The sequence below is a fragment of the Bradysia coprophila genome, unplaced genomic scaffold (assembly GCF_014529535.1).
Source record: "Bradysia coprophila strain Holo2 unplaced genomic scaffold, BU_Bcop_v1 contig_297, whole genome shotgun sequence".
NCBI lineage: Eukaryota > Metazoa > Arthropoda > Insecta > Diptera > Sciaridae > Bradysia > Bradysia coprophila.
In genome coordinates this window covers 3,213,562-3,282,197 of record NW_023503555.1, presented here as the reverse complement: position 1 = coordinate 3,282,197, position 68,636 = coordinate 3,213,562, and the positions used below count along the sequence as shown (strand labels likewise).

The 68,636-nt window shown below is 35.3% G+C and overlaps 6 protein-coding genes across 6 annotated transcripts in view; 5 read left to right on the top strand and 1 right to left on the bottom strand.

Moving 5' to 3' along the window:
- The window catches only part of LOC119078898 (serine protease snake-like), a 3,104-nt gene extending 2,682 nt beyond the window's left edge, over positions 1 to 422 (top strand). The window contains exons 5-6 of the mRNA XM_037186627.1: positions 1 to 37; positions 98 to 422. The exon at positions 1 to 37 is cut by the window's left edge and continues 130 nt beyond it. Coding sequence (XP_037042522.1) covers positions 1 to 37; positions 98 to 406 — 346 coding nt within the window. The 3' untranslated portion in view covers positions 407 to 422. The remainder of the gene's footprint in view (positions 38 to 97) is intronic.
- Positions 423 to 13,142: 12,720 nt separating this feature from the next.
- Positions 13,143 to 14,357, top strand: LOC119078896. Its single transcript, XM_037186626.1, has 2 exons — positions 13,143 to 13,282; positions 13,341 to 14,357. The coding sequence occupies exons 1-2, from the start codon at positions 13,241 to 13,243 to the stop codon at positions 14,268 to 14,270; spliced, it is 972 nt and encodes a 323-aa protein (XP_037042521.1). The 5' UTR covers positions 13,143 to 13,240; the 3' UTR covers positions 14,271 to 14,357.
- A 3,984-nt stretch (positions 14,358 to 18,341) lies between these two features.
- On the top strand, positions 18,342 to 19,452 carry LOC119078895. Its single transcript, XM_037186625.1, has 2 exons — positions 18,342 to 18,427; positions 18,489 to 19,452. The coding sequence occupies exons 1-2, from the start codon at positions 18,386 to 18,388 to the stop codon at positions 19,419 to 19,421; spliced, it is 975 nt and encodes a 324-aa protein (XP_037042520.1). The 5' UTR covers positions 18,342 to 18,385; the 3' UTR covers positions 19,422 to 19,452.
- A 24,450-nt stretch (positions 19,453 to 43,902) lies between these two features.
- On the top strand, positions 43,903 to 48,569 carry LOC119078894 (dynein regulatory complex protein 11). The gene is made up of 12 exons (XM_037186624.1): positions 43,903 to 44,083; positions 44,139 to 44,647; positions 44,824 to 44,990; positions 45,049 to 45,490; positions 45,564 to 45,711; positions 46,566 to 46,725; positions 46,785 to 47,202; positions 47,259 to 47,416; positions 47,477 to 47,625; positions 47,682 to 48,022; positions 48,098 to 48,182; positions 48,250 to 48,569. Exons 1-12 carry the CDS (start codon positions 44,000 to 44,002, stop codon positions 48,325 to 48,327), a joined length of 2,739 nt encoding a protein of 912 aa, XP_037042519.1. The 5' UTR covers positions 43,903 to 43,999; the 3' UTR covers positions 48,328 to 48,569.
- A 5,134-nt stretch (positions 48,570 to 53,703) lies between these two features.
- On the top strand, positions 53,704 to 55,492 carry LOC119078893. The gene is made up of 2 exons (XM_037186623.1): positions 53,704 to 53,786; positions 53,857 to 55,492. The coding sequence occupies exon 2, from the start codon at positions 53,907 to 53,909 to the stop codon at positions 55,275 to 55,277; it is 1,371 nt and encodes a 456-aa protein (XP_037042518.1). The 5' UTR covers positions 53,704 to 53,786; positions 53,857 to 53,906; the 3' UTR covers positions 55,278 to 55,492.
- Positions 55,493 to 61,800: 6,308 nt separating this feature from the next.
- LOC119078892 (basic helix-loop-helix transcription factor amos-like) lies at positions 61,801 to 62,798 on the bottom strand. Its single transcript, XM_037186622.1, has one exon. It carries the CDS (start codon positions 62,559 to 62,561, stop codon positions 61,920 to 61,922), a length of 642 nt encoding a protein of 213 aa, XP_037042517.1. The 5' UTR covers positions 62,562 to 62,798; the 3' UTR covers positions 61,801 to 61,919.
- Between the last annotated feature and the right edge of the window lie 5,838 nt (positions 62,799 to 68,636).

Sequence of the window (68,636 nt, the reverse complement as noted above, 5' to 3'; positions counted from 1 at the left end):
TGGCGATATTAGCGAAGACGGCCGTGATACTTGTCAGGTTAACATCAACAGATTGTAAGACGTTGCAGCAAAGCCTGTAAGCCTTCGTTCATTACAGGGCGATAGCGGTGGGCCGCTCCAACGGATTTTCAAAGAAACATTGGTGTCGCAGGATATCACATATGTATTTGGCATCACTTCGTTTGGTCGGGCGTGTGCTACAGGAGCTCCAGGAGTCTACACTCGCGTCACAGCTCATTTGGATTGGATCGAAAGCATTGTGTGGCCGTCGGAAATATCTGACGGTGATAATTTGACTCAGCATTTTGACTGTGGCGAAGAACAAAAGATTTGCTTGAAGAAAATCAGATCTTATTACCAAAATGATGATCCTCTCTGGCCTATAGATCCAAATGCGAAATGGTGAAGAATACTAATGTGGTAAAATATACAGTCCAAATACAACAAAAACCTGAGAAATCGGGCTTTACGTATTAAAGCTTCAAACTGCAATGACGTGTTTCATTTATTATTGGCCTGAGCAATACTTTCTCTAGCAAACAAACTCTCAGCTCTCTAACACCTATACCTCCAAAGCTTAAAGGAAGAGAAGCCTGGTCCCAAGAAAAATCAGACATCTTCAAATTCGCAATGGCTTCGAGAGTTGAACGGAAAATCTCGTCAACAGCTCTCAAGCGATCACCTAACAAAAACGCCTTAGAGGAACGCAACTAAACCTACAACTACCGAGAGACTTCCTAAAGACACACAAAGCAGGATGAACATCCATCAAAGTTAAACGATCACACATCAATTTGATAGATTCAACTTTAGTTGAAAACATCCTTTCTAAACCTAGCTCAAAAACAGGCGAGCCCAATATCTCCAGCGAAGACTCATCAACCCGCTTAATCCCTGGCAACAAAGATGAAATATCAGAGTACATATGAGCCGCTTCACCTTCACTAGTACTCACAAAAAAGACTTCACACTTCTTAGCATTCAAAGGCAACCCTGACAAATCACAAAATTCTAAAATCTTCCTAATATCCCCCAATACTACAGAAAGTACGTCACCAATACTACCATCATCTAAATACCAACCATTCAACCTTGCATCTAACGAATGAGTCATCTTCACAATACCTATGCAGAAACGGGGAGGTCCCAACGGATCTCCTTGCTGAAACCCTCTCCTTGAAAGCAGAGTTTCATCAAGAAAATAAAGATTAGAAAAATGTCTATAAGACTGCTGCATCAACGCTAACAACTCAGGACAAACGTCTCTAATCTCACCTAGCATGAACTTTCTAAACAACGCATTACCGAAATCGAACTTAACCAAGGCCATCGGCTTGTCATGCTGAACTGTACAAAACCGACGAACAGCATGAACCAACGCTTCTGCACCTCCCGGAACACCAAACCCAAATTAAACAGGCTTCAACTTCTTAACTAAACTATCTCTGACATTACAACAAGCCACCTTTCCTGCCAAACGTCTCCAAACTATCCCTACTGCAATTGGCCTAACATCGTCTTCACCTTTCACAAGGGCAGTCAACGAAGCCCGAAAAATATCTTACACACGTCCTGTTGAACCTTCCCACGCTTAATAATATCCGTCAAAGAAGCTATTGAAATTCGAACTATTTACGGTCAGACTCAGACTCAGACGTCCTGTTGAACCTTCCCACGCTTAATATATCCGTCAAAGAAGCTATTGAAATTCAAACTATTTACGATCAGTCAAATAACCCTAAGGGTGATAGTGACGCAAGTCCTTGTGTCTACTTACAAAATAACTGATATCACTGAGGGTGACTCATTAACTTCCTAGGTTATTTTCGATATAGGTGTGGTGTTGATTCCTAAATTTTAGGATGACAGATGATTCCTCTGGCACTTCCGAACTTCCATCGGATTTTTCGATATCCAAGTTGGAACACCTCGCTTATAACGAAAATACCCCAATTCCATTGAAAAATCCGAAAACATTCACACTCAGATATACTCATACATACATTCACCCTCGTGCAACCATGACTCATTTACTTGACCAAGGTTGTACGAGGGGCACCCTAAAAGTTTCGGGAATCGGGTATTTCCGACGCATAAAAGTATTTAATTTGAACATATTCGTAAATTTCAACATTTTTTAAGTAAAATGACGTCTTAACATCGTAAAAAAAAGATTTTGTTGTGAGTTGAGGAACATTTATAAAAAGGCTTGTCGGCCATTTTTGAAAATGGAAGAATTCATTTTCTGAAGTGCTGTTCGTTTTTAATTTTTTCTTAAATAATTATTTTTTATTAAAGTATTTTTATGTTAACATGTAAAGTATGGTCCATCTAAATGGTAATAAGTCATATACGCGGCCTTCAAATGTTGACACTTCGTAGTAATGCGATAAATTAAAAACATCTAATGCTGACGGATTCAGAGCTCCACAGATCTGCCTCAAAAACCGGATAACTGAAAGTACTTTGCTGTTGCATTGGACTCTCAGCTATCAGAAAAGTCATAATTCATGTGAAATAATTTGATATACGCAGATAAAACCAGTTTGATCTTAGTCAGTGTCCCTTGGCAAATTGTGTAGTCCTAGAACAATTTCGCTAAAAACGTTCCGAGAACTTATATTTTTACTGTATTTTTTTCGATTATAAATTCCTCACTTTTACTCAAAGCAAATTAACCAAGAAACAGCCACGATATAGGCCTTAAGGCAAGCAAAATGTGATCTCAAAGTGAGACTTCAGTATCAGGCGTTTTCGTGATTTAAATTTCTCGGCCTCAATATCTCAGAAGCGGAAAAACGTTCTGCCTGGAAAGGGATGGACTTTCATAACTGAAACATAAGCTATTGTTTCACTAGGAAACAGGCCATATTGCACCTCAAATTTTAGAAATAAACTGATCCATTTTGTAGGGCCGCTCTCGCATTGATTTTGCGTGTGAATCTAATTCTTTCAATTTTCCCGAAATTTCTGATGAAATCAGTTAGGATTTCTTAGACACATATTTTTAGGATTCTTTTATCGAACTATGCTGGTATTACATCGATACTGCGACCCAAACAACAGAAACCCTGGTCTAAACTTGCCAAAGTCGTGAAATTTTAGTTCAATTTTTAATGATAAGCCCTAATGTCTGAGTACATCCTTTTTTCGAGCTGAGTTGGCTATTTACCTTAAAAAATGTTGAAATTTACGAATATGTTCAAATTAATAGCTATTTTCATAATAAGGTAGTAAATGGGATTGTTTTGCGCACTAGAGATTGCCGATACGAGCGAAGCGAGTTCGGCAACACATCGTGTGCGTAAAGCCCCCATTTACTACCGTGTTAGGAACAAGGTTTTATCTCCTGTAATGTCATAATCACCATAAAAACCAATTTAAAAAAATCAAACTGAAACATCAACACGCCATGACACCGTCACTCATTCATATTCCCCACAAATAAAACACACATCTAGTACACTGTCAAGAATTTGTCAATTTTCAGTGAATAAATGTGAAATTATCGAAGTTCGCCGTGAATAAATGAGAAAATATCGAAGTTCGCCGTGAATAAATGAGAAAATATCGAAGATAGCGGTGCGCAAATGACCAATTGTCGAAATTTTCAGTTAATAAACGTAACGTCCTGTGAATGACGTGTTTAAATCTGGCCCATTTTGATTCTAAAAGTGACACTCAAATTGTGAATATTATGACATTACAGGAGATAAATACTTTTATGCGTCGGAAATACCCGATTCCCGAAACTTTTAGGGTGTTCTCGTAATTGTAATATACTACTAATTGCGAGCAATACTACACATTAAAAGGTGCATCGACAATTCAGTGTTGGACAATGGTTCCCGCAATGTTGCAGCAACATATGTTACACATAAACTTGCTATTTATTTATTGGACTACCTGCTAACGGCAAAACATTCAAAAATAAAATCAATGAGTTCAGACGAGTGTTCACACGAGTGTTCACACTTTATAGCAAAACGCATGTTAATTCTAATGAAGCTATAGATTTGATACAAAAACCACAACAACGTTTTGTACGGCGATACGGTTCTCGTTTCGAAAATGTTCAATGCAACAATAATAAACTAGACAAAATGCCAGCAACTTTGTGCTTTCTGTTTGCTTTGAATCTATCAACAAGACCGTCATAGTTTATGTGCGATTTTCGTTTGTGTGTAGTGTACGAACGAAAACAATTTTCCGTCTATACCTAAATATCATCGAATAATTCCAGTCACAACTTTACCCTCGACCCCTTCAGTTGCGATAAATTTCGTGTTATTGTCGATATAATGCGATGGTTCGAAAGTCAAAAGTCACAGGAACTATGATCATCGATAGAGATAGGAGGCAAGGAAAAATAAAAAAAGGAGAGAAGACGACGACGAAAATCAATTTGAATATTTTCCTATTACCATAAATATTTAGATTACTTTATATGAATAATATTTATATGTAAAACATGAGCTATAAAAAAAGGTTGAAATGAATAAAATTGATAAACACACTGCCGGAACATTTCGGTGAAAATTACTAAAAGTTTTCTTATTCAGGGGGTAGAAAAGAAATCCTCCGGTAGAACGTTATGTGATGAAGATAACAAAAATAAAGCGACAATGTATGTATACCCCGTTTAGATAAGTATGAGAAGTGAATATAGAAAATTGACTCATCCTTGATGTCTACTTTTTATCATCACTCCACTTAACGGTTGTAAACTTGTTTACAGCCTTTTCCGTATATTGAGCAATTATCCAGTAAATGTTATGGAAGAAACTGAAGTGGAAACTTTTGCCAAACAAAGTATCGGCAAAGAAAATTTGTTAGACGAAATTTGTCATATTGAAATTCAATGATTTGTCCATTTCGGATTTATGTTCTTGCCACAAATTTCGATAGATGAATGGACAGCGAGTAAGTTTTATTTTATTAGATTGATCGGTTTAACAAAGTTGGTACAATATTCTATTAAGCGGAAATAGCGAACTTACGGTAATTTTCTGTGTAAACAGATGCATCTGCCGTGACCACATAGAGTGGGATTGGGTTATATTTGTTCTTAAGGGAACATTTAAACGAGTTTGTTTCACCACGAGCCAGTTTGTTTCCATATATTGTGTTTTACAATAGTAATGAACTTTAGCACAGCACTGCTACTAGCATGAACACTGAATCGTCAAGTGTCAAATTTGGAGGCTTTAGTGATACGAGCTACCGCTTGGGATTGTTTGTATTGTATGTTTTAACTCATACAACGAAAACAAGTCATCTATCTGTATAACAGAAACGCAGTGCCTACGCTGTGATTTCAACAGCATCCGAATACTTTCTATGTTCGTGCTAGTAGCAGTGCTGTGACTTCAGTGATCAGCCGAAACGGTTATCTTTAAAAGTAATCTTGTTTCTTAAACACGCATGTCTTCACAGAATTGAGAGAAAATAAGGACAGAGTTTTGTTTTTAGGAACGCTTGACTTGCATCATAATTAAGTAAGGATAGAAAAAGGTCCATGTGAGAATGGAAGTAAAGGCGAGTTTTGAGCCTGTGTGTTCGAATACCATTGGAACATTGTAATTTGAATAAGACTCATCGTTTAAATTCGATCAATTGAAAAGGTTTTAGTGTATTGGCGGGCTTAGGTGTGCGATGCTCTGCAACCACGAACACATACGACCAAAAAGTCAGTTAATTCCTGCTGTTTCTAAACAAATCCCCAACAGTTGAAAATTATTTACGGTTTTTCCTCATTGTGTCGAATAATTGTGTCCAACCGGAGCTGGAGGCGAGAGAGTGACTGGGGTGTGGTTTTTCAATCACCATGAGACCCCAAAATCTCGTTCAATCAAAGTTTTACGAAAAGGTTACCCACAAGGCTGTTACAAATATGAATAGAGGCCTCAAGGAGATTGAAACGGGCTTCAATAGATTTCGATTAGATCATTCTTAGATGTGAAATACTCGTGAAACAGTTTCCATTGTACGGTTCAAAATGAAGATTTTTGACACAGTTAAATCAGATTAGAGTCTTCCTTCAAGCTTTATTTCAATTCTATCAACAAGTTTCTATCAACAATCAGTTTAAAAAAAAATCTGAAAATTTGGAATTTACAAAAAAATTCTTTGACATCAATTAAAAAAATTAAGTCTGTATTAAAAGAACGGGGTGGCGGTTCTGTTTTCCGAGTATATCCGAGAAATGTTTTTCTTTTTTCGTTGAAATTGAAATTAAAATACTGCAATGTCTTAGCCACCCACGCCGAGGAAAATAAAAATAATCCGATAAATACCACTTGACCAAAAGCAGAATGATTCGCAGCAAAATGAAACTCATCTAACATCTGCTCTCTTTCGTCAGTGTAGAAAAAAAGCATCGTTTTCGCTTTGATTAAGTTTTGATGAAATTTTCCAATATAACAAATTCCAATATCAAAGGAAAATATTTCGATTATTAAAATAGCATAACTAGAATGCCAGTCAGTCTCCATTTCATATAAAAGAGTGTAATATAGAGCTAAATCCACAGTATAGATATTAGATTTATACAACAAGGATATAATACAACATACAGCCCGAAGACTACTTCAGTCCTGTTTAAAATGCCGTCAGAGTTATTTCGTATAGAAAATAAAATTAAACGACAAAAATTGATAATTCGAAAATTTCAATGTTATTTTGATGTGGGTTTTGCAGAAAGTCAGAGAAAAAATTTCTGACGAAAAAAAAATTTAAAAAATTCTTTTCCGAAATTTTCATTTTCATTTTTTTGGTCGAAAATTACATTTTATAATTTAATCAGTTCCCAGAATTGTATTTTTGTTGGTCATTTTTCAATGATACCAGATACCTAAAAATATTTCTATCTGGCTATGTGACTTGCATATGAAAATGGTATCGATAGTGCACCAGAAACCAGGGCCTATTATTTGGAAACTAATTTTCATTGTACCCAAAAGTTCTTAGATTTTTCCAGATTTCCGAAAATTCTCAAAACTGTTTTTTTTTTTTAATTGAGCAGAGCTACAACAAATACAAGTTGTATTATACAACTCATAGAAATATGAATTTTCGACACTCCTCTTTGATGACTATTTGTGGATTATGTGTAGACTCGAGCTAACAGATCAAAAGATTCATTTTAAAATCTCGTACATCGCCTGGACGTGTATACAGTAAAAATCCAGTATCACTTCTTTTCTGACTAAATTGAATTTAACTAAGAATTTAGATTACATGTCTGCTGTTTGCATTTCCCCTTGCTTTTTCATTATGTACGAGCTTTTTCAAGCAACCAAAACCAAAACACATGTCGGTTACTTGTTTCGATCTGTTGAAAATCTTTTACTTCAATTGTTTTAACGTTCTTTTTTCTATATATAAGACAACACCAGCTACAGATCATTGCTTATTGTTATCGTCTTTATCAATAACAGATGACCGAAATAATATTTGCTACTGGCAACGGATGTTGTGGTCACCGGTGGTTGTATGGCTGACTGCCGTCGATCAAAAACGAAAACAATTCCGGATTTATCTTTATTTACAGCCTTGCATTCGACTCGACTGAGTCATCTTCATGGCTAAAAATTCAATAATAAAGACAACAATGAATTGCTTAGGTTTACACTTAAACAGCTTTGTAACTTACGCTAATAATTTGCTACAATCACAGTCGCTAAGTGGCTACGACCAACCCTACTGGAAATAAAAAGCTATTCCTTGAAGAATTCTTCAACGACCATTGTAGAACAGTTCATATAATTTTACTCGTAATGGAACGAAAATCATCAAAGAAATATTTATGATGAAATAATTATCGTATGTATCTGTATCACAAAGTTTGTTTCAGCAAGGAATTTAGAGTCGGCCTTAAATAGTAAACCATAAGCATTTTTAACCTTACTTTGCATGCTTTTTCATTAACGACACGTTATCATTGACGATTCATTTATTTTTATTTCGTCAGAGTTTTTTGTTTGTACGCAGTAGCCCAAGTAATTTATTACACAGAAATATTGTCAACGAATCACAGTTAAAATTCGTTAATGTTCTATCGGTCACATTCATTATAAATTAAATCAACGCGCCGCAAGACACAGTTAAATGACAGCAAGTTGGCAACACTGACTAATACACGAATAACCCTAAAGACGAATCGTAAACTTTCGTTGACGAATCTTTGTTCGTTTACACAGGAGCTGGTGGTGTAGTGGTATTATCGTCGATTGATACGCATGATGTCCCGAGTTCGAATCTCGGGCCAACCACCAGTTTTCCTCTAACTCTACCCAGGTTAGATAGTGAATGGGTACTTTGCAGATATCGTTTCTGCGAAGGAAAATTCGATACAATGACGTCGAGATTAACATGTTAATCACGGCGTTATAGTCTAAATCAAGAATTTTTTGAACAAATTTTTCCGTATTAAATTTTTTTGGAATCGTCAATGATAATGTCGGTGATGCTAAAGTGAAACCGTATGTTGAGTAAAGTCAACATATCTTCGTTAATGTTTAACTGCAAGGATGACTAACTCTAAGCATAACTCTCACATACTTCATTTCGAGTTTTGTCTGATATCAAAAGTTCTGTAAAATGTCGATCGTGCAACGTATTTACGGTGTAAGTTGTAACGTGCTTGCTCGTCATCAGGGTGATCGGGGTTCAACTCCCGGCGGTGACTTTTTTTTTGTTCATCGATTTTTTTTTCTATTGTCTGGGTTTTTAAATCTCAAGTCAGATTATTGAAAGTAAAAAATTTCGGAAGAATTGTAAAAGATTCTTCGATTATTACCAAAATATCTATGACGCTCTGACCAATCTGTTAAAATAGACCTCAAACCTTAAAGACATGTTGTCGACAAACCGAGTAAATCCTGAAGAAATCGTCAGTGATTAATTTAGTAAATCTATGGATAAAATTTCTATTGCAGTAAGGTCAACGAAAATTAGTTAATGTTAAACTAGTGTATGTAAGACCTACTCGAAACATAGCTCTACTTGCTGAAACAAACTTTGTGATACAGATGATAATTATTTCTTCATAAATATTTCTTTGATGATTTTCGTTCCATTACGAGTAAAATTATCTGAACTGTTCTACAATGGTCGTTGCAGAATTCTTCAAGGAATAGCTTTTTATTTCCAGTAGGGAAGCTGATGGAATTTATGAGATTTCTGTTAGAGGCAACTCGAACTCCTTTTCTTTTTCGGATTTTTTTTTATTATTTGCGTTATCTGATGATTATTTAATTATAATTTGGGAGTGGTTCAACCCTTGAGCTAATCCTTACAGAAATATTTGGTGCTGCTGCTTGGTTTCCAATAAAATGATATTGAATTCTTGTCCACATTTTTCTCCGTTTTCTTTAATTTTCGAATAAATATCTGTACGTGAATAAATCATGTTCAAAGTTACCATACGCTGTACACACTACACTACACATTTATATTTATCTATCTAATATACAGAAAAACTAGCTTTCCAGCATACTTTCAATCCCATTTTTCTATTGATTGTATACACTGAGATTAAAGCTTTTGAAATTTTACAATACCCAAGCCATTTGCATAAACGTATAATGCATACACACAGTACAACATTGCATACATCAAGTCTATATATGTTAATGCAAGGCAATATCAACTGCAAAACCATGCAACTGTTGGTATGTTTGGAATGTTCATGTACCCCCCGATATAATATACAACTCGCAACGATTCGAACGAATTGTACTGTGTATGTGTATTATCTGTAGCTTTAGCCGTATAACCCCTTCAACAGTTCAAGTTGTTCACACTGGGTGACATCAAATACAGTAGAAAATCGTAGCGACGGATATAAATCCAAAAAAAAAACTGTGAATATATGAGAGATTCTGTTTCATACTCAAAAATCTGTTTGAATAGAAAATAGGGAATGAGCAGAAGACGTTATATAGCACGAAGATGAAGAAGAAAAAAAAAATGGAAAAATATTTTTATGTGATGGAATATTGTAAGAATGGTTACAGTCAGTTTCGGGCGGCTTTATAACTCTACAGCGGGGTGTATAAAAATGAGATACATATATGTAGCGACATAGCGCACACACACTTTACAGCATACATGGCATAAGTGTGTATATCTCTTGGAATTATTTTTATGACTTCCGCTGACTGAAAAGAAACATGGGGAAGGAAATGATTTCGTTCATTGTGAGTGATCACGTCTTAAGAAAAAATTTTATAACTCATAGTCTCAATGCGGCAAATGCAGTCGTAAAGAGGGGGATATTTATTATTGCTACTCAATGTGGACACAAATTTTTTTTATTAGAGCAATAATGTGAAAATGTGTATATTACAATATTATTGGAAAGGGACGTCCTCTATCTCTATCACTTTCGGCTCTGGACTCTCCGATATATGGCAATATAGATTGGATAATGTAAAGATGGAATGATTAATATTTGATTATATTAAAGTGACCGGAAGACATTTGGGTCATCTGGAAGTTGGAGCCGAAGACAGTTATGGTCATCTTTCTATTAAAACTAAGAGATGAAATGATGTCAAATTGCAATTAAATTCTGTGATCTAGGAACAATAACATCATTGTTACGATGTTGGATATGAGCTTTTTTTATTCATAATAAAAATAGAGTCATAATGACGAGCCATATTGTCACTGGTTGGATTACATTTTGATTACCACTTATGTTCAGCTATAAAGTCTTTTCTTGGCTTAGTCAATTTATTCGTTAGCCCTTCAAGCATAAATTAATTTGCCTTTGGACGCGTGGAAGAAGATTACCATTTTACTTCTAAACGCAAAATATCAGTGTCGATCTGGGAAAACGGCAAATTAATGCAAATAATATTGAAAGATCATAAAATATAGCAGCTGAACAAAAGAGTTTTGTGGAAAATATTTTTCTGTAAAGGAAGTCATAATAAATGGGTAATTCCTACATGAAGCATGTTCGTGGCCTCCTTTTAGATTGTGGCAGAGGTCTATACTCTGCATGGTAAATACACGTGTCTAAGTACCTAGGATATAGTACTAAAATAATGCCTAAATGTCAAACAGTCGGAATTCGTCGGGTTGTTTTTCCGGCTCGAATCGGATAGATGATGACTCATCATTGATGAGAGAGAAGGAAATATAATTTGAACCAGTTTTCCTAGTTGTCCTACTGTCCTACGTAGGGCACTTCAAGGACTTTAATTAAGTAACAATCAAGCGGATTTTGAGCTCTAAAAATTTCGTGACTGGCAAAAGCGTGTTTTTGTTTGAGCCACGCAAATTCTGTAATCAGCACAAACCTTCTGCAAAATAAAGAGTTGATACAAGGAACAACAACCAGTCAAGGATGGTATTGATGCGTATAAGCTGTCACTTTGTCACAAACTATCAGGTTTATTTAGATCTTCAAAAATTCTAAGCTGAAAAGTGGTAGACAAAAATCAGCAGGACGAAAGAGCTGATCGTGAACATAAGGACAAAAAAGCGAAGGAAGACAATATAAGGGAAATCGATAGATCGATTGGTCAGGAATTGGCAACGTTAAATGTGGCGGAGCAATTGTTGATCAACAGTAACAAATGTTTTTACAAAGCTGTAAATTCACGTAAATTCAGAGTAAAATAACCCAGGCAGTAGCGGTTCATTTTTAAAACGTCAAATAAAGCACTGTATAAAAATGAACTCAAATGAACATTGACATAAAAATAAGACTATACTAGATTATCCAGCAGTTCCCTAGTCAAATCAAGCGCTCCTACCTGGTTTAATTTATTCATTCCAACGGAACCGTGAATAAGTGAATTGATTAGGGGACGTGCTGTTCTAACAGCTGCAATCCAGCGAACAAAGGCGAAAATCGAAGAATTAAGAAAACAGAAACCGCAAATAGAAAAATAGTTATTTATGCAATCGAGGTGAAAAGTACTTTACCAAAGGGCCTATCTAGTTGATATTTTAGAACTTAAAATAGATCGTTTGTCATAATACACATCGTGAGCATAATAAAATACTTTGCATTGAGTCAAATACAAGATTTTATGCCACAGAGGCATCTAAAGTTTGCAGTGGCATAAATAACTACTTTGAACCATAGTTGGAATGTCTGTTATTTTCTTTAATAAATCTCAAAAAAATGTCCTATATGTCCTGCGGTAGGACACGAAAATTTTAGTGGGACTGCTGTAAATGTACATGAAAGTATTCCCTAAGGCAAGTCTAATTAATGGTCTTCGGAACTTTCGCTCTGACGTCTGAGCATAACAGTCTATTGGCTTCAGATCCGTCGGACCAGTGTGGACAGGATTTCAGAAAAGAAATCAGGATCATTCGGACTTTTACAACAACTTGTCCAGCACAGTTTGTACATTTAGCACGATCTTGAAACCAGGGTTTACTTTTGAGGAAGTCTTTTTTTTTGTAAAATTTATGAGAACTCGAGAAATTCAAGGAATTTTAATAATTTAAAAAACGTCAAGAAAATCGCAAAATGTTAAATTTTCTTGACTTTTTCAAATTTCTAAAATTACGAGTAAACTCGAGAAATGCAGGAGATTTCACACTATTTCCAAAAATCATTTTTTCGAATTTTTTGATTTTCTAAAATTTCAAGCAATTTCTAAATCTAAGAAAAATCAAGAAACTAATTTTTCAAAAATAAGCTTTGCTTGAAACAGTGTAAAAATCTCAGTGAGCTTTTCAGCTTTTATGTTTTCCTATATGATTCCTAGTTCCTAGTGTTTTACATGCTTGAGAAATCGTACCTTTGCCTTATGTCAAACTAATAAATAATGAACAAGTATACCGATTTACCAGCATAAGCCATATGAGCGAAATTTTTCTTTTGAGTTTTTCTATTTTTTTAATCGATGGAAATCTTTATTCTGAGCAAAAATTGGTGTACGGTGTGCCTCAAAAATATACCGTTTTTATATCGATCCTCAAAATCTAGTCCTTCAAAATAAAAATCTTCGGTTTCTCGACTTTCTACTTGAAAAGTGTTAAGTGATCTAAGATAGTACTATGCTTCGATTTAATAAGAACTTGAAAAGTTAATTGAAGATGATACCTCTATGTTTACAAAACTGTTTTTGTATTGACTCAGCCTGCATATTTAAATAAAAGAAATAATTAGAATACAGTGACGCAAAACATTATTGAACATTGTTTAATATAAAGTTTTGGCTCCATCGTAACGTACCATCAGTTGAGTGAAACGTTCTACTATAAAATGAGCTTGAAAGTACTTGTCGTAGTTGGTCTAGTGATTCCAGTAATTTTGTAAATTTTTACTTTTACTTCGTCTTGTTTTTGGACAATTTATATTCCAGGCCATCACCGCTCTTAAATATACCAACGAAAGTAGGAAATCCATTGACAATGTGTATAATCAATGCTGGGACGTAGTGAAAGACTATCCTGCGCCAACATTAGAGATGGCTAACAATCTGATGAAATCATTTGAGGTTTACACACTTCGATTGGGAGATCTTGCTAATTATGAAAACAGTACGATCCTGTCCAGTTCAGCAGCTATGATGTTAAATACTTTGGGTTTGCTGGAACCGTTAAAAGATACCCCGCAGAATTTGTTGGTTCAATTCAAAAAAGTTCTACCGAAAGTATCGCTCGGATTAAGGCAAATTGTATCGATGCAACAGAGTAACATTGGTAAACTTACGGACACCATTAACGACGATATTAAATGTCTTGAATTGTCAGTAATGCGAATCTTAAACGATTTTTTAAGGAACGGCATTGACAATCTTTCCCTTGGTAAAAAAACTGATTTTGAACCGGTGATGAAGTGTCTCCAAAATCTCACAAATAAAATAGCGCAGATCTCACAAGCAGCACTAAATGATGCCAGTTTATCCACCGAAAGTGTTGATGAATCTATCTTAATTTTGGCTATAATTTTATCCCATTGTTACGTTTTTGTTCAAGGCACTGAGTCAACTATTGCTGCTATAATCCATTCGGAAAAGAAAAAAACACCCCCGACACTGAACTCATGCTTATATTCTGTAGATGCTCTGATTGTACGTCTTACAAAATCAATTCAATCAATTACCGAAGTTTGTGCTTTCACGTTACGAACACTGTTGAAAAGCCTTGTTTCATTGAATGATTTTCTCAACGCAACTTTGAAGAATGTTTTTGGACTCACTGCGGGTGCAATTTTAACGGTCCAAAAAATTACTGAAGGTTTGTCGTCTGGTGTTTCAAGTATAACACAGGGATTGAATAAGTTGGGTTAATGAAAAATATACTTACTTTGAATGATATTTTGTATTCATTAGTTTCCAATTCAAGAATAGGAATAAATTGGATATGAGTGATTGAAACTTTAGATTTTTATTAATGCGAGCAAGTTCGACTCCAAACTGAAACATAAGTAAGATTGGTTTCTAAAGGCACACTATTTATGATGTCTTTTTCAAACCGACTTTCGATTGGCCGAGTGCGAGGGATGGAACCACAGAAGTCGACAGAAGAATCTACAAATAGATTCACATGGAATTTTTTCCTCATGAGGACGCGCGGCAATGAGCTTTAACACTAGTGTCCGTGAAGAAGAATTAGTTTCCTAGGATTGACAGAGATCAGTGCCGGACTGGCGACTGAAAGGCGCGCTGGTGAAATGTAGGAAAAGGCGCTTGAAATGTTGCAAAAAAGCACTTGAAGTGAAGAAAAGGCGCCAAAAGGCACATCTGAAAGGTGCCAATAAAGCAAATTGAATTAATTCAGAGAATCCCAATTGTGATTTTCCAAGACGGCGAAAAGTCTTTCCCTTCGAAAAGGAAAACGTCATACACACTTCAGTTCACCTTTATAACACATCGAAGCTCCCAGTTATTTATGTGCTTTTCCTAGTCTATTATATTTTGGCGCAAAAATTGAATTCAAATTCCGTTCTTTTGTACACGTAAATACGCCATTGTCCCATTTACTTTCTAAAATATTAATTGAAGTTCGGTAGAACACGTCAAAGGAAAGTAAATAATAATTGAAAAATCATGAAACATCTGTGTAGCATCTGAACAGACACGTTTTGTGGAAAATATTTTGATGTAAAGGAAGTGAAACAGATGAGTGATCAGTATACGAAAATATAATAACCAAATATTGGAATTCACGTGTTTGAAATATTAAAAATATCTGCAACTAACACGAAATCTTGTTGTTTTGATCAAATATACGACACGGGTACCGACTTAAATTTTATCTCTTTGCATTTTTAGGTTTTACTTAGACAGGGTAATTCGTTAAACTACGGATTAACTAATCAAAAATCTGAAACAGGTGGTGGTGTGTTCGGAAATGATAAAAAAATTGTCGGACTGGTTTTCGGCTCATAACTCGGTAAATACGAAAGATGGAAAGATTATCGGGGAAGACAGATTACAGATTTGATGAAAGAGAAAAAATGTGTTGTCAGTGTGACAAAGAACTTTGAAGGTTTCGCATATATCTACCGACTCTACAGTCTGCAATGGTGAGCCACTGACCGTTAAGATTGATTCGCGCGAACCTAGTTTCTACTAGTATAGTTTCTATTGGGTCAGTCTGTAAATTCAAATTAAAAATAGAATTTAGCGACGCAAATAGCTGTTGAACGTTAGTTAATCGTCGCGTACCATTAGTTAAGTGAAACGTTCTCTATAATGAGCTCGAAAATACTTGTCGTAGTTGGTCTAGTGATTCCAGTAATTTTGTCAATTTTTGGTCTTTATTTCATTATGATTTTAGACAATTTCTCAGGCCATCACGGCTCTTTAATATACAAACGAAAGTTGGCATTCCATTGACAATGTGTACAATCAATGCTGGGACGTGGGAAAAGGCTATCCTCTGCCAACTTTAGAGATAGCTGCCAATTCGATGAAATCGTTTGATGTTTACACACATCGATTAAGAGATCTTGCCAATTATGAAAACAGTACCATCCTGTCCAGTTCAGCGGCTATGATGTTAAATACTTTGGGTTTGCTGGAATCGTTGAAAGATACCCCACAAAATTTGTTGGTTCAATTCGAAAAAGTTCGGCCGAAAATATTTTTTTGGGAATGAAAGTACAATCGCTAAACCGAACTGGTCTGCATACGTTATTTTGCACCAGCTGGTCACATACAATTCCAAATGCGACCAGCTGGTGCAAAATAACGTATGCACACCAGTTCGGTTTAGCGATTGTATTTTTGTGCCGAAAATATTTAAAATCAACAGAACATAAAATATCAGTTACTCTACCTTGAATTTTACCAATGACATTTCAGCGAAAACTTATTTTTCTACAAAATCTTATATAAAATGAAATTTAAAAAATGACTGATCAAACAAAATGTGCACTTGCGTAGAAAATAAGTCTTAACGAAAATAATTTAAATTCAGGTGCGAAAGACAATATCTGCAACTAAATTATTATTTCAGTTGGCTGTTAAACACAATGGAGCAATATCTGTATTTAGAGTAGGGACCAGAAAAGAATGTATCTGTACATACACGGAATTTTGAAAACCGACACATTTTCTGTTTCTGTGTTTTACTTGAGTTTCTGATTTCTCCATATAAAAATACATGAAAAATTCACAGAAAACCAGTAAACCACGAAACAGAAAATGTGTCGGTTTTCTAAATTCCGCGAGTGTATCTCGTCCGCCAGCATTTTCAACAGTCTTCAATTTGTTTTGACGTGATGTCGATAGCAGATGACGTTTCATCAGGGACTATTTTTGGGAAAACATTTTTCTATATTTTCTTTATTCGCATTCGCTCGAAAATTGTAGCGCGAATATTATTGCGCCATAAGAAATACATGGCGCAATTATCTGTCGCAATTATATTTCGAGCGAATCCACATTAGTTTTCGATTTAAAAAATGTTTTTAGAAAAAATTTAATATTTTTTTTATGCAATTCCTGTGGGCTTGATATTTTGAGCTGTGTGACTTCCAGACTGGGTCAAAAAATTTCGGGAATAAGAAAATTTTCAGGGTCTCACGTATGTTTTATACGAAAACATCGGGTGTGTCTGCTCTAACATCTCTGTACAGAGCAGAAAAATATCAAGCTAGCGGCACCTCATGAGGTGACATAAGTGCATATATATGCTAAAAACAGTGCCTATGTTAGAAAATCGATTTGGTAAATTTGCTAAACAAATATTTGGAAGATCTTAGCAAATTTAGAAATTCAATTTTCCGAAAATAGGCACTGGCTCACTAAAAGCGTTACCTTATAGGAAAAATAGCAGTGAAGATTTTTTTTTAGAAAACGATCTCTTTGAAAAGGTAAAATCAATACCTCTAGTAAACAAACTAGGAAAAATAGGGTGGTAAAACTGTACATTGTATGCTGACATAAAAGTTTTACACTGTTAAAAATAAATTAAATGAAGTATGTGTGTTTTTGTGTTGAAAATATTACGTCTCCTGTCTGGTGGTGACAGGCGTTCAAAATTGAATAATTGTGATTGTGATGTCTTTTTTGTGTGTTGCTCCGTCATTTTGGTGTGCAAAAATGAAATAAAGTTCAACAATTGTGCTTTTCGTGTGATGCCGATATTGCTTAACAAAAAAGCGTGGAACGGCAACTCCATTACAAAAAAAGTCAGTGTAAAATTTGTGAGAATGAGGTGGTATTTTGACTGCATCAAACGGAGTTTGGTTGCTAGACAGGGTATTGGTAAAATTCTATGGTTTAACTTTGCGTACGATTCTGACTGTATTGATTCAGCTTGTGCAGATTGCATAGGGTGGTTTTCTTTTGCATTTATTGTAAAAATTTGTCGATTGCATGGTAAAATAAATATTTTGGCAGTGAAAGCCGTGAGGATTTAATTCTTTGATTTTTTTCTGAGCTGGCCCAAATTCATCCAAGTTTCGTTTATTCAGATGAAACTTTGATATATTCATTACAAAAAAACAAATAGCACTACGTTCGAATTGTTTTTGTGAGATAAGTTATCTGGTTATGAAAATTTATGCTAAAAGATAGAAAAAATTGATGACGTTGTTCCTAAGATATTCTGGGCGTTGGAAACGTTTTATTGATTGCAGTTTCTACGATCAGGGTTCGTGAACATTGTTTGCCCCAATAATAAGATAGATAACAAGCAAAAAATTAAGTTTAGGAAAATCGGTTAAGTATTTCCGAAGATATTATTCTCGAAGTGAGACTTATTCGAGCTACTCTGCCGTAGAAAGACTGAAGGTCAAATAAATGCAAAAAACACCCTATTCCATAAGTATTTGAAGGCAAAGGAATTTAAATTTAAAATAAAAGTTGAATTAATTTAGTATTACAGACATTGTTGCATATCAGACAAAACTCTTTAGTTCGATCGTCGTCACCGATTGAGTGGAAAATTTACAATGAGTTTGAAAATATTATTGATTGTTGGGCTATTCATACCAGTAATTCTGTGAAAATGTCACTTATATTTTATTCTTCTGATCTTAAACAATTATTTTTCAGTCAATTACGGCTGCTAAATATACAAACGAGAGCTTGAAATTAATTGACGATGTGTACGATCACTGTCGGGAAGTAGTCAAGGTTTTTCCTATATCAACTACACACATCACAAGAAACATGATGGAATCATTCAAGGTGTACGCATTCCGTTTGGGACATATTGCCATATACGAGAACAGCACGCTTCTGTCCAGTTCAGCTGATATGTTGTTACATACTTTGGCTTTGTTAGATCCATTGAAAGATACACCCAGCAATATGTTGGTTCAATTCGAAAAAGTTCTACCGAAAATGTCAGCCCAATTAAGACAAATTGTTTCCAGCCAACAGTGTAGCATTGGTAGACTTACGGATTATATTAACAATGATATTAAATGTGTTGAGCGGTGGGTACAGCGACTCTTAAACGATTTTTTAAGGAACGGCGTTGGTAATCTTGCTCTCGGTAAAAAAACAGATTTTGAGCCAGTGATGAAGTGTCTGCAAAAGCTAACAAATAAAATAGCACAGATCTCTGAAACGGCACTAAACGATGTCAGTTTATCTACCGAAAGTGTCAATGAATCAGTCCTAATTTTGGCTATAATTTTAACTCACTGTTACGTCTTTGTGCAAGGCACTAAATCTACTATTGCTGCCATTGTTCATTCGGAGAGTAAACATATACCTTCGACACTGAACTCATGCCTAGACTCTGTGGATGCTTCGATTGTACATCTGACAAAAACAATTCGATCAGTTAACGAAATTTGTACGGTGACGTTACGGACACTGCTGGAAAATCTTGTTTCATTCAATGATTTTCTCAACGCAACTTTGAAGAGTGTTTTTGGTCTCACTGCGGGTACTATTTTAACCGTCCACAAAGTTACTGAGGGTCTGTCTTCTGGTGTTTCAAGCATAATGCAGGGATTGACATTTTCCAAATGTTAAAGCTCAATAATGTTTAAAAGTAAAATTTGAATGGAAGAATAAAACCTTAGATTTACACAGTTACACAGTTAAAGTTCAATATAGTTCGAAAAAGCAGATATTGGTCTATTACCTTCACACCCCACTTCATATTCTCTGACTCACTGTATTCCATTCCGCAAAGTAATCTATTGGAGAAGGCGACTCTTAGTGTTTGGTCAAATTTTCTAGATTCGGTGTCTTTGTCTTGCAACTAACGCGTGAAGATGATAGTAACAAACATTATTAGTTGATAGTAACAGTTTGAATGCAATAAAAATGATTTAAAATTCAAAATACAAAAATTACTCGGCTTCTCCTCGGATCAACAAAATTCACACGAAAACTCTACCTTCCATCTTTTTGTCCTTAGTCATGTAAAATGCCTTCGGCTCAAATAAACACAAACACACATATACGTACATCGTTCTCAGATGGGGGCTCGTAGCTGGTCTTTCCATCGATCTATTACTTCACTATTTTCAACTTTCATTTTGCTATATTATAAGTACAACAACATTAGCAGCTCGACATTATCGATCATTGTTAAGATAAGAGATGACAAGCTTTCACCATCCCTGAAATTTCAAAGTAAAATGATGATGACAAAGACACGGTCAGAATTATCGCTGGAATAAGTTCATTGTACACTGTCTAACAAAATAACTGAAGCAATGTGTGGAAAATTACAAATGCAATAAAATGGATTGTTGTGACACTCTGCCCTTATATAAGATTTTACGAACAACGGAAGAACAACAAGCTACAGGCAACAACAAAAAAATATTAATAATTTTACCAAATTTTGAACAAAACATAACACTCAGAAAACCACCACCACCACTACCTCCCATATTCTCGTAGAACCGCAACACAATGAACTGATAAAAACAAATGCTATCAATTCTGTAGTTTTCTACATGCCTCACCCATTCGTATAAGCATTGCTGATGTCAGTACATGTGCATGTACAAAATGAATTATATACGACAATTATATATATGGGGATGAGTTCTTGTAAACATCGACCACCATTGCGACAATACGGTACTTTATTGCAATAAAAACAGTGAAATTGTGTAACTACAGTTAAAGCTATGTTGAAATTGAAAATGATTCAGCAAGACAAATGGGGCTGAAATAAGCACAAGCGGGGGGATAAGCATTTTTTGTACGTATATGTAGTAATTTCAGGATACTTCTCTGTTCCGCACTTAAATGTCAATCAGAAAATTCCAATCTTGTACAATGTGATTCGGTTTTGAATTTATTTTATTGGATGAAATGAAGGTGAAAAGTTTTATGAGTTCAATTTCATCTCGAGGAGATACTTTTCGTTTCTTTTCTCTTCGATTTTGTTTGGTGTGTGTGTATTTGCGTCGATTGTTCACTTGTTTTTCGATTCGACAATGAATGTTATACGTTGAGGTGAAACGATTTTTATTGTTTGAATTGTTAGGTAGGTCGATATTTAGTAGATTTAAGTTATAGTTATTGGAAGTTGACGTGATAAGGACTTAATACATTGGAAAAACGAAATGTGTCATCATTTGGAGTCGTTGGTGCAAGTGAATTATTTTCTAAGAAAATTGCCTCGATGAGAATTGCTTCAAATTCGATGAGAATAGCAGAAATTTTGTGATTTCTTTTCAAATTGTACAGTTCGAGGCAGTGAAATTTCAGCATGAATTGCTTCAGCTGTTTTTCAGCTGATCCACACAAAGCAATGATAGGAATGAAAGATTGGAAATTTTCTGTTGTAGAGCAAAACTAAATTCGCGTTTCAGGCGAAATTCGCGGACATGATCACTAAATCAGGTTTCAGGTAAAATTGGTTCACGATGTGACTAGTAGTAGTGGCTCGCGCCACGCGAAATTCCTACTTTATCAGTGTAATTTCGCGCCCATAAGGAATTTCTTGCTGGTAGGAATCTCGCAACGTCTCAGTTGCGATGCAGGCATCCTAACATTTTGTAAAAGGAAAATCCACACTTTCTATGTCGGGATACCGGTATCCTTGATACAAAATACGTGTATCTCAGCTGGGATACCGGTATCCTAACGTTTTGTAAAAGGAAAATCCACACTTTCTAAGGATACCGGTATCCCTGATGCAAAGCGCATCTCCAAAATTTATGTGCCTGATACTCAACTGAATCTACCGCCAATTTATCGCCAGGTACTCGTAAAAATTCTCTAAATCAAGTTAGCCATTGAAAAATGTATGGGCGCGAAATTCCACTATAATATGTGTAATCTCGCGCGGCGCGAAATTACTCGTTACCCCCGAGGTGAAGTTGACCTGTTCCAAGCCTCAATTCAGTTAAGCCTCAAATGAAACAGATGCAATCTGTTCCTGGCCTAGCAGTCTCCTCCTCGTCTTTCTTTTTAATATTTATTAAATTTCAAACGTTGAAACATTGAGTACAAACTGCTCGACGCAGCAATGAGAATTTCTCATATAAATTAAGTTCTTAGATGCCATTGCGTTCCGACGTTCCATAAAATAACCGTTAAGAGGCATCGATGCATAGCTAAAATTGTGGCCTACATATGTGTGTCTCGTATTTTATTTTTGATGATACAATTGGTTTCTTCAGTTCAGAACATATTTAATTTGAGATTTTTTAGAGTTTTAAACGTCATCGATGTTCCCAGTTAATAAAGTGTTTCCAGGGTATTTATTTATTTATTTAGCGTATGGATGTGTCTACAAATCGTACAAATGCTCGTCAAATACAAAAAAGATTAAACAACTAAGAATAATAAATAGGAAAAGTGACAAAATAAACATCTAAGGCATCACAGAACAGGGAGAAGCTATGCTTCAATCACAAGCAACTTAAGAATTCTTGAAAAGATATCACAGCTTAAGCGTTTTTAACCAATCCACCGCTTCGGTGGTCATGTTGGAAAAGTCACTGATGTTGCCACCGTATTTATAGACTGGGCAATCGTGCAATATGTGTAACATTGTTTGTTGGGGAAAACCGCAGCAGCAGCTCGGGTCGTTTGTGAAATTCCATCTGTACCTCATCGCGTTACAATTTCCATGGCCAGTTCTCAGCCGGTTTAAGTTGCACCATATTCGACGTGTTAGCGAGAATTCCCGTACTTCGTTGAGGTGAGAGTCGAAATTGAATAGTGGGTTCTGTATTCCGGCTGCTGTCCATTGCAGTTTCCATTCAGATCTTTGATCAAAGTTGTCTGTGTGTAGTCTAATGGCAGAGGCAATTGGCGGCTTCCTGGATTCAAGTCTGTTGACAAACGGAGTTGCCAGATCATTGTGCAACGGTATCATCGAATTTGCGTGGACTTTGCGGTATTGAGACAACAATGCATTTTGTCGCCTGATGTCGGGTGGAGCGATTTTACTAAGTGCAGGTAGCCAAATGACCGGTGTTGATTTAACTGTACCCGTGATTGTACGCATCGTCTTGTTTAGTTCAATGTCGATCTTTCCAGCATGGACACTGTTCAGCCATGTAGAGCAGCAGTACTCTGCGCAAGAGTACACCAGAGCGAGTGCTGATGTTCTCAAACAGGCCGCTGACGCACCCCATGACGTTCCGGCCAGCATGCGAAGCAAATTATTTCTCGTTGACATTTTTGATCGAAGTTTAGTGATGTGCCAGGGTATGATATTTTTGATATTTTTGAAAATCCTTTAAACTGGGAAGCACCTAATTATGACTGTGAAAATCGATGACTTTTAAAACTCTGATAAATCTTAAATTGTGTTTCTAAAGATGAACACACTGTATCTTTTCATCAGAATCCTGTTTAAAAATTTATACGACCACAATAACGACCACGAATGTGTGAGATTTAAATAATAATCTGTTTTGGTTGTAGTCGTTTGACCAGCTCTGTGAAAAGTCAGCAGTTTTCTGCATAAAAGGCTTAGTTTTCTCAGAGTTGGTCAAACCAAATCTATTGTCTGTTGAAAGCTAACACATTCGTGGTCGTTATTGCGGTCCTATATTTTTGAAAAAGTGTTATCGTGGAACGATATCATCAAAAGTAAACTAAAATCAAGTATTTAAAAAACGCCCAAATGTATGCTTCTCAGCAAAGCCTCATAAAAGAAATTTGTTCTGGTGTTTAGTTTGCAGTGCGTTGGTACAAATGACAACAGCTCTGAAATTTTGGGAAACGACAGAAATGTTAAATATCGTACTTCATCTTGTAACAATGGCAACAATAAAAATCAACTTCTCGCTAGTGCTTTATAATAGCAAATAATGTTAAAATAAATGAAGTAAAAGATTTTGCATAAAACTGTCTAAGATACTTAGATCAAATGAAGTAAGAGATTCCAAGTTAACATGCTTTAAAACTGTTTAAAGTTAAGTGAAGAGCCTATTTTTCAAAAACTTATTAATAAAATATCTCAAAGACCAATAGAACTTAGAAGACACCACTGATCCATATTTATGTACATTTGCACACAAATAATGAGCCATTATGGCTCTATGGGTCTTTCTGAAAATGTTTCTTCGATTAAAATTTGAGAGATTGTAGATATTACGTTTATGTAATATTCGACAAGTTACGAATTATTCATTTAATTCATATCGATTGTTCTATTTGAATGTTCATTGATCTCCACTAGACACGTTCAACATAGATGAATATCCTAATCCAACAACGTAGAAACATTTTGTCATCTGCTATAAACATCAGAGGCAAAAATAAGCCATGAGGTCTGGCTAGAAGTCTATTATATAGCTAAACGTATTGTATCAAACACTACGAGATATTTGGAACAAATGAAGTAACAGATTCTAACCGCCATGAGGTGATTCGCTTCTAATAGTTAATAGAGGTTCTTTTGAAAAACAGAATCTTGAAATCGGACGCATTTTCCATTGGACTTTTTTTATATATGCCCAATAAGGTATTCGACCCCAGAGACCAAAACCACTTTCAAAAAAATTCTTCGAAGCTTGTGTGGCTAGTGTGAGGTGATCAAAAACCAAAAACATGCAATTTTCTTACAAAAATTTCTCCACACAAGCTTCGAAGAATTTTTTTGAAAGTGGTTTTAGGTTCTAGGGACCAATACCAATCTAGGCACATATAAAAAAGTCCAATGGAAAATGCGTCCGATTTCAAGATTCTGTTTTTCAAAAGAATCCCTCTAATCCTCTTGAGTTAAATTATGTTCAAATAATCTAAAAATCCTCGAACTTTCGTCACACAAAATATCTGCTTTCATCTCTAGCGTAATTCTAATTAATTTAATTGGGCTTTCCTCTACGATTTGCGAAACAAAAGCTTTTAATTTCTCATCTCGCAATACCAAATCCACGGAACACCTACTGAATAACAACATTACCGTGCAAACATGATTGACACTTTTAACAACACTTGTCGGTGATATATAGGTGTGTACAACGTCTATAATGTTACAATGTTCCGGTATTCATAAAATAAATTCAGAAGAATGAGTGAATGAACATTGAACATACATACGAACAACAACGATCTGTATAGCAGCGTTTTCTACATGAAACACACAGGTACATCATATCCTGAATGACGATGCTGCTACATTACTACCACATACAATGCCAAACATTTTCCCATCCATTGACGTTTTCCCATTCAAAGCATATCATATCAGATAAATGTGTATACACATTTGAACATAAAGGGAAATTTTCAGATAAAGATGAAAAGGATAAAAGGTAGAAATGTAAGCATTTCAAACATCAAAGATTGATCCGAAATGTATGATTAGCCGCCGTGTTAAAGTAACGGTAAAATACAAAATGTTGAATTGATACATATAAAATGAAAATGTTGCTTTGAATGTACTCTTGTTATTACGGTGTAATGTACCTTATGACTATAAATATACGAGGAATGTGAAAAAATATTATCAGACGAAAATGGTGCACTTTCCGGATAACATTTTATTGAATTTTTTTTTTGTTGTAAACGTACATTCGAATTTCATTTCAATTATTTATGAAATATTTCTAAAAAAAACTTTCGCTCTTTAACTTGGATATTGTTTTCATTTTAAAGGATCGGACATAATCAATTCAGTGCAGCATGCTGTTTTGTTCGGACACAAATGAATGTTTCAATAGATATGTACAGTCCACTTAGGAACTATATCCACTGGATATTTGTCAGCTTCATGTAATCACTACAAGTACCCCACGGTGCGGTTGAATGAATTTTAACTGATCATTTCGTTGCATTTTTGATATTTTTGGATATTATTAGTTAGCTCGGAGCCCTGAACAAGGTACCACAAAAAGTTTTGATTTTAATCCGTTCCGTCAGTGAGAGTGGTGCATAGCCCATCCTGTCTACAGGGAGAGTAGTGGAGAGCTGGTTTTGGTTGCAATCGGTAGTGCCTGAAATTCTGATAACAATTATACAAAAATTTGGTACCATAAGTGCAAGGGAAGCCGGCAGAGACGCGCTAAAGTTTAAAAAACGTGATTTTCAAGCAGTTTTACAGGCATGGGTACTTGAGGGATGAAGATAATAAATAGTTCTAGCAGTAGAGCAACATTTCCTCTACCAATGACCAAAAATTTATTTATTTATTTATTTTTGGATACAGTCTACGTAGAGGCCGATAGTAGCTCAAAGTTTTTTCCCCCATATTTGGTAAAATTTGCGAGTTTCAGAGGCACCTGAAACACACTTATTCAATTTTTTTGTAATTAAAATGGTTAATTCTGAAATCCTAGAAGTCTTAGCTGTCCATCGACCCCACACTTGCAATGACTCATGTCAACAGTGCCGATATGTTGTTTGAATAAGTGAAATGTGTCCTTCCACGACGAAATTTTGTGCGTGATTTGAAAAATCTTTGAAAACACCGCTGGGATGATTTATTTGATTAACAAAGTCACAGAGGCAACGAAAAAACCAAAATAACATCGATATTTTGCCCTTTATATAGATACTTCAAATCATGCACAAAATTTCGTCATAGAAGGTCACATTTTACTTATTCACGCAACATACCGGCACTGTTGACATGAGTCATTGCAAGTGTGGTGTCGATGGACAGCTGAGACTTCCAGAATTTAAGAATAAATCAATATAATTACAAAAAATTCGAATGAGTGTGTTTTAGGTGCCTTTGAAACTCGCAAATTTTACCAAATATGGGGGGAAACTTTGAGCTACTGTCGGCCTCTACGTAGAATGTATCCAAAAACAATTTTTTGGTCATTGGTAGAGGAAATGTTGCTCTACTGCGAGAACTATTTATAAGCTTCATCTCTCAAGTATCCACGCCTCTATGACTGTTTGAAAATCACGCTTTTTAAACTTTAGTGTGTCTCTGTCGGCTTCCCTTGCACTTATAGTACCGAATTTTTGTACAATTGTTATAAGAATTTCAGGCACTACCAATTGCAACCACAACCAGTTTTCCACAACTCTCTCTGTAGACAGGATGGGCTATGCAACGCTGTCACCGACGGAGCGGATGAAAATCAAAAATTTTTGTGGGACCTTGTTCAGGGCTCCGAGCTGACTAATAATATCCAAAAATATCAAAAGTGTATCGAAATGATCAGTTGAAATTCATTCAGCCGCACCGTGACCCACTAGGCGAGAAATGAGGAGAATTTTCTGTTCTTACGAATTTTTTATCCGAGAATTTTCAAGAATTTCGAGATTTTTTAAATTCTTGAAAATTCTTAAACTTTTGAATTTCGAGAATTTCGAGAATTAAAATTTTTATAATTCCCGAAATTCTTGAAATTTGAGATCAAGAATTTCAAGAATTAGTTGCGCGAAAATAGGCTGTGGCTCACAGGCAGTTTCAGATTTGTTCTACAACTCAACAAGCTGCATCGTTTTCCGTGAACTCCCAGCTAAATCTCAAGTTTGCAGTGCAGGTGTTATTGTTATGAAAAATTAATCTTACGCATTTTTGAGACAAAAATTTTTGGCTTAACGCGTTCTGCGTCGAAATCATACAAATGAATGAACGAAACATTTAACGAAACTTAAAGTGAGGTTACGTCTGAATATACTGTAACTTGAACATGATCTATACCTAAGTGTACTGTACTGGCATATTAATTGGAGATCAATTGAAATGATATTCCAGTTATTATTTATCATCACTGAGAGTGTAAATTACCCTATTTTCACCGTAACTCCTCTCTAAGGAATTAAATAATCAATATTATACCTATATATTATATGTGTGCTTAACTCTGTTGCAGAAGCAAGTAATTTAACTACCTCCTTATGGATGCTATTTATTGTAATACCAATTGCGTGATAAATTGGCGGGCCAATGTAGTTGTGTGTAGTGATGACGTGTAACGAAAGCGAGATTCTATCAAAATATTATATCGATAGATGTTGGTACTGTACTAATGATTTAACGATGAAAGCAGCACGGCAGTTGCGTATTTGGATTCCCGATATAAACCTGTTACAGACGGCTGTCATCTCTTATCCACGACGACAGCATTAACAAACGAGAAGCTCTGACAAATTAGGTCTTATATAGCAAAAAGCGTGTTCAAAACAAATGAAGTAAATGACTTCTGAAATCAATCTATGAAATTCCTCGATCAAATGAAGTAGTAGATCAGATAGTAAAACTGTTAATATGCGTGCCGTCTGTGACAGGTTAAAATCAGATCAGATGCTAGTCATGTCTCATGTCATTGTCATCTTGACAATATCAAGTGTAGTTAAAAATGCTGGTTGATGAAAGCGATGACCTCTGTTCAGCGTTCTGCTTTAAAGATAAACATTTGCTAAGTGACGTAAAAGATTCGAATGAAACCATTAGTGATGACTTTAACATAATAAGTAATAGACTCAATTATTATAGGTAGGTAGTGAAATAAAGACAAAGTATAGTGCAATAGTGAAATAAAGGCTAATCGAACTTTAGTCTTTATTATACTATTTGCACTTTTTCCAATTGGTCGAATGAAGATTAATGGCACAAAGTACGGCCTTTTCGATTATTATATGACCATGATCATCTTGTAACAATTTCGGCTTCATTCTGTGTCCATCATTATTCTCAAAAGAAAATTTTCTACGAAAACCTAACCAAAAGAAAATTGTGCAAAAAAAATGTTTTTATAGGAAAATAGCAAAAAAAATTGTTGGACGATGAATCCGAATTAGATTCGGCCTGTTAAGTACATTTCCTGTACAATCGGATGCATAAATAAAGCGACTATTAAGCTAAATGGGGGGAATGTATAAGTAAATGTATGCTCAATTAATGAACGATACAGAGTCTAGCTTGTCTATTGAAACGTAACAACAATCTAAATGGTATATTTGTGAAAGGTCATCGGGGACGTCGAGACGACCTACAACACCGCAACCGCAAATAATTATTTTCCAAAAACATATTTTTTACAGAATTACTTTCAATAAAACACCAACATCCACAATATCACTTCGTATCTCTAGTCACAAACAAAAGTTTTCATCGCAGTAATTACAAACAAACGAAGAACTTTCTGCATGGGGCTCCATTCATGTATATCATTCATCTGTTATTACCTGCTATCAATATGTAGAATCGTTGTTCTGTTCGTAATTGAGGAGACTCCACAATAAAACCTTTCGCACCTTGCCTTGCTATCTTTAACAAATAATTCGCCAGTTATTTCACTAAATATGTACGTATACTGGGTAAATTTCACCGCACCGCAATTTTTATTTTATGCACACAGTATATATAGCTAAACATTCCATTGAACGATATATTGACAATACCTCGGAACAAGGTGTAAAACCTCCGAAATTTTAAAATATGTTACAATATTACCGCTGAATGTGCGCCACCTTCCACATCAGTTTTTAATTGGTGTGGCAGTCATCAAAATCAAAACCTATGCGTTATATATGTACGGGCACATTCAGTTATGTAACAAAACCGTAACCCAAAATTTGATTTGATCTCACTCTCCTTACCCCTTAAACGAAATAATGTGTAGCGTCACGTAAGCACCGTAGGTAATATCAATATAGAATAATATTGGTGCGTTTTAACATATAATATTGAAGCGGTTTGAGAACATTAACTCAAGAAGATATAAACATAAATTTGATAATTTATTAATACGATAGAACTATAACATTTTACGTTACATTTTCGGTATACAGGGTGCATCCGACACTGGATAGCCACGTCAAGGGGGACTCAACAATGTAAGCTTTACCGCACCCACCGCAAACAACTAGGCGTTTGTTTTGTTATCAACAACGAAGACGAAAAAGATAAGCTCTGGGTAGATGGTTCTTATGTATCGAATCCGATGTTAAAAATAATGAAGTAAAAGATTCTTTAATAAACATTAGGTAACTAAAGAAGAAACAGATTTAATGATTCTCTTGCGTACCTATGTGAAAAGTTAAAGATTCGGTCATATTTCTTCAAATACCAGTCTACTATTTAGACAGTACCATGTCTTCCTTCAACGCATTTCAAGCATAAGTGCTTTGAGTGACAGCTGTCAAGTAAAAGACCATTTTGTATGAAAAAATGTTCCAAATTTTTTTACAGTGTCAAAATTTGCTTGAAACACTGTCCAGTTTCAGTACTAGCCAGTATCTTACTCACTAAAAATTACTAAATAAATACCACAGGTTGGACCCTGTGCCACAACGGAAATGCTGAAAATTGAATTTATGTCATGATAAAATTAATAAACGCCTCCTCTGGGGCCAGCTAAAAATGTGTGTGTATAACAATTCCAGTATTCAGTGACTTTAGTTTCGAGAACAGTGTTCGAAGTCACATTACGAAATGCTTGGAAAATTGGTCCTATAAAAACATATAAATGTCAGATTTAAGCAATACTAGTTGACAAATCGTTTCCGTTTTAAATATAAACAGGAAACTTTTCGGAGAAAATGTTGTAATATTTGCAGGAATATTTCATTGAATGGGGCTTTCAGAGATGAGAACTTTGGAGGATATACGAATTCGAGAGTGGTGATAATTTTCAATTGAAAATTTCGACTGAAAAAAAAAATCTTTTTCTTTAGCAATGAATTACGATTTAATGTGATCATGGTTCGCGCTAGTTATTCTTTGTAGGACATGGGAGAGGTTTATTGCAACGCAAACAGTTTACGGACAATATAAGAACCGTCTTACATTATCCTGTCTGGTGAACATAAATTCACTGAAAATTATTAACACACACAAGACCTCATTAAATGCTCGGTGCCTGCAACTAATGTGCTTAAAATAAAATGTTTAACGAACACAAAACAAAAAAAAATTCCAATATTTCCCAACCCCCGGTGCGAAATTCCAAGTTAAATTTAAATTTTATTAAAACACTGTGAGCTTATAATATGCATGCCTACTTGCTTATTACGGGAAGAGAGTAGCAAAAGTAGCATAGCTATTCATGAACTTTTCACATAATCTGACAGAGCGCAACAGTGCGTAAATATCTTCCATAAGCGATTTATCGAGTCTGTAATGTTGTTGCTTTTTGCGAAAACTGTTATGCTATTATAATGAAATATGTTTTGGGAAATTCTTAATGGAACATTTTGCATAAATGCTTCTTAAAACTTATGTTTTACATAATTTATTTGTAAAAGCGGAAGTTAAATTAAAACTAATTAAAATTGATAGATTGTTTTCTACTCTCTTTTAAATACATACTATAGGTACCTACCCATAATAATAATCCACATGAAAGGCAAATATGTGTGTAATGAAGAATGTTTATGATTTCAATAATGAATTCAATATTTTGTGAAAATGAATAGATTCTGTTAAGCGAAAATATTTAATTATTTTTGCTAAATTATTCACGCTCCATTACTATATCCAAAACAAATAGAGCGTCTGACGCACTGCGTCATCGGCTCACGTCAAAGTATAGTGAAATATAATGACAAACAATCAGATGGTACGATCTCTTTAACACAGATTACGCAAATCATCACAAAACTCATTTCTCTTTGACATAAGTTGATGAAGCACTAATGGCGTGCACTTTCATTGTCACTTCCATTGTGTGTCTTTAAACGAATGCCAACACAAAGATATTCACACTCTGATGTAGTGGGACATGTACGCCACTTTAGTATTTTTTCGATGCTCGAATAGTTTCGATCACCGGATAGTTTTAAAAACGCTATTATTTGCATCTGTTTCAACATCATTCAATCTTCCAATCTTCTATATTCTATTTCGTATAATTAATCGTACTGGTCGGTATGTCTCTATGTCCATTTCATTTATCTTTTTACATGATGCAATAAAGTTTTCATTTTATTAGTTTAAAAATCTGTTACAGCTGACTATTAATGACGAGTACAAAATCTAGTACTTTATTAGTTTTAACAAACATCATTCGATACAATAAATTTACAGCGATACAAGTCTGGCCGATACTCGTATCAAACTGAGTTTGCCTAACTCTCAAAAAATCATTATAATAACTTTGAAGATCACTTAAATTTTAGTGCATGCTTTTCCGATGAGCAGAGTCTTTACAAGGTCATTCCTATTCCTATTTTTATGACTCGAAATTAAGAGGAATTGATGTTTCACTGAAATCGCTGCTTCCTCCTGATCCAGCTGCAACAAACGAATCTATTGTTGGTTGGAAGCTAATATAATTGTGTAATTCATTTCATTCCCCTTAGTCATTAACACTAATCGTGTTTAGTCTGGTTTAGATTGATCAATCAACTTATTAGAATCAATCATTAAATCATGTCCGGAGCGATAGCGGAGGACTTGACGCAGTCTAATTTCCAAAAAAAGAACGAAGAATTTTTTTTGAGACGCGGCAACTATATATAGGCGAGAATTTAAGATTCTTTCCTTTGGCCTGTATCATCACAAATCCTTTTTTATCTTATTCGCGCTTCAAATACGAGCAAAACGAGCTATCACTCGACTATGTAACTTTAAAATTGCCGGAGATACATCGTTTTGAAGTTGGTCATTTTGATAGAAAATGCACCAAATTAACGTTTTCCAAACAATCAAAATCTTTCAACTTACTCTGTATGTTTCTATCTATCTGTCTATCTATCTGTCTATCTGTCTATCTCTCTATCTGTCTAACTATCGACGGTCGATCTCGGAAACTAGTCAGCCAATCTCCATGAAATTTTGCAGGAACCTCAGGGTGGGCATAAAAATGAAAATGTGATACGCCATTACCCCAGGAAAAACCAGAATTTTGTTTTATTGACCTCGAAGTGGTTTCTGAGTGTGGTTTTCGAGGGTCGGGAACGCGTTTTCGGGTGTAGCTTAGCTGCATTGAAACCTACAGAGGCGTGCGACCCATCAAATGAAAGGTATTCGTAACACGATTCGAACAAAAAAATTATTAAAAAAATCGGGGCAGATTCGTTTGAGCTAGAGTGATTAGAGTGACCAAATTTTGAGCTACTCGAGCGTAGGATGAAAGGACTAATATTTTTTTTGGTTATGAGAGATAGAGAATTACTTTCTTCGGCAAAGTCTCAGAGTTTTACGAGTAGAACAGAGGGGCATATGTGAAAAATGTCGAAAGTTGGAAATGGGTGGGTCAATTGGGGTTTTGGAGATATTTCTTGAATGGTGGCAGATAGAGAATTACTTTCGTCAAATTTTCGAATTTCGTCAAATTTTCAAATTTCGTCAAATTTTCAAATTTCGTCAAATTTTCGAATTTCGTCAAATTTTCAAATTTCGTCAAATTTTCGAATTTCGTCAAATTTTCGAATTTCATCAAATTTTCGAATTTCGTCAAATTTCGTCAAATTTTCGAATTTCGTCAAATTTAGTCAAATTTTCGAATTTCGTCAAATTTTCGATTTTCGTAAAATTTTTGAATTAAAACTGTAAACTGTTATAAAAAGCAGTGTTGACTACACTTCTAAAACGACTGATATCCCAACAAAAATCTCTTCGAGAAAAGTGTGACGCAGTCTTCGAAATACAATTTCTAAAATGGATGATATCGCTAGAGTTGACGCTTTCAGCTTCGTTACGCAAAAATTAAATTTTACACACAATTTTAGTTTAAACAAGCTGGCTTAGTTTTTCTCATCATCTGCCAAATAATTTTTACCAAAAAAAAATTTGACTGGAAACAGCCAAAATTTTACCAAAAAAATCTGCGTCGCATGCGGCAGATAAATTTTCTTGCTGATCTGTTCCTGAACATTTGCCACTTTGCGACGCAGATTTTTTTGGTAAAATTTTGGTTGTTTCCAGTCAAATTTTTTTTGGTAAAAATTATTTGGCAGATGATGAGAAAAACTAAGCCAGCTTGTTTGAACTAAAATTGGGTGTAAAATTTAATTTTTCGTAACGAAGCTGAAAGCGTCAACTCTAGCGATATCATCCATTTTAGAAATTGTATTTCAAAGACTGCGTCACACTTTTCTCGAAGAGATTTTTGTTGGGATCTATACTATGACCCCATAACTTGGCGATAAAAATCTCTTACTTCATTGCTTTTAACATCCATTTTACGATTTGAGAGAATACAAATCAGAGCTCATCGCTTAGTTTCGTCTGTCTGTAACAGATGATTAGTGTTTTCTGTAAAGTTTTTGTTAGCAATTTCAGTTAAAACAAAATCCATGTTAAACCAAAATTTGTCCTCTTATAGCACAAGGCTCCAATTTATATGTATAGGTGTTTACATAAATCAATAAATGAAAGTCGTGCCGCAATTTAATGTAAAGTATTGCGAGTAGGTGATTGTCAACATTTATTAAAGAAATATTCCGGCTTCTTTCTTTGCAGCTTTACAATTTTCGAAATGCAATATTTGCGCATGGAATAAGCAATTGTAGAAGAAATTCAATTAATATTCTCAACATAAACAGAAAATTGCCAGCTAAAGTACAACAATATTAATTGCATTTTATATTGAGAAAATTTAGTTGAGCATAAACATGTATATATACGACCGATGCGACGACGGGTGTATTACATAATATGGATTCTCTGTGTGTATAGACGAAGAAGTAAAAAAGCTGAACAGAATTGAATAAATAAACGAAACTTAAAATATGTGCTCCAGTCGAACGACGAGTTGTTATAACTATATTGTCAATAAAAAATATAGATCCAAAAATTCAACTCAAATAGTTCACACTGCATTCATTTCGTCTATTTTTCTGTTTAAATGGTATTCCTTGTATCGCTCATCTTTCCACACATTTTCTTTTCCATTTAATTTCCTCTGAAAAGTCACCAACAAAAAGCGATTCTTTTTTGTTCTGTCCTCATCTTTTGACTTTTGCTTGGTTTTTTTTTCACTTCTTCTTCCTCTCCTCTCATCTTGAATTTTCCAACTTTCGTTTAAAATTATTTGTTATGTTACGCACGAGTAAAATGCTTTTTTTTCCTCTCCTTCTCGTACTCGGTGCGGTTTTTTTTCTTATTATATTTATTTCGGAAAAAAAAAGTAAAATAGAAATTGTAAAATGTGGTTGCATTCAAAAAGTCACGTCTTTCATTGAAAATTGAAAATGATATTTCGTTACAATATAAAATGTATTGTACTTTACTCTCGTTATGGGTGTTCTCTGCCATGGCATGTTTATGTGGTATACACACATACATAAATATATACCGTGTCCGATACAAGATATGCGATGATAGGTTTCTCGTTTTTGTGCTTTGTGAGTACAACACTCCTCGGAATTATATATATTTTTTGTGTGGAAGGAGATGTTGAATTCTGTTTTTTTGATTTTGTGTGCAGACTTCTCTGGCGAAATGTTTTAAAGGCTTTGTAAATATTTAGAGATCCTATCGAACTTCTTCAATCAAGTTTGTAAATTTTCACACAAAAGAATGTTGAAATTTAAGGAGGATTTCTTTTTCTTGTATTTCTTTCATGTGGTTTCACAGATGAAAAAAAAAATAAATTTTGCTTATTGTCTATTATTGCAATTGAACGTTTAACTGAAGTGAATGACTTCCAATTTCTTTAAGGACGGGTTAGTACGTCTGACGATTGAGACTAGAACTTTTGACCCTTTCACAGACCGCCAAAAGTATCTTTTACTTCATTTGTCTTAACATGCTTTTTGCTATATAGGACGACATTAGAAGGGGCTCGTTGCTTCTTCCATGGCGTCCAGACTCCAAAACATTTATCTATACTTCTTTCTCTTTGATACGGCGAATTTACTCTTAATTGATATTTAATTGTCCCCAATTTCAGTTGTAAATCAAAGTTCAAATACAGAAACTTTATAGAGGTAAGAAAAAGTTGAATTATGCATGTAAACACAGTTCTAGACTTTTTATCCTTGTACAAATTTTGGATGGTGTTTGGAGGATCATACAGTCCTATAAATAAGAAAGGACTCGGATCCAAGAATTTTAATTTAGGAAAACTCTTAAATTTCCTAAAGTTTTAGTACAAAAGTAAAATGAAACGAACCTCAACGGCTCTAAAAAAATCGACATAAGAACGCATTACAGTATCTAACTAACAACACCATAACTCTCCTCACACACAGAAAACACTATAGCACAAGTATACCTATCAGGGTTTTCGGTTCTCAAGAAATAATTATTTTCGAGAGATTACGGCAACCCTCTTCTACTTCACTAGTTTCAACTTACTCTTTAAGACCACTTTATTAATCGTGATTTGTTCCCATGACTGTAAGTCAGGGTCTTATTCCAGAAAATACCCTAAAATGGTTGTCCCAAAGGTTGTATGAAATGTTAAGAAAAAACGGAAATGTTTGTCCCAATATTTTGGGTAATTATCAACCAATCCCTTTTTTTCTTTAATCGACGCTGAATTCAATTCCTGAGATTAAGTTCGAAGATGGGCTATGTTGGATTAAGGATTTCGAAGTTATTCCAGAACGGAATACAGCATTTTACACTCTTAAAAATTCAATCAATCGAAAAAGATTACTTTGATAAAATTTGATTTTGTTGGTTTCACGTGATTTTCAACTATTACAGTAATAGTCAGCTATTCGCCTAGTCGGTTGGCCTGTAGAGGCGCCACATTTTTTTATAGTACTTCATTCTCACTGGACTATGTTTTTGTGAAACAACTTCACACTGATTCATTCATATGAAATGTCACAGCAGCGAAGATGGTTCACATGAAAATAAGCGCAGTGACAGCAGTAATTTTATGACAGAATGTACTAAAATATGGAAAAACTCTATTACATTTCTTCTTAGTTTCTAAACATCATTCTCCTACCACGTGATAGTCAACTATTACGGTGATAGTCAGCTGTCACGGGCAAAAGTAGTAGATTTCACACCATGGCATAAAAAATGCAGAAAATTTTATGAAAAACCAATTTTTGAATAATTATTATTGTGTATGTAATAACATTAAAAAACAATCAAACAGAAAACTTTAAAGTTTTAAACACGAGTTTGAAATTTGCGGCTAGAGCGAAGCGAGGGTCGTAATTCGCACGAGTCGTTATATTTAATTCACGTTTAAAGGTTTTGTGAATTTAGTAAGTTTTGAGGGACTTCTTTTTGTACATAAAAGCAAGAGAAGACCATCTATCGTACTTTTTATTTTGTATCAAAGTGAAAGAGTCCTCTAATAGTTCTACCTTCGCATCACTTACTTCTGATTAACGTTAGCAATAAGACTATGAAACAGAATAATATACAACTAATACTATTGGGAAGTTTGTGGCCAGAGCGAAGCGAGGGCTGTAATTTACACGAGTCCTTGTATTTAATTTATGATTTATGGTCAATTAAAAATCTTGCCGCAAATTTTCAAGAAAATTGAGAACACAAAAAGTAATTTTCCAAAGAATTCGGACTCAAGCGAAGGTTTTCATTTTAGTTACTTGTGATGTTTCGGAAGTTTAACAACGGAAAATAAAATGAAATTGTTTAAAAATATATTAATAAAATTGTCAGTCAAGTGACCTGACCCGCCCAAAAGGTGGGGCATAGTTATTGGTACTGACATAAAACAAATTAAGAAAAAGATTTTTTTATCAAACAATAAAATATTTTAAACAACTGAAGTACCAGATTTCAGAACTGAAATAGTGACCTAATTTACATCACCACAATAGACTAGAAGCACTAAATTTCCCTATCCACCGCAGCCCGTGTAATGACGATAAATTCAATCTGACAACTTTCGACGGTCATTATTTTAAAGTACAGTTTACAGCCTAAAAGCAGTACCTCACAAAATAACTTTCATCGACATTTTCTCGTCAAAACATAATTCAGCTATATCAGCTTTCGTAAACTGATCCAATTTGCACATAAATTAATTAAAATGGATTTGTTTGAGCTGTGTAAAACCCGAATATAAAACTACACAGTAACATTAAATTGCTTCCGTTTTGACATGGCAAGTAGATATATGTAGACACAGTGCGCTGCATTATTAGTAATTCAAATGCAAACAAAAATATTCATCAGAAATAAGATCGTCAACAAATTAAAATAAAATTCTACAACTAAGTTTCGAAAACACACAAAATTTCCTTACTAGACTGACGTGCACGGAATCTTCAATTAAGAGTGCATTAAGTCTTATAGTGCTTCTTGTCTGATCTTTTATATACTCAAAAGAAGAGTTATACAACTAATAGGAAACGACTTTGGTTAAAAAAAAGCTCTTTCTTTCCTTCCGTGTTTAGGTTTTCTCCATTTGGTATGGTATAGAGAGATGACTAAAAATAGTCTTCTTATATATTGAAGCACTGATGTACGAAGATATATACATAAGAGTTGTGTAGAAGTTCGAGTGGCTTTAAAAAAATAAAACTTTCGGAAAAAGGCAGTACCGAATGTACATTTGTTGTGAGTGATTTTCAGCAAGCATGCACTTTTGAGGAGGCGAAAATAACACGAAAATAAAATGAGGAAAAGAAAACTAATGCATTTGGCTAAAAAGTGTTTTGTTACTCTTTCAGTTTGGCGTTTGGTTACAGCGGTTGTGTGTGCAACGAGCATACTGCTCACATATTTATTTCTGACTCGATTTCATAATTTAATTTTTCACCAGTCTAACGACTCGAATACTTCACAAAAATAACTCGGAAAATATACGAGAATCTATCGCTCTATCTTGCGTCCATTGCCTGAACGCTGCAAACAAATTTACCCAACGTATAGAGGGTATAACATGTTAACCATGTTCGTGCTTCGAAAATCGGAAGTACTTGGTAAAGTACTTTTATGAGGATTTCCTTCTAAATACTGTATTATATGTGGTTTTACGACTGGTTTAAGATTACAACTAAATACAACACAGACGAATGGTATTCTTTTCCTCATTCATTCATGAAATTGGAAATGTATTTCGTAAAACTTGATCAACTTTATAAATACATGCATGCAATACTATGCTGGGATTTACTCTTACGGTGTCAGTTTTGTACGAGATGTACGAATTTATGCCTTTGCAGGGCTTGGTGAAAAACATAGCGCTTCAACGACTCTGAAACTGATTTTTTGGCAATAACGATGAGCACAGACTAATGTCTCCTTACATAGCAAAAACTTATGTTAAAGCTGATGAATTCAAAGATTATGCTTTCTACACTTAAGAAATCGTCAAAATAACTTAGAAATTTAGAGCTTAGTGAAGGAGTTTCGCTAAATTTCGCAAGAATTTCCTTAAGGAGTTCGTAAGGTTACCTTAATAAATTGGTCGAAATTTTGCATTTAAATCTTACTCATCTATTTAATTTATGACAGACTTACGTAAATTTCAATAAACCTACCAAAATTAGCGAAACCATAGAGAAATTATTGCAGATCGGTGTATTGTTGAGTACAACTGTCGCCATGGCCTTATGAGAAATGGTATTTCTGAACTGCATATTAATGCGGAACGTCGAAAGATGTATTTAATTTTGTCACTGATATACACAGTGGTCGAAATGTCTCACCTATCTGAATTAGTCTTGCAATAGTGGTCTTAGTTAGAACTTTATATAAATGACAAGCGTATCACGACATAAACAGTAAATCTGTTACTTCATCTGTTAAAATTACATTTTTACAGCGATACCGCTTACTTCACTTAACTTACGAATGCTATATAAGGTAACACATGTCTGAGCTCATTGGTCATTTTTGCAGGCATTTGGAGTGGTCAAAAACCAACATTTGCACTTGAAAATAAGTTCTTGCTCAATATATCTGTATATGGGTCGCTCAATGAGACAAGAACTCGAAGGAAGTGGAGTTTTTTTGCAATTACCAGGAGTTTTTTAGCGGACAACTCCCAAATGTATTCACGGATTGACCGAAATTAAACACAGAGGCGCCGGCCGGACAGTGTACACTCGTTTTGAAGACCCCTTCGGCTCGAGCCTGGACTTTCCAATCTGTTTGTAGCAAATCAAATAAATAACTGGCTAACATTGTCGCATTTCAAAACGCAAATAGTTATTTGTTAGCCTTGGGTTAATCTGAATTTGAAAATTTCATTTTGACGGTGTCCTCCAAGAAAAATAAATTTTCTACTTTCTCCACGAGGTGAATATAGTTTTTCATCACAAGTTCATCCGAAGTTTTATCTGAGAAAAGTTCATCAATTTCTCTCCCGTCGGAAGAAAATTGTTATTTATTTACCGAGAGGAGAAAATAGAAAATTCAAACAATGACGCAATTTTGCTCGAGTTGGAATTTTCTATATTTCACAAAGGTGAACACAACGTGATTAACCGATTATTTCTCCACGAAACAAAAACATCAATTCGCAATACCATTTTCCAAAGCATATAAAAATAAAGTTACATATCAAATGAGAAAAGTTCTATTTTCTCCCCACCAGAGAGAAATGGCTACAGTTCTCTCACTAGAAACGCCATTCCATCAATCGTCAACAAATCGCAATTTTCTTATAACCTATTGAACGGAGAAACTAAGGTTATTCACACCACACAGGAAAAAAATTGTCGACACTTCCGATTTAAAACCTCGCTCTTGTTAGAATTTCCTATCTTCTCTCCTCGGACACAAATCACTATTTCTTATTTTATTACAAAGGAAACAGGGCGTTTTAGGCACTGTTACCTGATTCTTGATGATAGTATTCTTCCCTGCATCTTGATGACTAGAGCCAGAGCGTCATTCCCACAATTGATCATTGATCCCAAATGTGAAAAGCTAATAGAACTCGAAAATGAGCAATGACCACATTTCTACATCCGAACAATATTGAAAATATTGAAAATTCTCAAAATTTAAAATTTTCGTTCCAAACTCTTTCCGATTCATTTCAGCTGAATTCGCCTGTTGCAAACTTATTGAAAACGTCTTCCCTCACTAAGTCACTCAACAATACATTATGTAAGTACTGAAAAAAAGAAGAAAAGAGAAATGTAAAACGATTATGACCGAAATCTCATTCCAGGCTATAAAGTCGTGTCTTTTTTTATTCTGTTTTGCTTCCCTTCGAAGAGCTTCAAAGACGAACTTTCCGAGTTTGGAAACTTTGGAAACATTGTGCCGCGGGTTACATGAATATGGTATAGTTCTGCGATTATTTGCAAATTAAAATTCCTTGAGCAAATATTTCCATAATAATAAAATAATGATAAATTCTTTCATTGTACATCGACTTCAGTTTTGTTTTTGGGATTCAGTAGTATAGTGGTGGAATATACTATGGTTGGTGGAAGTACACGGAATAAAATCCATGTTATATCTCTCGCACAGGGCAGATATATTTATTGCAGATGGATGGGAGTTGGGCGTGTTCTGGATATTACGATACAAATATGTACATATTTATTATACAATTTTCCGAACAACAACAACAACAACAGCACCATGAACAACGAGAGAGCGAAATAAATGAAAAAAACACATGGGATAGCGGGTATAGATAGATGCTTTTTCGTTTGGGAAAATACCGAATGAAATCAACCATAAGTTTTGATGTGAGTTTGTACAACATAACCCGCTAACACACAACACAACAAATTACATAAATGTATCAAAAATGTAAATATCATAACGTAAAAGCAGTCTTTTGTGCAATTTTTCAAAGCATTGAAAACTTCAAAGGGCCAGAGATATTAAATTTTTAACATACGATAACGTATGAAGAGGGAAGCTTTATTCATCATCAAAAAAATACAATAATGTGATCAGTGATGGGTAAAATACAGGAACAAAACTTATTTGTGCAGTAATATTTTTGATGTTTACCTTTGTCGGAAAAATTCAGAATTTTTTTCTGCCAATTTTTTTTCGAGTTTAATTTTTAATTGATCCTTTCACTGCACGGGAACCTATTAAGAGATAATATTGTCAACTTAAACAGTGCAAAAAAGGCTGACGAATTTGAAGAGCGGGTTTTCAATTATACAACAAGATCAAAATCTGGGTAAATTTCCTTTGACGAATGAAAATGTTGAAATTAGACAAACCAACAAAGCTTTGGTGTTGTAATTCTTAGAAACGATCGACTTTTAATCGATCTGTATACCAATTAAGCAAATGCAAGAGTTCCAAATGAATCGCATTGAATCTTTATAAACTAGAAGCGTGTAACAGCATAATCTCCATAAGCTCTGAAGACACCTACAAACGTTAGCAACAAAATTTGAACGGATGAGGAGATATTGTTCATGAAATATTTTTAATAAATAACACGTTCTAAGTCTGTAGAGGCCCTAGAGACACTAGAAAAAGTCGACGCTGCATTCGTGATGAATTCACGCCGTAAGTGTGCCTAAAATTTGAATTTTAAGTGAACGATTTGATGAAAAAGTGAACCGAAAAATACATTTTTATGCCAAATACTGCGAAAGTTTGTATTTTCGGTCCTCAAATGGTGACCGAAAGTAAAAAAATGCAGGCCTTGGGCCGAAAGTAAATGTCACTGTCATCATTTTACTTTCGCCCCGTGGACTTGCGTATTTGCGGGCCGAAAATAAATGTCACTGTCATCATTTTACTTTCGGTCCTTATATGTCTCGAAAACACATGTTCACTTGATTGAAAGTACGCATTGAGTGTAGTGTTGTGTTGACGATAGCCAAACGTTTTGTGAGTAAGTGAATGTATGTTTACAGTAATTTCATTTGTTAAATTGTTTTTGCAGGCTGCAAACTTCACACGTTTGAATTTTTTTACTTTCGCCCCTTGTTATGCAAAATACTATTCAATGCTTCATTGTATGAAAATGACGCTACGTTAGAAAGACCTCCGCACTTTCCATTTTGAATTTCGACCGCACTTACGGCGTGAATTTAGGCTGGTCGGAAATTGTTATTTCAGAACCTGCCAATCTATTACTTCAACTATTTTTATTTGCTTCATTTGAAATCTTGTACTTCATTAAATTCAACAAGCGAATTTTGTATAACACCAAATTTTAGGTTTCTCGTCGTTGTCGGTAGCAGACGATCGTACGCGTTCCGAAAAGATATCCCTTATATCGCGAGGTATTTTAATTTCTAGAAACGATCGACTTTTAGTCAGTTTGTACTAATTATGCCAATACAAAGGCTCCAATTGAGTCGCATTATAGCTCTTTTGCTAACTAGTTAGTAAATAGGATGTTTTGCGCAACAGCTGTGATATTGCCGATACGAGACGAAGGCGAGTTCGTCAATACATCGTATGCACAAAAACCCCATTTACTAACGTGTTAGAAACAAGATTTTATTTTATGTACAGCAGTGGGCAAATATATATATGAAAATCCATTTACGCACTACTTTGACCGCACTGCTATACGTATAAACTTTATAAACGCAAAACGTGTCACGGCACAATCTCAATCTGCATAGGTTCTGAAGAAACTCATAAAGGCCAAAGGCGATTGGCAACAAAATATGAACGGTTGAGCTGATTTTTTCACAAAATACTTTTAGTAGATAACACGTTCTCCTCTAAGTCGACCCTAATTTTACTATAGAAAAATTTGTTGCCAATGTCTTCGTGAAGAATTTAGGCGTTTCGTAACTTGTTGTTTCAGAACCTGTCAATCTATTACTTCAATTAATTTTCTCAGTTTCATTCGAAATTTTGTACTTAATAATTTTAACATGCGCATTCTGTTTAAGAGCAGATGCTCTTCGCTTTACGTCTTGGCTCATTTTTGTCGTTGGCTGTTGTGGACTTTTTAGACTTATCAGAATGGGAGATCATATCTGATCGCGGAACACAGGTCGATATTTTGACCCTTTGTTCCACCCGTCATTCCGGCTGTTGTGGATAAGAAATGAGTACCAGTGTCGAAAAAGGCTCAGTTCATAGCGAATATAACTAGTTATTTATGACATCGAGTGCTAAGTACTTTATTAGGCTCCAGATCCAGATGTGAAATTATGGCACAAGACCGCAGGCCGTCTGTAATAATACATACACATGGAGAGCCTATTAAAGTACTTCGAACCCGTATTCATAAACGTTTTATGCTACAGAAGGATCTAAAGTTCTCAGATTTTGCATATGATGCTGAGTGACATAAACGTCCTTTACAAACGATTAAATTCTCAGAAAACTTTGATAGGATTAGAAGGCGTCGTGTGTTTCATCAAAAGTCACGATTTAGTTTGTGTTCCAAATTCATTGTCTAAATTTTCAAAATTCAAAATTTTCACTAAAAATGGGCTCGGAATATTACGGTAAAATGTGGATTACCACTTGTGATCGTTTAAAGGACATTGCTGAGCAAGAAGAGGCCACCCGTGTAAAATAACTCACAAAATTAGATTTAAAAAAAATTTACCCGAAGCTTTCTGTAGATCCTAGGTGAAATAACCGATCGCCAAAAAGCTCAGGCAGCATTTGCTAGCATTTACATCAAATATGTGTTCGTCGTCAATGCCCTGGGTGATATTTATGACCAGACGTTACAAGTTCAGAAGAGAGCCGTTGTGAAAACGATTTTAACCGTAGCTACAAAACGTATGCTCGAATTGCAAACAGACTTGAAGAAAATCGAAATGAGCGAGTACATGTATTTCGACCACACACTCATTGAACAGAAACTGATTCCGACTGAGGTCCAACTACTGACACCATTTTACTACCCCATGGAAAGGGCAGAACACATTGAAGATTTGTTGAACGGTGTGCGACATACTGATAAACCAAAGGAAGATCCTGAACTGGTCAACACAACGCAAAAAAAGACACTGAGACAGTTGAAAGAAGCTTCTCAAAGTGTATCGCCTGAGGAACAACGAAAACTGGATGAACGAAAGGCTCTGATCAAAGCTGTCGATGTTATAATATCGCACGAGAAAGCAAGGTATGAATACAAGCGCACGGAGGTTTGATCTGTATTTTGTTTTGTTCAAAGTATCGTCAAGTGTTTGATACAGAAATCATTTAATTCATTTTCCTTAACAAACATATCCCTTTACTGCCATAAATCATCGCTTGACGTCGTTGTGGATTACAGAGAGACCAAAATTTGTGTTTCAGGCAATCTCGCAACTTGCTTTTCAACTTGAAAGTTCATCCGAAACTATACGTTCAAAAACCTTATCCGGAGGTCGATACTGGACCGAGATACACTTTTACCTTTAAAGAAGATCAAGTGCCATTGTTTCCTGTAAAAAGGACAGACTACGGAACGAATTTCTACAAAGGTAAATGAAAACCCGGCACGGTTATGAACGACTTAATTAATGCCTCGCAATACTTCAGTTTCAAGGCATTTCGATGAAAACGGAGATCTCATACAAACTGGCAGTGGAAGTACAGAAGAAAATGTTAAGTTGTTCTCAACAGAAGTGGGAACCGCAACCACACTCGATTTAGTTGGCAAGCTTTTGAGTAATATCTCGAGAAATGAAGCAGCTGCTGTAATTCAGCGATGCTATTTACGTTTTAAACTGAAAAAAGCAATAAGGAAAATCCATCTACAACACCAACACGAACTTGGAATGCTGGAACTAACAAGAGCCGATCACACCAGCGAGTATGAACAAATCAAAGCTACACGAGAGAAACGGCGAAGGAGAAAGAGAGAATTCGACAACGCATTCATACGAGCTTGTGAAGATGATAAGGCCAGAATACTAAGACTCCGTACACCGTATATCATGGAAGACATTTCAGATCACATTCGCTATTGGTTCAGAGAAATGTACAGGATTTAATGTTGACTAACAGTAACAATTTTGACAATGTTGTTTCCCGTTCTCTTTGTCTCGATACAGGTACGATGCAGCTGGTGAATTTCAAGCATATCCACCAGAAGTAAGTGGTGGTTCGATAATGATTATAAGGGGTGAAACTAAGACTGCTGCCGAATTTGCTGAGTTTATTACGAAGAGGAAGAAAATGTCACCGGAAAAAATTAAAAAGGTTAGTCCGAACTGAAGACATCAAAATACATCACTGTCAACAAAGTCAGTAATCATCTGTTATCAACAACGTCGACAAGAATAAGCGTTGTGCCCTGTCTAGTTTTCATTTAAATACTATAACTTGTGTTTAAACAAATGAAGTAAGAGATTTTGCATCCGATGCTGTAAACAGCGAGAGATGACACTTGTCGTTTGGGTAGGGGTTTCGAAGTTACGATAATTTATATGTCTAATAGGCCGAATAAGTATACATACATCAGTCTCTCTGAACGCTAGAAGGGCATAGTTCGAGGGTAGGCCCAAAGTGTAAAACACAGCAAACCCTCAGGGAAACATAAAAAAACGGAACTTAAAATTCGGTGTAGCGCTTACGATTTAATAGAATTGATGGAGTGTGGTGAATATGACTACACTACGAAAATGACATTGAAATCGTAAATGAAGTAACCTTGCGGTGCCCTCGAATTCACCCGAAAGCTGAGCTCTGTGTCTTTTTGTGAATTTTCATTACTTTCAGTTGTTTGTATACTTTGGGTAAGTCATGTGTATATCTCAAACATAGTCTAGAAAGCAAATTTGAGTCACAATACTTTGAGAATGCTAAATGCAGATGAACCTTGAAAGAGAGATTTGTATCGAAAGGTCTGCCATGCCTTAGAAAGCAGTTTTTCGAAATTTTGACTTATGAACAAGCCTGTTCATAAACTGAAGAGGGCTGCGGAAACTTGGTCTGTGATGCGTTTTTGTTTCGCTGTGATTCGTCGTTGAATATTTTTCAAAAATCCTTTAAGGGACTTGGATGTTAACCCGATGAAGCCAATATAATTTCCTTTTTTTCTAATATTCTAATAGGAACTCGAGAAAGAAAAGAAAGATAAAGCTGCCAAAAGGAAAAAGGAAAGGAATGAAAAGCGGAAAGCGAAAAAATTGTTAAAGCAACAGAAAAAGGAATGGGCTAAACAAACAAATCGATGGACATTCGATGATGGTCGATTTATAACAGAGAACGCATGTAAGTGGCAAAGCTTCACATTAAAAACTTCTAATCTGACACTCGTTTAAAATCTTCAGTGAAAATTGATTCAGAATTCAAAACGTACGCAAAGGAATGGCAATTCATTGACGAATTAAATAATCTAAAAGAATTGGCATACATGGACTGGATTACCGAAACCAATTACGCTGATGTGCATCAGGCATTACGATTAGAGGTGGACAAATTGATGCGATTGGAAATGGAACTGTTGCGTAAAGCGCTATGCAAGGATCGAAAAATCAAATACAAAGCGCCAAAAGCTCCGAGGAAGAAGAGCAAAAAGAAGGGCAAAAAGAAAGGAAAGAAGGCAATTCATATGAAGATCGAAAAGCTGGAGAAGTTGTACGACAAATTTGTTAGTAAAAATGTTATTATTCCATGCCCCAACATAAACATGGACGACTTCATCGGTGACCTTAATTATGCCGCATATGATCTGAGGAATAATGAACTGTAAACGGGTCGAGCTTTTCTCTAACATTTCTCGTTTCAACGAAAGTTTCTTGCAGGACTCCATCACACAGCCTTGGAGAAGTAAAATATCTTTTGAGGCAATGGACATTCGGATTAGGCGACATCAGTGTTCCTAAAGTTCGATCTATTTGCATCGCCGGTCCCCCTGGTTGTGGGAAAAAATTGATGGCTCACGGATTAATACGAGAATTGGGTAGCTGAAACTATGTTCTCTTTCTTCGGCCGTTCTTAACACGAATAATTATTGACACAGGCGCCGTTCTTTTTAACATTAGTCCAGATGTTGTTGTTCAATTTCAAGACAAAATCAAGAAATTTGTTGACGACTTGACCAAACTTTCGAAGATCCTTGCTCCGTCGGTGCTTTTCATCAACAATGCACATTATCCATTCCTTAAAAAGGTTTTTATTGTTTACGTTAATGACCTAATTGATTATACCTAAGTCGATCAAAACAGGTGTCTCCTGAGATTGAAGACCAACAACCTCTGTTGCTCGGCAAACATTTACCGAAACTCAAGAAGGGAATAAAGAAGAACGAGAAAGTGCTGTTGATTGGTACGAGTAACCAACCGTTTGCAGCTAAACCAGGTCCATTCAAAAAAACTTTTGAGAAAGTGGCAGTTTGTTATGGACCGGACTATTCATCAACTGTATTGGCTTGGCAGAAGGTTCTACCACCAATGGGTGTCGATCCAGAATTTGACTATTCAACACTTGCAAAAATGACTAAATACTATCAAATGAGTCAAATTCTGTCGGCACCAAAGAAAGTGCTGAATTTGGAACGGAGAGCACAGTGAGTGATTACTTATCGAATTTTACAATGAAATTGACGACGGAAATGACTTTATTTTGTAATATTTATCTTTAGCTTACAACAGCGTCCGTTGGAACCCATTGAGATATTACAATATCTGATGTATGGTGATCCACCACAGTTTCCGATGACTGAAAAGGTAAGTTTTTGTGTCTGGTTTTAATAAGCAAGATATGACTATAATTGAGCAAACGATTTTCGTGCAGGAATTGGCGAAATTTGTTAAATTCAACCAGAAATTCAATAAATTCAAAAAGAAGCCGGCACCACAAAAGAAAAAATAACAAAAATTTAAACTTTTTGTCGAACATTCATGTTCCTGCTATACCATTTTGTACAGAGACTGAAATTCGCTGTCGGACGAGGGGATCAAATACTGAGACAATATTTCCTTTTGTGGCTTTTTTTTCAATTGAAACTATTGGTAGCCATTTCCTGCTATCTTTTTGCTATTTTCTTTAGATGACATATTGGCATTAATTGGTGTACTACTTCCATCTGTATCAATAAAACAAAAATCAACAAAAAGTGTAAAAATTTTGGTTTTACCTGAAGATCAGGCAAAATCTACCGAAATCTATAACAGAGTTTGTTTAAAATATCTAGCTGGGTTTGATACAAAATCTATGACTTCATTGTTTTCATTGTCTGCATTGTCTTTGTTGATAAAATTTCAGTCTTCTGTGGATTTATGCGTTGAAATCAAAAATCAGACGGGCATGAATATAATATGAAATTGGAAGTCGATTGCAGTGTACTTACATACCTGGAAGAATTGCAATAATAACCTGTCACTTAAGGCAATTCATCTGTTATCGATAATGAGGACAAAAATAACGAAAATCTCTGGGTAATGAGGTTCTTTAAATAGCAAAATACATTTTAAAAAAAATTGAAGTACAAGATTTGAAATCAACCGATTATACAAATACTTTGATCGACGGAAGTAATAGACCAAATAATAACACTGGTCATAAGCTTGCCGTCTGTAACAGGTTAAACATGAAATACACTTTAATTTTCAACAAAAGCATAATCAGCACGTGCTGACCGGACCTTCCGCAAGGTGTTGATTACAGCTAACTAATAATTCCAATCAACCTGTTGCGTTTCTCATGCCAGCGCACCTCGTACGCATGAAACCATTTTTTTTATTGTTTTACCTGTTCTTTCATTACAATATTATTCGCATTATTACACACAGGTTTTTGTCTCGGTTTTTTTATTGACTTTTTCTGTTGTTGTTTTTGCTTGATTATGGTTCGGTTTTTTGATGGATAATTTTGCTTAAGGGATCAGAATAACTTCTACTCAATGAATGTGAATCAAGAATCAGAGAAATATTACCTAGATCATTTCTCTGATGTAAATAGCAAAGTGTAAACATTGATGAGTGAATAGGGAGTTGTTTGCAGCTTGCATTGATTTGCATCGGCCAATACTGCCCTTAAAAAGAAGTAATAGGCTCAAATATTTATAATGGTACTGCTTGTCATCTGTGAACGGTAATTCTGTACTCCATTCCCTTATTCCCGAAGAAAATTCATTGTAAAGGGATTTTATATTATCCTTGTTTGGACATTTTGGTGTCGAATATTATAAGAAATGTCTTGGTCTCGGTCGGTCCTAGGTAGAAGAGAATTTACAAAAGACCAACTTCAGCGCGCTGGACCGTTGGCACGACGATTGGCAAAGTAGTAACAGAGACCCACAACACTTTATATAAAACCCGTCCAATCGTGTGTCACGCTTCAACCTTCCGATAAAGGAATGGGTCACATTGAACCGCATTAGAACCGGGCTCGGAAGGTGCTCTTACTTCATGTGCAAATAGACAATCCAGGATGTGACTGTGGCAAACCGAACCACACTATGAGGCACATCGCAACTGAATGCCCGTCGAGGGCCTATTCAAATAACCTTGGAGAGGTGCACCAGACAACACCCGGTGTAGTAGAGTGGCTTAAAAGACTGGACGTTAAGCTGTGAATGTACATAAGAAATGTGATAAATTTTTCTGACGAATGTAATTCAACTGTGATATTTGTGTAGTACTTTGTAATAACGCATACGCTGAATAAATAACTGACCACTATCGGGCCTATCCCAGAGTAATATTGTAAAAATTAAACAAAGTTTTTTATTTATTTATTTATAGATCAAATAAACAGGATTCCTCCCAATAACATATTTAATCTTAAATGAAATAATAGAATAGAATAGACAAAATCAAAAATCTAATCATCATCAATTAACTAATACGAGCCAAAAAGGTCTAGAGGTCTTTATCAGCGCTAAAGAAGGGCAGAAACGCATTGCAGATTGCCTAAAGTGACCAATCATAATATTGACATAATATACTTCAAATCAGTTCACGCCTTGGTCCACACGGATCCACCTATGAGCAATCGTCGCGATCTTACACTTCAGAAAGTCAAATTTTACGATTTTTGTAGCAAAAATGCATTTAATTAAGTACCGTTCGGGTGAGACCTTCATTAAATTCCGATCACCTTGGTCTGAAAATTTTATGGATCCAGCCCTGAATCCGTCAAGGCATCGGAACCGCCCATATAGATCATTACTACATACTACTACTGTCAAATGATTACTTAAGTTGTATTAGTGAAACGAGAACTAGTCTAGGTAATGAGTACGAGTAAAATATTGATTTGTTTATGAATTTACGGAACCTTTTCTCGGCTGTTTGGCTGTAAATTGGTTCCTAAATTATAAATGAGAGAATTTGTCGATTTTTTTCTATACCATCAACGTTCCACAATTATGTGAAACAATTTCCTTTGAGTTTCATATTCAAGAATTTTCCGTATATCAGTAATTTAAGTGTCTCTGTGACAATACAGGAGTTTATGCATAAAGAATTTTTACTCGAATCGAACACCTAAAGCCATTGTTTTTGCCAGTTGCTCGTCCTATTTCACTTTTATTTTACACCAAGCTTAAACCTTTTTCGATTTCCTTTTTCGCATTTTTGTTTCTTTTATTTAAATTTTAGCATTAAGGTAAAAATTACTAATTCACCGAACATCTTCATCCTTAACAACAGAACAAAAAAAAATCGTTTCCTTTTGCAAAACGAATTTTATATGTACGCGTAATAACCGAGCATACGCAACTTCTTATAAATATAAACTTGTATCTGAAAAATTATTGCAACAGCAACCATTATTTTGATTTAGACATAATAAAAATAAACAATTTACCTTGTCTTCAGATTAAAACACATTTGCACAGATAAAATAATACAATTTAAATGTACTTTGATATTCACCTTTATTTACCTGGGGTGTTGTAAAGAGTATAATACTCTGTTATGCTTTACTGATACTACATGGTACGAATGGTATATATGATGATACCCATCCAATGTTTTATATAAGTATATCTATCTAGATACTCCTCTCTGGCATACCTTTATCTATACATGGCTATATGTAGTGTGTATACAAGAAGTGATATCAGAGTACAAAATCTACTCGAAGTTAATATACAGATATGGTTGGTTATACGTATAAAACGTTGGAAAATACACGTTACACAATTTCACCTTTAATACATGAATTTAATTTTCGTAGAGTCGTAAATTTATCCTAAACTACTCTGTCTCTATTTTAAGTACGTATCTTCAAGTGATATTTGATGTTTTAAGGGTGGCGAAGATGGTGTTAGGTATTTGAAGTATTATAGAAAAGTATAAACGGCACCCCATTAAATAGGAGAGAGAAAATTAATTACAAATGAAGGTAAATTTTGGTTGTAAGATGGCAAGCTCTTAAAGCACATTATGAAAATATATTGTTTTGATGTGTAAAAATTACGTTATGTGTGTGTGTGTTAGTGTGTATTGTGTATGCATACTATAAACACCGACAACTGGCTCCGGTTGTTTTAATATTTTGCCCCGGTATGCGAATTAAATATTTATTGTTATTTATTTGTCACAAAGTGCTCGCTATACCGCTTTTCTCTATTTATATATAATGTCAACGTATATGTACCGTACTACCGTATACTATATTTTTGGAGTAGGTTAACCCAGAGGGTTGCAAATTATTTATTTAGATATACAGATGTTGCGTGCCAAAAATATTTGGTGAATTTTAAATAAATTAATAGATTCAGGTTTTTAGATATGCTAATTATGTACAGCATTTAATTTTACAAATTATTAGGATGTTCAATGATGTTTTAACGACATTAATTTGCCCGAACAAATAATCATTTTCATTTATGTTGTTGATACATAACCGATGGTGGTCAATTTGGTTGACATAATAATGAAAGATTGATGACGATACTCACGGACATTTTTGCTGGTGTTCCTTTACTTTGACCCAAACACTTCTTCAAAATAAACAAGTTCCTTCATATTTACGTACATTGAACAACCTAGCAACAAGATGAACAATTATTTGTCTTTAATCATTAAAAGCAAACGGAATTCTGCGAATGTACTAATGGTGATGATGATGGAAATAGTTGGAAGACCATACAGGTAAATTTATTTGTATTAGATGCCGATCACAAATTACGCATGCATACAAGAAGGAGGGGAAGTTATCGAAAAGAGAACGAAAGTGTAGGCGGAGAAGGGGCGGATAAACTAAACGTATGGCGCTTTATGAAACTGAATAATCTATTGGTTCAGTAGGTAGTAGTTTAAATGTTAGAGTTGGCATGAAAAGTCGGTCTAATCCATCTAAAGTAATCCATCTGTCAAAGTTACGCTTCAAATATCAAAGGTCTTTAATTGTATTGGATTGTGGAAAAATAAACGATTTTGTTCCTAGTTTATTTTCATTTGACGTTTAAAACGTCATTTTGACAGATCGAATAGACAGACTTTTGATACCAACAGTGACAAATGTCGAATGTTATTGGAACTTGGTTCCGTTTCTTCTATGAAACATCTATCTTGTAAACACATTCAATACCATCCAAAGTGCCTTACCGCACAACTGTTCATATTTTCGTTTTCCGAATACCAAAAACCAGTCAATAGTTATTTTCACAACTCAAACTCCTCAAACTCATTGATAAATAATAAGACTTGCTACCTTCATAACGAAAATCGTTCTATGCAACTCGATGCTTAAAATGGCAACAAGCAGAAATGACTCGTTACAATCAATAAAATTGGGTGGGTGGTAAAGCTTAGCAAATCGAACGGAAAGGGTGTCACAAAGTCCTTGTTTTTAGCGTGCGTACTTTATGAACGTCACCTTAAAGGTATACTACCAATCCTCTTGCAATGGAAACTTGATGAATAAATAAAGACAGAGGTCATCAAACGTTTGACAAAGTTGAACCGTTCGTATAACACACCTTTGACATCTTGCAATACTGCTGGCTGCAGTCGTTTAAGTATTTAGTATACACAATGCCAACTACTCTATATACTTATTACAATGAGTTGTTCAGCTTGTTATCATTGTATTTTAACCGGAACTGTCCATTTAAGATTGATATATTCATAATTTTCTCTATTTGATGAATTTACCGCCAAATTTAACAGCTCAGTCAGACCGTATCAGCGTCAATATTGCGGTGTCGGCTTATGTCAACAGTATGATGACAGTTTGTTCATTCCATCAAAAATGAACTATGCTTTGACATATAAGTCTCTGAAACCTTAGTCACGTGGATGTGATAAGTCAAAGTACAAAAAATAGGCTGCATATTCAGACGATATTGGACGCATAATTCATCTCTATTTGGCAAGGTATAATGTGTAATCGAAAAGTTGCAGCAATTGGCATTAAACAATTGATTTCTGATAAAACTATTTGAAGTTTTCCAGTGGTAAATTTTTATTGCAAAGCAGCGGAAGTGGCGAAGCAGCATGAATATTACGGACCTTGGTTTTGACTGCCTCGTGCAATGTTTCTGGCATTTGAGCATTGAGGACCTTCTAAACGTTTTCGATGCACATTGGGCGTTAAAGCCTGCCGCTCGACACGTATTCAAACGGACGCATGGACATAAAATGATTCGTTTTGATCAAATATTCAAATGTGACTATCTGCGCTACCTACGATACCTTGGCCTTTTCCGGTTCTCGGACAAAATGGTGAGTATCTACCAATTGAAATTGTGCTTCCAATTTTTGCGTTGTTTTGGTGACTTAGTTCATGACATCGACTTCATTTTCTGTTACGGAAAACGTCATGAACTCATACCTCGTCAATGGGAGCATATATTTGTCCATCAATTAAATAAATTTTGTTGTGGGACTTTGACCCAAATCAGATTTGACGGGAGTTTGGTGAATTACAAAAATTCGGATCTGAACGTACTGACAAAACCGTTTGTAAGGGTGGAAAGACTGAAGAGCCAAATTTTTTTCCCACCTCAATTTAAACTTAATGTTTTATTCCCAAAGCTACGTGAACTAGAATTGTTAAACATTAAGTATGATCCGGCTACGTACGACGGAGACGTATTTCTGAACAACGACTTCATGGCAAATCGTTTCCCTTACCTGGAACATTTGACGATTAACTTAGAGCCGAGATACAGATACGAAAAAGAGAATTTTGCCATCGCCGTGCGTTTAAGTCCGAATATCAAAGCTTTAAAGGGCAACATATGGTTTGAAGTATTGTTCAAACCGAATCTCTTTGTTCCCCTTTGGAATGCAGACAGACATTTTCAAATTCTGGAAAACCTCGATCTTGTCGTGAATCTTCACTTTAAGCCTCGATTGACTGAGATTCTCACGACAACAGCCAGCCAATATTTACATTTCAAAAATCTCAAAGAGCTAAGAATTCTATTTTGCGATCAATCCATTGATGACACAGTTACTGAATGGAAATTTCCGTTTATCTGCGAGAAGCTAGAATCATTGACCCTTCTTTCTTCGCACGGTCGACTCAAACAATTTTCCAATATATTGAACAAACATCCAACGGTGAAAAAACTCGAGATTAAATACTATGGTATGGCAATGACTGCCGATGAATGCTCAACAATTTCGAAAGCGTTCCCATTGCTGGAGGAGATTATTTTCAAAACGCTGCCCGAGGATATCGGAGGAGCTATTAACATGTTTGGTTCATTGAAATGTTTCAAATATTATACGACTCCAACAGACAGTTATTTTGTTGCTGGTCACATCTTACGTACGCTTACTGGCTGGTCAGTTTCGAATATAATATTAGATCCTAGGACAGATACTCACCGATTAATTCAAGGGCAACGTAACAATTGAAACGGTTAACGGAACACGTATGTTCGGCTCAAATACAATTACTGTTAATCATTTAAATGTTTCATCCAAGGTTCTGAAAGAACAGGTTAAGACACTTCTGATATGATCACGTAGGCTGTGACACACAAATAAATAGATGCTCTTTATTGAACAGACCCATTACGGATTGTTTGAAATGTAAACTTGATAAAAACAATTTTTTCTTCAAGTTGACATTTCAAACAACCTGTAATGAGTCTGTTCAACAAAATGTATCTATTTGTCAAATTCAAAGTTCTGAAAGTACAGGTTACGACAAACCACGAAGGCGGGTGACACCAAATTTTATAAACAGATAGTGTGAGAAATCAACTTGAAGAAAATATTTTTCTCGAAAATTCAGAATTTTGTTTTTGTTAAGTTCCATTTTACATACAAACTTCGCAGCAGTTGACTCAATTGTGTGTCACCGCCTTCGTGATCAACTCAGGGTTTTCTTAACCTGTTCTATCACAACCCTGGTCAAAATGTGTATGTCACCGGCCTTTGTGGGTGTCTCATGTCTCAACCTGTTCCTTCAGAACCTTGGTTCCATCCACCAATCTAACTATTGGTGGTGTCATTTGAGTTTCATCTAGTACTTCAATTGCAAAAATTATTTGATGTTGAAATTGATTTACATTATTGATCAGAATGTTATGTTTAATTTTTAAGTTTAATTTTTAAGTTTAATTTTAGAATATACTTGAGGTCATAAGTAAAGTTTAGGTCTTGAAACTTGAATATATTTTTTAAGAGTTTTTATACATAAATTATCGAAATGTAATTTGGTATTCAATCACAACTTACCAGCTTTGAAAATCGATAAACTGATCGAATAAATTAGCATGATTGTTAACGGTATAATAACGAAATATTTCAATAGAATGCATTTTTAATACGTTGAAGACTTTTACAACTAATTTAAGATGAACTGGAAATAATATGATCGATAAATATTTGCGTTTTGGTCAAAAGAAACTTACCGGAACAACTACATGACATAGTTTGATATAATGAGAAAGCTTACACTAGACGAATTAATGGACGTTTTGTTACAATACAAGTTTACTGGTTGAAAAAAGACGTCACCTGAAGGTAACAATACAAGGGTACACAAGCCAAGATTTTTATCGTTAACTGTGACTATGTGATCATCCATCAAATTATTAATGTCAGTGTCATCAAAATTAAGTCCTAAATAATTCGAGAAATACCCGCTCTATTCTCCCATTGAGGGGGTATGTTAGGGATGTATGTGGTAGGTAATAGGCTACTTCTACGAATGGAACGCACTCACTAGCTGTGGGTAAACAACCATTTGACTGAGTGAGTGCGAAGCAACAGAGATATATAAAAATATGTGTTATGCTGTTTCTTCAAACTCACGTAGTCAAATGGCTGTTTACCCCACGGCTAGTGAGTGCGTTCCATTCGGCGAAGTAGCCTGTTTCGATGACAGCTCTGAAATAGCGATTCATTGGTTATTTGGATCACAAGGGACGAAAGTAAAAAAATTCAACCGTGTGCGAAGTTTGCAGCCCGTGGCCGAAGGCCAGGGCGGCAATCGCACAGGTTGAATTTTTTTACGTCGTGCCATGTGATCCATACAACTTTTCATTACAATAACTACGAAAATTGTAATTTGAGCTTCCTAAACACGTTCCAACTGATGAAATTTACCGAAATATGCTGAAATATGCGGGGGTCCAGGGGGCGGCAGCCCCCTGGTATAAGAAACAAGGCATCAGAACAGTCGGAGCGTTTGCTGCGACTTAGCCCCGTACAACCCGTAATTCTATTTCGTTCGCAACCATTATACGTCCGTAGCCCTAATAAGCCCGGAACCCTAATACGTCTACAACCCTCTAATGCGTCTGTTACCAAAATGCAAGTCAAGTTGCGCATTGTCAAATTTACTGAAACTGTTCATTTTTAAAATTGCGCATAGCGCAATTACGAAAGCCCGTACGAAGTACCTTTCAAATAAAACCAACAATTTACGACATTATTTTAGAAACCCAAAATATTTTGCCAACTTTCCATTGGGTATTCAATTACCTCTCAAATGAAACAAAAACTATCAAAATCGGTTGAGATTTACTCGATTTATGTGCAAAAAGCACTTAGGGCCGAGTAGCGGCCTTAGTGCAAGGGCCCAAATTTGAAACTTTTTTTGCCATCATTCTATTCGTCATTCAATTATCTCTCAAATGAAACAAAAACTAGCAAAATCGGATGAGATTTACTCGATTTATGTGCAAAAAACACTTAGGGCCGAGTAGCGGCCTTAGTCCAAGGGCCCAAATTTGAAACTTTTTTCGCCATCATTCTATTCGGCATTCAATTATCTCTCAAATGAAACAAAAACTAGCAAAATCGGATGAGATTTACTCGATTTATGTGCAAAAAACACTTAGGGCCGAGTAGCGGCCTTAGTCCAAGGGCCCTAATTTGAAACTTTTTTCGTCACGTTCTTTTCGGTATTCAATTACCTTCCATAAAAAACTAAAACTAGCAAAATCAGATGAGATTTACTCGATTTATGTGCAAAAAACACTTAGGGCCGAGTAACGACCTTTGAGCCCTCCCAACAAGCCCACGTTGCATCTTACCCAAAAACAATGTTCAGCAACTTTGTTCTTCTCGTCAATACCTTTCATTTGATATATCACAAGCAGCTATTGCGTGCGCATTTCGGTAGATATCGTCGAAAGACTGAAAAACACCTATAGGGCCCTAGCTCTGGAAGGGCCGACCCTACCATGCCCATTTTCGAACTTGACCTTACTTTTGTCGATACCAATTGGGGAAAAAAAGAATTTTGAAAAAAGGTTGTGATTTACTCTAGCTAGAGGGGTCACGGACGGACGGACGGACGGACGGACGGACGGACGGACGGACATTTTTTTTATTGCGGATTCGTCATCTATGAACATAACCAAATGCTTTGCCCTTACTGTCTGCTTCCAATTCGACGTGTTACAAACGGCATATTAATCTTATAAGCCCCCAGTACTTCGTACGGGGCTAAAAATATTAAATTATTGACAACGTTCTTTTCTATCACAACAATCACAGCGATCACAACGACACCAGACTGAACACATGTTGTTGCTGTCATTTACTTTCGCATCTTCGTTTGAGAGCCGAAAGTACTTTCGCTCCTCTGTTGTTGCTGTCATTTACTTTTGCATCCTCGTTTGGGGGGCGAAAGTACTTTCGCACCTCTTGTGATGTCGTGGCTTACTGAGAGTTGAATTTTTAAACTTTCGCATCTCATTCGGGAAGCGAAAATTACAATTTTCGTAGTTAGTGTAATGAAAAATTTTATGAATGATCCCTATTCGTATAGAGTAACAGTGACACTTCACCGAAATCAACATACACTCTTTCTCTAGCAACACAATTCGAGTTAAACTTTTTTCATTGGCACTGAGTATGTTCTTAGGGGTCATTCATATCATGCTCCGAAAGAATTGCGAATCTCGTGAAAAATCGTGCAACTTTTTCTGTTTTTTAAGTTTTCATACATTTTTGAGAGGTCTGTAAAACGCCGACCTTAGCGTGACATACTTTACAAAAAAAACCCTTAACAATTAATTGTTTAAAGACAAGTTTTGTGTTCAGTTAACGTTTTCAATTGAGTTTATGACAAAAATTTTCAGATGTCAATAATGACAACGTCAAAAATGTCAATGTCAAAACTGTCACTTCACGACAAAAAGTTTCGATGTGCTTTGACTCTTAGAGCCAAACCACATCGAAACTATTTGTCATGAAGTGACAGTTTTGACATTGACATTTTATTTTTGACATCTGAAAAATATCGTCATAACCTCAATTGAAAACGTGAATTGTACACAAAACTTGTCTTTAAACATTTAATTTTGAACAATTTTACAGTGTTTTTGTAGCCTTGTTGTAGTTTTTACGATAATACTGAAATATTATTCAAAATTAATTGTTTAAAGAGATGTCTTGTGTGTTCACGTTTTCAATTGAGGTTATGACGAAATTTTTCAGATGTCAAAAATGACAACGTCAAAAATGTCAATGTCAAAACTGTCACTTCATGACAAAAAGTTTCGATGTGGTTTGACTCTTAGTTTTGTGAAAATGACAGCTCATTCGACATCTCAAACGACATTGACAATGTTCTATATGATCTGCCGGATCTGCCACAAAATAAACAACATTTTTTGAACCGCCACAAGTATAAATTTAATGAGATCCTTAGAGGCACAAATTTTAAATTTTTAGTTCACTTTAAAAAATGTAGAAAAGTAGGTCATTTCAGATGAAACATTCAATTATCGAAACCAAAATACTTTCAACGACTGGAGCATGTGTGCCCAAAATATAGTAAGCCGGCAACTATCACTTTTTATAATGAAAACATAGTAGGGTTGCATACGCAGGCCCCTCTTCGAAAATCTGTTCTACTACTTGGTTGCAGATGCTATATGATAGAATCAATTTCATTTGAATAAAGATTTAGTCGGCTATGTTATGTAAGGTATCACCAAATTATAGCCTCGTCTCACTTAACTATCGCTCAACTATTGAGATCGAATACATTAAATAGACTTTACAGCGTGTTTGTTGTCGATTATCTGTGATGTTCCACTGCACCGCACAAAATTTAAATTTTCTTTTATTCAGACAACCTTCCATTAATTTCAGAAACAGATGGTATAACAAGATTTGGTACTAAGCTAAAGATTAACTTTTACCGTCAGTACAGACTACGGACGTGATGGTATATTATCAGCAAATCTGTTACTTCTCTCAGTTTTAAAGGTTGTGTTTTGCAAGATCTTATACTTCATTAGTTTTGACATACAATATTACATTTAAGAGAACCCTAAATATAGTTCGTCGCCTTCGTCATTCCAATGGATTTCCTAATTATTTAATAATATTTTACATAACTCAAGATAAAAATATTGAAAATTAGGATTTATTGTGAATTTTGCTGATCCGAGGCGAAACTGAGGTCAATAAACATACGAAAATAGGACTTTTTATTTTTATCCCGAGTTATAGGGCGTCGAAAGAAGTGCTTGAAACATGAAGAGTACAGTTTCCAACCCATTGTATTCGTTGTATAATGTATAATGTATAATTGTTAGTAAATGCAACCTCTCATTAGGCCATTGCGATAGTTAAGTTACAAAGGGGCGACACAAACTGGCAATGGAATGAAACATTCGAACATGCTAATTTATGTGGGTCTAGTGGCGCAGTGAACAAATGCTATGCACAATTTCACATTGGTCAACATATAATTGAAATCAACGATTTTAGGCGAATAACCTTTAGTTTAATTCTTTGGAGTATTCCTACTAGCATTCTAGGTAGCTTATTACCAGCTGGGAAAGGGGTAATAGCTTGATGTGAATTAAATCAGAGGTTGGCCATCATATTAGTTGATTATACTTTAGGATTATTCTAGTTCTTTTAACCATAACAAATAACGTTTCTGAAAAATTTCCCATTATATTTGCGTGGACAGTTATTACTGGATGAACGACTAATAATAAGTTCGTTGTTCGTAACTTAGTCAGACACTTTAAATTAATTTTCCGATAAAAAAATCGTTTTCCTTTCTCATTCAAAAGTCACCCTTCAGAAAAATTATAGCCAATACTCAACAAGACTTGAGGACTCGAAATATAAAGATTTGATTTTATTGTCCATATAATGCTACGAGAACTTCATCCGATAACTTAAATCTATCGTTGAGTATATTTTATCAGAATCAAATGGATTTTGATTATAGATTTCCTCTATAACGAATGCATTCAATATCCAAGAAAACGTTGTTCGAGTATGCAATAATCTCCACTCAATTGAATGAAATGAAAGGAAATCGGAAGGCTTACTACTTACGAGTGTATACAGTGTACCGATAATTATTTTAGCGCTATTGAAGGCGATTTATATTTATTTTATAACCAATGGTCGATTAGTTGAAATATTTGTGCGATATCTTTTAGCATTAATCACGGTGCAATGGTGCATGGATTTGGAATGAATGAATCGAAATGGATGTGAAAGTAGAATTATGATTATTGATCCTGTATAATTGAATGTAGGGCAATAATAGTGTGTATAACGATGATTGTAAATATTCCTAATTCGTCGGGTCAATCCATAGAATTATACTCGAGAGGTGGCATGGTGGCGCTGATGCTAATGCAAAAATTACATTGGCACCCAGGCATGTTTAAAAATTACAGTGCCACCATATTGTCATCTCTCGAGTGAAGGTCTATGGGTCAATACTGTAGCTACACATAGCAACGCGAAAGAGTCATAATTCCAATTTTTCTTTTGTTATACTGTCAAACTTGGCAGAAGAACAAAAGAAAAATTTAGGTCTTCCGCGTGTCGCTATGCTTAGCTAGAGTTAAAATCAAAAACTGATTACTGACCTTTGGCATTTTCTCATATTTTTTTGTAAAAACAGAACAGACCTCTTAATGATGAGTTAATTCCACACATTCAAACCACTGACTGCATTCGGTCTGAAGAAAAATCTACAAAATAAAAACCACCAAACCTTCGCTATAAACCACATTCTCTATTTAGTCTCTTTGTATAAATTAAATTTCTTGCTCAAAAATCACTTCCACAATAGCTTTTGTCTTGAAATAAAGTGTACGTCGTCTCATCCGCTCCGCGCTCCAATAAATCACATAATGCCGATATATAAGTCTGTGCCATTTGCAGTGTTTCAAATTTCGACAGTTTATGATCCGCTCCCAGCGATGGCACAACATCCCGTAACTTATCGAACGCTTCGTTTAATCCGCTCATCCGACGCCGTTCACGTGCATTGGCTGCTAGTCTGCGCTTTTTCATTATCGCAATGTTCGGCGATATGGACTTTGGTTTCTTCGGTGCGGTGGAACCTTTTCGTCGACCACGAGCTTTTTGGTTGTCTGAATTCGTTTTTGGCGATGAGTCTTTGGTTTTTCTTTGTACCGGTAAATTGGAGTGCTGTCGAATTTCACACGAATTTTCCACCACTGAATGATCGTATCGTACCGATGAAGAGGATGAGTCCACTAAACTGTTTTGTATGGGCCATGGTGATTGGTATGGTGAATTGAATGGTAGTGATGATGGCGTTGATGTGTATGGAGGACTGTTGGACAATATCGAACTGGTTTCTTCGGCGGAACTGTACGATCGGTAAAATGATAGGTCCATCATGAATGCGGGCATGTATCCGTGTATTTGTGATGAGATTTCCATTTTTTTTATAATTTATTTAGAAATGAAACATAAACCACTTCAAGATCACTCAACAAAATTCGTTACAATCAAATCGGTGAGTTTAGCAAAATTAAAGTTTTTTTTTCCACCACCCGCTCATCGAGTGGTTCACAATATTCAACACAACAAATCACTTGAGGTTCTTCGATCGAATAAAAAAAAAATATTTCCCGCTTCCGAAAAATCAACAATACAACTGGTACACCTTGTGAAGGTTCTATTGTTGCGGTGTTATTGAGCTCATCAAATGGACTGCCGATTTACAGACCTGCAATTCTTCCGACCTTTAACAACATTCTACATTCAGTGTTGTTGTTGTTTTTACCCATAAAACTTTTACATTAAAATCCAAAAAAAAGTCCATGTGTTCGATGAGGTTGAAAAAAAAATAAAATAAAAATAAAAATTGTGGTTCTGGGGTAGGGATAATGTAAACCTTCTTTGCATTTCGTAATGAATGATAAAATGAATATAATTGGGGTGTCTTATACATATACTATACACACCATCAGCCATCAGATGAATTTTTAGAGTTCTATAAATGCGATAACAGGAGTCACCTGAAGAATGTGTTCGGAACATAAATACGAATGTGTGTTATTTACCTTTAACGTACTTTCGGCACGCACCCCACAGAAGGAAAAAAAAAAGAAAACCAACAACAACAAATTTATATACACAAGAGTATCGATATGGTGGGGCTATTGTACGGTTTTGAGTTCCTATACTCTAAAAAAACGAAAACATTAAAGTCGGACAGATGTATGTCGTTACATTATAGTTTCTCCACGAGTTCGTCTTCTTTTTATTTTATAAGGAAACGTACGCTGTACATAAGGTAGACACAATGCCTATTCCTATTGAAATTATTTAAATTGATTCATAACTGAGATATACGAAGAGTTATTGTACTCTTTCGGATCGACAGGTTCAACAAACTAGTTTTTTTTACCCTTGCGTTCTTCAATGTTGGAATGATGTCCCTTTTACATCTGCTCGGTGTTTAAAAATATCAAAATATTGAGGTGGAAGAACTCATCGCCGTAATAATTTATTGGTGGTTGATTTGTTGCAATAAATCATTTGTTTCTGTTGTTTTTACGGTAAGAATGTGCTACCACTACTGTCCTTTTTAGCGTGAGGACATTGCCCAATGCACATGATATATTATATCGATAGGTTGTCCCACAATAAGTCCCTGATATCAAACAAGTTGTTCCTGTTGTCTAAATATTTTTTATTTGTTACTCTAACGTTTACACTTCTCTTTGCTCAAACGAGCGGTTTCGATTTTGTTCTCCATGTACTGAAATGTTTAGCTTGAGGGATTCTTCTGACAGCTTGCGTAAATCGGATGTATTATCCAGTGGACTTTTTGAATATAAGCTTAGAAAAGTATTGGTCTCTCGAAGCTAAATGTACTTTCGAAAAAAAATCCTCGACGCTTGTGTGGCTAGTGGGATGTGATAGACAACCGAAAACATGCACTTTTCTCTTAGAAATTTCTCTAGGTACACGAAACGTAAAAGGTCTTGTGGGGTGGCGTTAGAAAGGGACAAAAAGTGTCTTATTGGGTTTAAAATTCATCTTCGCTGAGATATGAGGAGTTGAAGAAATGGGTACAAATTTGACTATTTCGATGAGCTTCTAATGGTTCTAGGGCATCCGCAACACAACAGCAACTGTTTTCCCTGCTTGCAACTGGTCTCAACTTTGCAGTGATACAAAACATACACGTGTAGTGTCACGATGAATGTATCTTTGAAATGTAAATTTGAGTCTCAGTTCCACTGTTCGAAAAATTCCCTGTTCTGGAAAGATTAGATAAAAGACATTTTAACTAGAAAATTCCAGCTCTTGGGTCACATTTTCCAAAGTATCTTTCCAAATGATCACCCAAGTAAAAAAAAATCTCACAAATGTCTAAATCTGTCGAAATCAGATATCTCAAGTCTCATTGAGTCTAACAAGACAATAGATTTGGAGGCTTGAGATATCTGATTTCGACAGATTTAGACTTTGAGATATCTCACTTCAAAATTTTTTTTACTCGGGCAAATGACAGCCCACACGACCTTTTACGTTTCATGTACTTTCCATCACTTCCCACTACCCATACATGCAACGAGGACATTTTTGAAAAAAGTTTTCACTTCTTCCACTACCCCGACTTCTCGCACTACTCACACAAGTGTCAAAGTTTTTTTTATTGGTTTCAGCTCCTAGGGATCAATGCGTTTCTAGGTTTGTTTCAAAAAAAACGTCCACTAGAAAATGCGTCCGATTTCGGTAGACTGTTTTTCAAAAGAATCCCTCCTTGCATTTTAAAACTCTATCGATAATTACGTCATATTGCATCGATTCATGTTCTTATATGAATTGTCTGTGCAAAAATGCAATTACCTTTAATAAAATTGAAAACGAAATGTACACAGAAAATTCATGTAAAGCGAATATTAACCTGTTATGGATTATAATGTTGATATGAAAACCATAAAGGCACGCTTCGGAATTTTATGTTTATTATTGGAAAAATGTTTCTGCATCTATGGCTGCTACTGCATTTAATCAAAAATTATGTGTTTTTTTCTGTGCAAAGGATTCAATGGATGCAACGTGCAAGTAAGCATGTAAATAAATATTGGTAAATGTTTTGAGCACAGTGATGGAAAATCAATTTGTTCTAAACCAAACACAGTGCAGTTGATTCATTATTTTTGTAATATCACAGCAAAGAGAATTTTGACTGCAACTAGAGCTCTGTATAGCGTAAATTTTTTCATTCTTTGTAAATTCATAATATAAAGATTGGCGTTTGTTTGTTTGCCTCTATAGACGCTGGAGATTTAAAACTTGGATGCCAACAGCTGAGGAAAAATTAGAAAGAACGCATGATTTTTACTTATTTCCATGCGTTATTTGACGCGTGGTTTTCTCTTTGTTTGTGTGCGGAGTTTATGCGATCTTTAAACCGGGAAGTGTTTTCGTAACGCTTTAATTTTTTCCACTCTATAGACACACAGAGCAAAAGTTCTGCAAACCATCAGCTCATGAGCAAAGCCGGGGTTACACGGTTACACCACTAGTAGCAAATAAAGAAGAAATATGAAAAATATGTTAGACGAAACTGACGACGGAACGTTAACTTGACTTTTTCAGACACATTATTATTTTGTCAACTCAAAATCAATTCTGTAACATATTTACAAGTGTCACAAATGAGTTGTGTTGACTTTACAAAAATAGAATTTTAGTAGGAAAAGAGATCTCCCTAATTCGGCAAGAAAAATATCAAAACGGAGAGAAGCAATAGATTTCTTTCTACTTAACAGTAATAGTTATTTATGTAGCTGTTTTGGACGGAGATTCTAGGCAATTTCGCGAGTTGTAGCCAAAACGATGCGTTGTGAGGGTGACAAGCCAACGTGCCCAGAAGGTCTACCGTCCAAAACGGATGCGTATGCAATTTTTCATGCCGAGTGACCAAATTACGAGAAAAATTATGTAATTTTGTCCCAAGGCATGAAAAAGATTTTGTTACAATATTTTTGCCGTTTTTAAAATCCTGATCATCATTCATTACCAAGTGTATTACTTCTTTTGATCTCGCAAATCTTTTACTTCGGTGGTTTTGCGACACACACTTTGCTTTATATACGACCACAGTAGCTGGAGCTCATCGCTGACTTTTATGATCACTGTCGATAACAGATGAGTCATAGTTTTCTGCAAATTGAATTCAAGTTATACTTTCAGTGTGCTCCCGATTACGTTACTTATAAATGGGACAAATGATGGAAAGGGAACGAGGTGAATTCGAAGTGAATATTCACACAAGAACGCATTCATTTCCTTCATTCGTCCCATTATCCATTTAAACAACCTAGCAACAAAAGAAGCACATTTTCTTTGTGTACCAAAAAGCAATTTTATGCATGGTGTACACTTGTGGTTCTGCGTTAAACCTTTCCTAGCTAGTATACATAGGTTGTAGCGATTTTTCACTCTATAAATTTTCGTTGAGGGTTTCCAAGACCAGCAATAGAATTCGACTACATGGCTTTATCTTTCATAAAGAGCAACGCATCACCTCCTAAAGATTATATATTTTACTTCTTTTGTTAAAAGCATATTGTTGACGAAATAGATTACTGTATCAGTGAAGTAATTTGATATCTCATATCAAGATGAGTAAAAGCATCCGAGGGCTTCAGCCCGAGGCACTTTTACTCAATGAAAGTCTAGAACAGGTATGGTCGATCGGCGAATTCGTCTTAAACGCACTCACATTTTATGTCAAAATAATATGAAAATGAGTGCGTTTAAGTACGAAAATCAAATTTTTATGTCCTCCGGGCGGACAATAGACCATACCTGTTTTATACTTTCATTGCTTTTACTCATCGTGATACGAAATATCAAATTATTTCCCGTATGCTATTTTACTTTACGAGTGAGGAAAATGCCATATTCATTACTTTACTAGTAAAATAATAGTATATTACTTCCGAGGTTCCAAGTTGTGTATTTGATAAGTGGGGTGTTACAGCCCGACCCGAAGAGGAGGGCTGTATTCCCCACTTGTCAAATAACAACTTGGAACCTCGTAAGTACAATGCTTTACGTGATTAGGCAATGTAAATGAAAATGTTGGTAAAAGGCGTCATGGAGAGCGGACGTGTTTCATCACAGCTCTCATAAACAAATTATTTCTTGTGCAACTTCATTTATTCTGTGACAATTTTCTTAATTTTAATAATTTTACATCCGTGATTAATAGTGAACAGTGATTCCACCTTGCAATTTTATAGATTTTTGACAAAATCAAAATTTATTTCTTTTCATTTTTCAACTCGCTATACAATTGTGTATGAATTTGGTCTTTTGTGTGTGACCTTTGTAATATTTTAATTGTTTGCGTACATGTGCTTCGAGTGAGTAAAAAATCAGTGTTTCGAATTGGATCGCTAAATGCCATCATAATGCGATGAGTGATGCAATTGGTTCGAAAGAACTTTTGCCGGAAGGCGTAATGGTTGGTCTCTCATAAAGTCCGACTTTAATGTTCCTAGGAACTTTTTGGCCTTTTGGCTTTCGGTTCGAATGTGAACTTTTCTTTTGTTTTACAGATTTGGACATTCATTTATTTGTCTCTTCTACATGAAAAACAATGCAGCTTAAATTACATTTATGCTGTGTGTATGTATGTATGTGTCATTGTTGTTTTTAGTGTTCGGGAACACAATGACTTCGTTTTTATTGTCACGCTTTCATTACTAATAATATGAAAAAATATGTTGACAAAACCGAATGCTTTCTCAGGTGCGGCCTGGAGAAACAGATCCTTGCAACCGGAGGAAATTCCAAACTACTTAGCTAGCTTGGATGATCCCAAAAAACTGCAAATGTCTAACCAAAAAATAGTGAGCACAATAGGCCCAACGGAGGCCTCCGTGCGCGTTCTGCACAGAAATGAGCATAACAACACTACCCTTAATAAAAAAAAAAATGAAAATGAAACATGCCGTAACACGTAAAATCTATTACTTCCCCAATTTTAACATAAGTTTAGCTACATGAGAGTGATTACGGCGCCTGTTCCCTTTTCACCAATCTACCTAAACTCCACCTGATAGAGTACGGTTCCACATTTTTCGAAAGATATCACTGCAAGAAACCCGGTGTCAACAGCACGGGCTTTTTTAAGCGTGTATTTTACACATTGTGTGTAAAAACTTTTTGAAAGTGTGTATTTTACACACTTTTTTGTTCGTAGTAAAAGTGTGTAAAATTACACACTATGCCTAATAAAAAATGTAAAAAATCGACTTATTGCCAAAAAAAACTGAGGCTTCATTCCAAACGAAGCTTTATGAGCTTAATCCATTTAACTGATAATTAATATTTTTTAATTTCAAATGAGACACTCGAACCTTACTTCGCTCTTTTAATATTTTCTGTACATTACTGCAAGTCTTTTCGAAAGAATAAAAAGAAAATTGAACAATTGGGTAGAGCTAAGAGTAAAAAAGTATCCAGACGCTCAATACATCG

Excerpts from the sequence above, each read along its gene's own strand:
- LOC119078896 (XM_037186626.1), top strand. The coding sequence starts at position 13,241 with ATGAGCTTGAAAGTACTTGTCGTAGTTGGTCTAGTGATTCCA. Across the intron at positions 13,283-13,340 it reads TAGTTGGTCTAGTGATTCCA|GCCATCACCGCTCTTAAATA; the intron begins GTAATTTTGTAA and ends TTTATATTCCAG.
- LOC119078895 (XM_037186625.1), top strand. The coding sequence starts at position 18,386 with ATGAGTTTGAAAATATTATTGATTGTTGGGCTATTCATACCA. Across the intron at positions 18,428-18,488 it reads TTGTTGGGCTATTCATACCA|TCAATTACGGCTGCTAAATA; the intron begins GTAATTCTGTGA and ends ATTATTTTTCAG.
- LOC119078894 (XM_037186624.1), top strand. The coding sequence starts at position 44,000 with ATGGGCTCGGAATATTACGGTAAAATGTGGATTACCACTTGTGATCGT. Across the intron at positions 47,417-47,476 it reads CGGATTAATACGAGAATTGG|GCGCCGTTCTTTTTAACATT; the intron begins GTAGCTGAAACT and ends TTATTGACACAG. Across the intron at positions 48,023-48,097 it reads AATTTGGAACGGAGAGCACA|CTTACAACAGCGTCCGTTGG; the intron begins GTGAGTGATTAC and ends ATTTATCTTTAG.
- LOC119078893 (XM_037186623.1), top strand. The coding sequence starts at position 53,907 with ATGAATATTACGGACCTTGGTTTTGACTGCCTCGTGCAATGTTTCTGG.
- LOC119078892 (XM_037186622.1), bottom strand. The coding sequence starts at position 62,561 with ATGGAAATCTCATCACAAATACACGGATACATGCCCGCATTCATGATG.